The sequence below is a fragment of the Carica papaya genome, chromosome 2 (genome assembly GCF_054855325.1).
Source record: "Carica papaya isolate Zhongbai chromosome 2, ASM5485532v1, whole genome shotgun sequence".
NCBI classification, from domain to species: domain Eukaryota; kingdom Viridiplantae; phylum Streptophyta; class Magnoliopsida; order Brassicales; family Caricaceae; genus Carica; species Carica papaya.
This window is the reverse complement of record NC_142310.1, coordinates 9,426,366-9,498,454: the sequence shown is the minus strand read 5'-3', so window position 1 is coordinate 9,498,454 and position 72,089 is coordinate 9,426,366. Positions and strand designations below refer to the sequence as shown.

Below are 72,089 nucleotides of genomic sequence, written 5' to 3'. Positions count from 1 at the left end.
TCTTCAACAATTAAAATAAAACAGACAGAATCGGTACGCATTTCTTTCTCAGGTTTCCCTGAAATTCCTCAGATTCAAACTTTACCTCCATGAAAACAGTAACATGATTAAGATATTCAAACACATACACGTATAAGTGTATATATATATATATATATAGTAGGAGTGAAATTATGAACCTCGTCTTTTTGTTTAATCACAAACGCGAAACGATTGCTATTGTCCTGGTGAATTCTCGTCCGCCATCTCTGAACTCTGAGATACAGCAAGGACAGCAATAATGCTGTGAGTACTCCCGCGACGCATGCAAATGACCAAAAACCCCTACGAAAAACCACATAACAACGGAGTGTTTTAGCAATCTGCAGAATCCTAAACCTAAGAACCCTAAAAGGCAGCTTCAAATGTCTCCCAAAATCGTTAGCCGCTCGACGCAGAGATTCCCTGAGCGATATGTCATCACTGCGGAAATCATCAGGCGGCGGGGGGGATGAGAGGGAATGCGAAGAAGGCGAAGATGAATAAGAGGGTGAGTTTGGTTGTTGATGGGGGATGACAGGTATGTTCCGTTGATCATTGGATTGGGCTGTGGGAGGAGATGGGAATGATTGGATCTGCTGCCATTCGTTGAGGAGTTCTGTATCATCCATAGCGTCTTTTACCCAGGTTATTCCTCTTTTTGTTCAGTCAAGATTAATGCATTTCTCCTATAACTAAGGAACTAATAAAAAAATGAAGCAGGTTGCTCCTCTGGATGAGGTGATTTTTTTGTTCTTTTAAAAAAGGATTAGAGAGATATAAAGATTTGCAGTTAATTGAGTTGAGGGATAAGCTCTACAATTTTGTATGGAGTGGGTATAGGCGAGATTGATAAATATCTGTTCAAAAGAGAAGATAGTTATAGTTTGGATTGGAAAAATATCTGAGACCGAGGGGAATAAAAATGTGTATAATTTTACAAAAATATGTGGGTATAATTTGTATTGCCTTATTTAGGAGATATGGATATGGTGGAACAGTCAACAGCGTGCACTTTTGAAGAATTCTATTTGGCACAATTTCAAATTTGTTTTCTTTTTAGTAACAATTTTCTCTTTTTAACAGCCTCAAAGACATTTTATGTTTTGGGCCTTCAAAATTTATCTCTAACAAGAAGGGATGAAGGCTTATAGCCTAAGCTAGTGTGTTTCCCAAAATTTTGGAGGGGCACTAAGCTCAAATATCTTCTTTCAGAGCCTAATGTGGAAGAAATTTGTATGATGACATATAAAAATAAAAAATGTTGCTATAATAAAGATAGATTCTTTTTGTCATATACAAATTCTATTTTCTTTAAATTATATTTTAAACATCGACACCATGTTTAAAAATATATAAATAAAAAATAAGTATATTTGAAAAAAAAAATTAAAAACATGGGTAAAACAACAAAAAGAAAAAGTGTGGGCCACGGTGTAGTAACTGAATGTAAAAAAAAAAGAGAGAAAATTGGTATGTATGTATATATGTATATATAGTGAGGATTTCAGAGGTGAAACGGTGCCGTTTGGAGAAGAGGGGGAGAAAACGGCGTCGTTTGGAGAAGAGGAGGAAGAAATGACATCGTTTGGAGAAAACAGCGTCGTTTGGAGAAGTGGATGAGGAAACGACGTCGTTTGGAGAAGTGGATGAGGAAACGACGTCGTTTGGAGAAGGGGGAGTGGACGGTTGGGATGAGGTGAGATGGACGGGTAGGATGAGAGGCTGGTGGGGTATAAATAGGAGAAGGGAAAGAAAAAAAAAGGAAGAGGAAAGAAAAGAAAGAAAACAGAGAATAGAGAGATCAGGGGAGAAAAGAGAAGGTTTAAGAGAGAGAGAGAGGAGCCGGATTGGAGAGAAACGAGAGAGAGAGAGAGAGGAGCCGGATTGGAGAGAAACGAGAAGAGAGAGAGAAGGAAATAGAATTTTGACGGTGCAAGCCACGGGAGGAAGGAAGATGGAGATAGGAGGTACGGTAAATTTTAAGTTCTTGTACAGGTGTGGTGTGGCTTTGAATTTGTGATTTTAGGTTAAGAAATCTAAGTTTTGTTTTGTATATAGAGTAGAAAACTACGATGTAGGGAACATACAGGTGTGGATGGTAGGTGAAATTGTGGAGGAGTGAAGGATGTTCACGGAGGACACCGCAGGAAGAGAGAGAGTGAAGAAGTCGGTGAGTGAGAGAGGTTCGCGAGAGAGTGAGAAGATTCTGTATAAGAGGAGTGAAAGTACATGGAGGAGGCCGCGGGAGGAGGGAGTGAGCGAGGAGTTCAGTGAGTGAGTGAGATCCGTGAGAGCGAGGAGATCTTGTGTGTGTACGAGCGGGGTGCATGGAAGAGGCCACAGGAGGAGAGAGAATGAAGAATGCGGTGTGTGAGTGTTCCATGAGAGAGATGAGAGTTCGTGATTGTGTGATTATGAGTCGTGATGCTTTGAGCAGGCCGCGGGATGAGGGAGAATGAGGAAAGTGGTGTGTGAGTTCCATGAGAGAGATGAGAGTTCGTGATTGTGTGATTATGAGTCGTGATACTTAGAGTAGGCCGCGGGAGGAGGGAGAAGAAGGAAATCGATATGTGAGGTCCGTGAGAGAGAGGAGAGTTCATGATTGTGAATAGGATCCTTAGAGTAGGCCGCAGAAAGAAGGAGAAGGAGGAGTTCGGTGCGTGAGGAAATTCGTGTAAGAGAAGAAGTACGGTGTGGCTGTGGGGCGAGGTAGGCATGGAATGGGTGGAGTGTGTGTATGCTAAAAATTAGGGAGAAGGAAAGGGAGGCCTGTAGGGCATGGGTGTAAGGTATCGGGATAGAGGTGCGTTGGCGTAGTTGTGTGGTATGAGGGTGTGAGTTGTATATAGGTTGGTATAGCTGTTGTAAATTTAGGAATTTGCAAGGGAACATTACTGGCGTGTATGTGTTAAATGTTAGTATGTGTCATACGGGGAGATGCGTGTAGGTTCGGTATACAAGTTAAAGGTATAGGAGAGCTTTAGGACAACATAGTGAAGCGAGAACAGAATGGTATTGTTCTTGAGTTGGTAGCATTGGGGGGACGCCGATATCTTCTTTTTGTTTTTATCGTTTCTCCACCCTTGAGCCGCCTAACACGTTTTCGATGTAGGGTGACTAAAAAAAGTCGCAAACTGCGAGGGAGAGATGATGGAGTTTGGTTGAGTCGTCGCACCAGAAGGCTAAAACTGCTGATAAGCTCTTGTTTTTCCCCTTATTTCGCCAAAAAACACCTCTTAACCATGATTTGAAATGATTTTCACTGAGAACTAGCCGAAAACAACCTGACCGAGAGGAAGAGCCGCTGGAGAAGGAGGACTAAGCGGCAGAAGCACGGCAGTGCCGCCAAGCTGGAACCCCAACCCCACCCCCGATGATACTTTTTGTCATTTTTTGCCATTTCTCGCGTATTTTCACGTTATTTTTATGTATGTTTCAATCTTGTCAGGAAAATCCAAGAAATCTAAAAATCAGGAACCGTCGAGAAACGCAATGAAAAATACAATATTCTGGACACCGATCCAGTGTAAGAATCTCTCATATCTTTTTCTTGTTATGATTAAATTAAAGCTAAATTAGTACTAAATGAAAATTTTAGATAATTGGCGACCCCTTGATTAATTAAGTATAGGTTGTCGATGGAGCCAGTAACCGGTCAGTCTATGTTTGTTATTAGTTTAATTGTGTTTGTTATTTCTCTAGTCGTTTTATTGTGCTTATCTATTTTATATTCTATTTATTCATTTTAAATCTATTGTCAGTATGATATAGTTTCTTAATATATGTTTCTCGTTGCTCTATTGTGTGCATAACATATTTCAATCAGCATAATACATATTTATTTCACTCATATATTCTGAAATATAAAATTCATACTCTTGTGTTGCTCGGGATGCGAATATACGTGTCGTTTAAAGTTAAATATTAAATAAAAGAAATGATATGTTTGAACTAATAGGGTTGAATAAAAGGGCTTACCGAGTGTCATGGAAAAGAGTGTACGAACTTGTTGGATAAGGTGAACCCTACCGTGAACATTATCTTTAGTCATACAGGGCTGAAAAATCCTATACTGGACAGGTTATTGAAGTGATTGTGTGTCGTGGCATCCATTACCGGACGGGGTATGGAGACAACTGTTTGATTACAAAGAAAATGTTCATGTCCACGTGTAGAGGGGATCTCCATGGACCCCCAGCGACAACAATATGGAAAGGTAAAACGATAATGTAGGATGATCATGATAAGAAATCCGATTAGGAAGGATAAGAAGAATCAAACGTTATATGTTTTTTTTCGTATGTATACTGTTAGATTGCTATTCTGATTTTTACCTTAATGTATGATATTCAAGAAGTTACAGATTAGTCGAAAAAATACTAATGTTTTTAGTAAGACGAATAATGAATGCAATAACATTCGAGTTTTATTAAGAATAGACTATATTGGTTGTTTTATGTTTTTTATAACCCTTTGATTTTTCGTATCAGTGGTAAGATATTGATATTTTTACTGACCTAGTGTAGCTCACATATTTCTTATTAACTATTTCATATCAGGACGACTAAGACCTGGATCCTAAACAGTAAGAGATCTGTTAAAGAATTATTTCTTTCGTTTCGTCAGTTTCGAGTAGAGGGTAGCCCTAATTATTTCTTTCTATGTTTTTTCTATTTAAGTTTCAAAAGTATTCTCATAGTCTTATTGGATATTTTTAGTAATATACAAGGAATGTAACCTAAAAACATTAATTGTTTATGCTATAATAATAAATTTCAGTATTATTATTTTACTATTACTGAGTTATACGCTCGAAATATCTTATAGAGGTTTGGGCTTTTACATATAATGTCATCGTATGAAGGTTTTTTTTATTTTTTATTTATGATTGATGTATATGTATATATATATCATCTAATTGATGAAAAGATGCATTCTATATTAAAAAATAATAAATACTTAAATTACGTTTAATTTTAAATGTTTTGATTATAGTGTAAGTGCATAATCTACATATCGATAATGTAAAATAATGTAAGAAAAAATATTTACAATGTCATATTAGAGGAAAAGAGATTGAATACATTAAATGTAATACCAAACCCATAAAATAACTAATTAATATTCAGTTATGGAACAAAAAAATAATATTTATATTTAATAAACGTTATAAGTTATTTTGTAATTTAGTATAAGTTATTAGGTGTTTTTGTAAATATGGAACGAACAACCTTATATATACAACTACATTGTTTATGTCTAACTAAAAGATTATAAAACATTAATAAGATAAGAGATGAGAAAAAAAAAAGGAGAGGAAAAAGAGGAGGTCTACAATAAGAAAGTAAGTCTTTAAACCCTAAACTAAAACTCTATTGCATGACATTTGGATACAAAAATTAAAAGAAAAACCTATATGTATGCAACAAAGGAAAGACTTATTGTGACAGTAGTGCTCTAGCCACAATTTTGGTTTGCATTAATTATTTGCAATAAACCTATTTTATTTATAATTTATACATCTCAAATTCTCCATATGCATCGATGTTGTATAATTTGGATTAGAATTACAAAGTATATGAAGTTTTTAAAATTAATTGTTGTAGCAAAACATAAATTATAAATTATTAATATTTTGTTTTTAAATGTTTTCAAAAACTTTTGGCCATGAAACTTTTGGCCAAGTTTTTAAAATTAAGGTTTATGGTTACAATTTATATTTTATATATAAACTTTCTATAAACACTAAATTTTTATAGTTTGTATTAAATTTAAGAAAGTTATGAATTTTTGGAGTAAATGCGAATAGCATGATAGCGAAATTTCAGTTGTACTTCAATTTTTTTTGACCAACTTTTAGCCACTAAATTATTTTATTTATAATACATATTTTCATAATTTTTTTTTTCTGTAAATACCAATATTGCATGGTTTTGAATAAGAATTTAATAAATTATCAATTTTTGAAAATTTAGGATTGTAGAAAATCACAAATAGCATAAAAATAAGATCACATCTATACTTTTGATTTTTCTGGTAAGTTTTGATCACAAATTATTGCATTTATAATTTAGATGTCATAAGCTTTCATATATACTAAAATTGTATGGTTTAAATATGAATTAATAGAATTATAATTTTTTTGAATATTTAAAATTATTGGAAATGTTACAAAATATTAGGATTAACCTTGATGCGGAAATAATAGGAAAAAATGCTTACTTTTATGCCCATAAAGAACAATTCTTAATTATTGATTTTTTTTGTTTTCTTCTTGATGCTAATAGAGTTCTGGAAATCTTCGCACTCCAAAACCGAAGTCTGTTTATAGTTTTTACTCAACATAAGAGAAATAATAGTAATATGTATTTTCTGAGTGTTATATGCTTCCTTAATTAAATAGAAGCAATTTTTTCTTCTTTATATACTCACTAAGAATGATATTTTTTTACAATAAGAGTCTCTCTCTTATAAACTTACGAAAAGTCGTGTCTTTTTATAATGGCTATTGTGAATGTTTCTAATTTTATACAACATCTCTCACTCAGCCACACTAACCACAATATACTACCACATCAACATATCTCTTACGCTTCATACATGATATGAAGTATGCGGCCAAAAGGCAACAAGTAGTATTACATTAAGTCACCATCTAACTAATATAACACTTTCATATTTATAATATTCCAGATCATTTGAACATCACAGTTAACATACATTGCCCCTCTAGGCTATAATTATATTACTTAGTTATATACAAATTATAACTAGTCGGGCTTTTGTGATGATGTCAGAAAGATTCCTTAGACACTCATAACAATTTATCTCAACTTGATTCCTTAGACACTCATAACAATTTATCTCAACTTGATTCCTTTCCTAACATGCTCCGCTAGACCATAGAGGTCGTGGCCCTTGGAAACTGTTGAATATTATATTTTATTATTTAATTATTTAGTATTATATAATTAGAATTCTAGGAGAATAAAAATATCATATTATTAGAATTATAGTAGAATAAGAATTTTCTTATTAGTAGGTTATGAATTCTATAAATACCCTAAGTGTAACAACTTAAAGGGTGAAAAATAAAATTATTTATTATTTCTCCAAAATTAACATGATATCATAGCCAAATAAAATTATTTTAGAGTTCTAATTTTAAGATTTTTTTCAAACTTTAAAATAGCATAATATTCTAAGTTGGTATCCTTTTATCCGGATCTACTCTCATCACCATCTAAAACAGATTTGAACCTGCCGGTGTTCTATGTTTATAATGATTTTCAGCGGCAGTTTAGGCACCGGTAAAATTGTGTAGTCGCAGTATGAGTCACCAGTAAAAAGTTACAGTTGCAAATTTGCAGGCATCGGTACAAAAGTCCAACCGCACATCCATAACCGCTGGTAAAAAGGTGCTTGGAGGCACCGATAAAAGCTACAGCTACACATCTACAGATGTTGGTTAAAAAGGTTGTGTCATTCCATTTTTCTGCGCACGTTCAGAGATCTGTTCGGAGAAGACGATTCAAGCTATTTTATTTAGTCGACTTCGAGCCATTTTAGAGCCGTTTTAAAGCCCAACTCGAGTCGTTTTAAAGCTAAGCTGAGCCGTTGTGAGCCTGGTCGAGGTGTTTTAAGTCGGGTCAAGCCGTTTTGAGCCGAGTCGAGCCATTTGAGCCAAGTTGAGTGTGCGTACGCCTTTGGTAGATTGCATGATGACTCTTCAGAACTCGGTTTACAAGTTGGGCATGTGCAATATCCCTGCACCAACTTGAGTGGGGTGTTGAATACTATATTATTTAATTAGTTAATTATTTAATTATCTAAGTTTATGTAATTAGGATTCTATGAGGATAATAATATCATATTATTATAATTCTAATAGAATAAAAAAATTTTTATTAGTAGATTACGAATTTTATAAATACCCTAAATATAACAACATAAAGGGTAAAAAATAAAATTAATATTTTTTTCTACAAAATCAACATAAACATATTAAAGTAGCAACATCAAATCTTAGCTTTGTGTGATAGCTCCAAGTCGAAAGGTATCATACATGGAGGACACAAGAGTTCATAGATTTCATATAGTGACAAAGTAGAAAATTATTTTGTCACTTCTTATCAGTTGTCATATAACACATACAATATAATATGAATGTCACAACATAGCTCTCACTAAGGCATGTTACTATTTTATATCGTGCGAATCATAAGTTCAGAAACTACTTAAGTATCTAACTTAAGCCACGTGATCAACATACTCAATATGTTACCTAACATTCGATATTCGGCTCAAAGACTTTAGTATGAAATCAGGTATATTTCAAACTTGACTCTCTAAAGTCTCATCTTAGACATATTAAGACGAATATAAAATTTTAATATTTTGTCATTAATACAACACAAGTATAAAGATAGCTCATATTGCACATACTTAATGTAAACATGATTTAGTCTTATCCTACCCGCTACTCAAGTGTTAGGGAGATCACCCGTGTGATAAGGTCGATCATAAAGTTTGATGACATTATTACATGCATAATAATATAATTATGTTCATGAACATCTTATAAGAAAATAACAAATTTTATTTCATAAATGATAAATACACAAAAATATATGTCCATTATGTATTAAATCCTACTCGAAAAGTAAATCCCATGCAAATCTAGACTCTTCACATAACCTTAAAAAACATCTCTAGGTATAGGCTTAGTCATAGGATCAACAACCATTTTGCTAGTGGATATATACTTAATAACAACTTCTCCTTTTTTGATGGCACCTCGAACGAAGTGAAACATCTCTTAATATGCTTAGTTTTCCTATAGAATTTCAGATCTTGAGCATATTGGATAGCAACAGTATTGTCACAATGCATTTTTATAGGTTCATCAACTTTAGGGATGATGCTGAGTCATGTAGAAAGTTTTTTAACCAAATTGCCTCTTGTACAGCAAGACAACTAGCAACATACTCTTCTATTGTAGGTAAAGCAATACAATCTTGCTTTTTACCATACCAACTTATGACACCTCCACCAACTACAAAAACATATTCTGAGGTCAACTTAGACTCATCATAGTCACCACCCTAGTCTGCATCCAAATATCCTTTCAACCTTAAGTCTCTTTCTTGATAACAGAGGACTAGGTCACGTGTACCATGAAGGTAGCGCAAGATTCTCTTGCCCATTTATCTATAAACAGGTTCAGGGTTATTTTGATAACGATTTACTAAACTAATCGCAAAATAAATGTTCGATTGTGGACACAACATGACATACATCAAACTGCCTATTGCATTAGCATAAGGAACATTATTCATTTTTTTTTTCTCTTCATCTCTCTTTGGGCATTGATCAAGATTTAAGGTTAGACCATTCTCAACAGGAGTGTTAACGAGTTTAGAGTAATGCATCTGAAATCATTGTAAGAATTTCTGAATATATGCTTCTTGGCATAGTCCTAGAAGCTTTTTGGGTCGATCTCTCATTATTTTCACACCAAGGACAAACCTGCCTTCACCTATGTCCTGCATCTCAAAAACAGAGGACAACCACTACTTAGCGTCATTGATCATCTCCATATTGTTTCCAATTTATAGTATATCATCAATGTATAAGAAGAGAAACATAATCCCTCTGTTGTTTTCTTGACATACACATAATGGTCTTCATCTATCATGGATAAGCCAAATGAAGTAATGACTTCATGAAATTTGAAATACTATTGTTTGAAAAACTGCTTGAGACCATATATGGATCTTTTAAGACGACAAACTTTGTTTTCTTGATATTTTAAGACAAACCCAATCGGTTGATCCATATATATTTCTTCCTTAAGTGTACCATTAAGGAAAACAGTTTTAACATCTATTCGAAATAACTCCATGTCCAAATTTGCAACTAAGGTTAGAAGGAGGCGAATAAAGGCAAATCTCATTACATGAGAAAAATTCTCTTCATAGTCTATACTCTCAATTTTGGTAAAACCTTTCGCCACTAGTCGGGCTTTAAACTTTTTAATTGATTCATCCATTCCACGTTTTGTTTTAAAAATTCACTTGTTTCTAATTGATTTATGTCGAGGCAGGAGATCAACTAATTTTTAAACTTTATTTTTCGTCATTGAGTCCATCTCATCTCTCATGGCATCAATCCACTCTTTATTATTTGGTGAATTCACAGGCTCCTTAAAGGAGGTGGGTTCCTCAATTTCTAAAAAAATGCGTAGAAATTTTTTTTATTTGATTTGGAAATATCGTTGGAAAATTTTTTCACGTTCACTTCTTCGAATTCTAAGACCTCCATCACCTGCATGACTAGATGATAAATCTCTTCCACTGTCCATTGGCATGAGATTTGGAAGTTAAAGACTAGCCTCATGTTCTAAGCTTGGATCTTGAGGATTGACCCAAATTTTCGGTGGATTGTCATTTATAGGCAAGTTTCCACCATCTAGAATAGTAGGATCATTCCTACTATCTCTTTAATTTAGTGGAATATCACTATTCTTGGTGACTTGGTAGGTTCTCAATACCTCCATCTCACCAATAAATAGTTTGATGCCTTCCTGTAACTCATATAGTTCGAGATTCTCTTTTATTTCACAAATACTTAGGAACTCATCCTCAAGAAAATCAATATTGCGAGAGTCAATTTTGGTCATGCCGCCATTTGGGTGTTCTCCAAACATTACATATCATTTTGAATGTTCGGGATATCTGATGAACACTATCTTAGTTGTTATTGGACCTAGTTTTCCGTGCTTATGGGTTGGGTTATGCACTTATTTTGTCAACCCCTAAGGGTGTAAATGATCCAAAATAAGCTTCTTGTCATTTTATAACTCATATGGAGTGACGGGCACACTTTTATTTGGTACACGATTAAGGATGCAGGTTGCCGTAAGCAACACATCTCCCTAAAAATTATTAGAGAGGTTGACATGTTCATTATTGATCTAACCATGTCTAGTAATATACGATTCTTTTGCTCTACAACACCACTTTGTTACGGAGTATAAGGAATTGTAAGTTGCCTACATATACCCTTTTTCTCATAATATTCTTTGAACATATCATAAAGGTATTTACGACCACGATCGGTCAGAAAAGTCTTTATTCTTTGATCCATTTGATTTTCTACTTCTGCTACAAAAGTTTGAACATATCTAACGCTTCATAGCGGTGAAAAATTAGATATACATATCTATATTGTAATAATCATATGTAAAAGTAAGAAAATATGTGGCACCATGATGTGATTTAATATTTAAAGGTTCACAAATATTAGAATAGATTAATTCTAGGGGACTTAATGCCCTTAAAGCCTTACCAAAAGACTTTTTACTTGCTTTACCGATTAAGCATGACTCACATTTAGACAACTTAACCTTACTAAGTTGATCTAAAAGACCTTTTTTAGCTAGTCTACTCATTAGGTCTTGGTCAATGTGGCCAAATTTAGCATATCGTTTAATAGAGTCAGAATCACAATCAAAGTGAGAAACATAAGTAATCATAGAATTATTATATATACTATCATTTAAGTCAAGAATAAAGAACTTATTTCTTAAAGACCCATGACCAAATACATTGCCATGATATAAAATGTCTAAAGTATCATATTTAAAGTTAAAAAAAAATTAATCTCAATAAGAAAACAACCGAAAGTAAACAACATCGCACCTAGGGTACATAGAGAGTATTATGAAGGAGTAAAGTATTTCCTCCACATAGCTTGAGCTAGTATGTTGATTTCTAAGACATCCTCTTTACTGCCATTGCCCAATACAATAGTTTGCGGACCCACCAGAATACGATGATAGTCCATAAATCCAGCTCAATCTTGAACTACTTGTTTGCTTGCTCCCGTGTCTATAATCCAATTATGAAAAGAATTGACAACTAATGCATGAGAACTAACAAATAAATCAAAAGGCAAAATAGAGAAAGATACATTCTTCAGCTCAGAATAATCACAAGCAAAGTGACCCTTGTTGCCACAGTTGTAGCGCTTCATACGAGCTACATTTTTTTCTCTATGACCCTCAGCCTTATATTGTTTGGCCACACCATCTTTAAGTCCATTGGCTTAAAAGGGGTGTCGACATTTCTTAAATTACTTGGTATGATTAGGCTTGTTTCTCTTAGGTCTGACACCATGAGCAATAAGTGTCACATTGGAATGATTAAGCATCTTTTGACGTTTAACTTCCATTTCAATGTGCCTAGCAATTTCAGAGAAAGTATTAATGTGTTTACTATGAACCATCAAGAGTTTAAATTTTTTTCAACATTTAGGTACATCTGGAAGTGAATGAATCACATTTAGAATCTGTTCCTGATCTCTTATATCACACCCTCCAGTTTTAAGGTCACGAACCATAGCACTCATGACACGTAAGTATTCAGTTATACTGTGCTTTGAATTCATTTCATACTTCATTCACTTTAAATCTAAGGTATGGAGGCTTGTAGCGGATGTCTGACCATAAGTAACCTTAAGCTTATCCCACATGTCGTTAGCCGTGGAACAACTCTCAAACTCTCTAATGAGATCGTTATGCATGCAATACAACATAATATAGTTTGCATAACGATCCTTCTTAGACCATTCCTTGTATGCAACTAGATCCTTATTGTAACGGTCACTACCGATATTATGCATAACTAACTAATGTACATAAACTAATTAATATACATTAGTACAGTGATGATAAAATAACATTATAAAATATTAACATGCCGTCCAACTAAATAAAATAATGTGTATACACAGAATACTACTAAAATACACATACTGCAATCAACAAATATGCTAAAAAACACAAACAAACATCAATATGTTGAGTTGGCTTAATGGTGATGAAGGTCCTAAATTAAAAATATGGTTAGAGAGGTCAAGGATTTAATTTCTATTTTTAACATCTAATTTTTTCTAAGTAAAAGACACAATAGATGATATCATCATTATCATAATGATAGAGAAAAGAAGAAAGAAAATAATAATAAAATAAAAGAGTTTTTCTTTTTTTTGCAAGAATCAACCATGTATATATATACGTATATGCATATCTCTCACAAACAATGCACTTTGTTTTTCACACACCACACAATGCATCATCTTCTTCCTTTTTTCTTTCAAGCACACACAGTGCAACTCCTCTCTCAGTTTTTTTTTTTTTCCAATTTTCACCCATGGCTAAAACTTCAATTTTTTTTAAACGCATTTGTGGAAAAAACCAAATACCCAGTTTTTATTATCAACAACTACAACCACTGCAAACGCTTACATATATTCAACCATCTCAACACTTACATTTAGGATGGAATCAAAGGAAGATAAATGCGCCACTCATGCAGTATTTTTGTTTTTAGATTTTTAGAAAATAAAAATACACATTAAAAAAAAGCATATTTTTTGGATTCATTATCATAAAAGAAATTAACAAACTTAATCCAGATTGAAGCATGACTATTATGGAGACAAATGCAAACAATTAGATTCTGATAGTACTGTTAGAAAATATTAGGACTAACCTTGATATAAAAATAATAGGAAAGAATGCTAGCTTTTCTGCCTACAGAGAACAATTCTTAATTGTTGACGCATTTTATTTTCTCCCGAATGCTATTAGAGTTCCGAATAATCTTTACACCCCAAAGACCAAGTCTGTTGATGGTTTTACTCAATGTGAGAGAGAGAATAATAATATATATTTTCTAGGTGTTATTTGTTTACTTAATTAAATAGAAATAATGTTTTTTCTCTCATGTACTCATCAAGAGTCATATATTTTTACAATAAGAGTTTTTCTCTTACAAATTCACGAAAAGTCATATCTTTTTACAATAGGTGTTGTAGTTTCTAATTTTATACAATATAAAAAAACAAAATCACGAAGAGACCGAGGACAATTTTAATGTTGAAATCCCTTAGAGTTTGGAGAATTCCATGGTCGAGGTAATTGATTGGGGGGGGGGGGGTGGTGGTTAAGGTGTAGTTAAAAAAGGCTAAAAAATGTTGACCTTAGTAATGACATAGTTACAGACTTGGACACCACAACGTTAGAATCAAACCTCATATTTATAGAACTTGCTAATAGATCAACGAGTTTAAATGGTATTAGAGAAAAGTGATCGAGATACGTTATTTATCTCATCTTTAAAAGTTAAAATTTTTTTAATGAAAAAAGTACTTTATAAAAAAATTTGAATATTTTTATGCAATTCAGGGGAGATTTTAATATTTTAACGTCCTTTAACTAAGAAAGAGTAATAAAAAAATGGTAAAATTGAAGAGGGGTCTGTCCCTAGATTATATTATACCAATAATTTTGTATAATTCTTTGTACCAAGAATCTTTAATGGAATCTTGGAGCGCTAATTGGAAATGCTAATCTGAAACCGTTGACCTTTTGTAGTGCTGTTCTTCTTCTCCGTCTCCGGTAATATTTAAATAAAAAATTTCAAACAAAACTAAAAGAACGGGAAAAAGTACATACAAATAAGGACAACAAGAAATCTATATCGCGCGCAAATGTCGCTGTTGCTGTATCAGTTTACTTAGCATATAAGCAACAACCTGATACTCTCTTCTCGTCAACGCTGCAAAATCTCGAACTCCGACAGGTAAGGTTTGATGATATTCATCTCCTTTTTTTCACTGTTTTTCTTCCTTTGCTTCTCTGTTTTACTTGGTAACTGTTTTCTAGGGCTCAATGCCTCTCTTTAATTTAATTTCCGGGTTCAATTCAAGTTCATCGTTTCTTAGTTTTAACAATACTGAATTTCTTGTGCTACGTTCTACCCTTGTAATGAATTTGCTGTTGGTTTGTGCTCTGTTGACTGTTAATTATGTGAAGCTGCACTATGTATGGAAAGAGACACAAGTCCAGAAGTAGGAAGAGAATAAGTTTGACGCTTTGCCGATAAACAAAGATTATCGAACTTGCTTATTATTTACGGGAATGATTCACTTGATCGCTAATTAATTTATAAATACGTACATATACATATATGTGGTTTCTGTCTTGTGTGTAAATAGGAGGTCGTGTCTTTGGACACCAGGTTGACTTTTCATCTCTTCTTGTGAACTTTGTGCTTAGCAGTCGAATGTTAGATGTTTCTGATACACACCATCCTAACCAAACTGGTTTATAATTTATCATTATTTTCTTCCTCTATAATTACTTATATGATGGTCTTTTTCCCCCTTTCCTGCTTGCTTGTTTGTACGCGCCATTATTGGTTTTGGTGTAGAAAATTGTTGTTGGATCCCCTTTTTTGGTGGTTACATATTAGAGTAGGTTTATTTCATGGCTTCTCTTTTAGTATCCTTATTAAATTCTCTCCTGTTTGGTGCAGTCTTAACAATTTACTGAGAATCCTTCTGAAAGACTGAGATTATTGGGGAAATGCTTGTTTCAGCTCTTCTAACGTCTGTTGGGATAAACTCTGGCCTTTGCGTCCTATTCTTTATTTTGTACTCTGTATTGAGGAAGCAACCCAGTAATTATAAAGTTTATATACCTCGATTGCTAGCTGAAGGAAATTCTAAAAGGAGGAGCCATTTCAACCTTGAAAGGCTAATACCTTCACCAGATTGGCTGAGGAAAGCTTGGAGTCTCTCTGAAGATGACTTATTGTCCTCTACAGGTTTAGATGCTGTGGTTTTCATGCGCATTATAACCTTCAGGTAGTCCACATGGATTATAGCTTAAACCCATTTTTGGGAAAATTAACTAGCCAAGATATTATTTGCTCCCTATGGGAGGAATCAGGCCAAAAGGCTTTCGGGATTAGAAAACATATATCTCCTTCATTTTTCACTCCTTTACTCAAAAACTATAATTACATGAATAACAAATTGAAAATGCTTGATGTATTTGTTTCCAATTTCTTTGTAATTAAGTGGCTTGTTTATAGTTTTCTTTTACTCAACGTCATGCCACTTCTATATTGATTTTGCAGCTTGAAAGTTTTCTTGTTTGCTGGAATCATTGGGATTTTTGTTCTCCTACCAGTAAACTGCACAGGAGGTCAGCTTCATGAGATTGACTTCAAGGATTTGTCAAATAATTCTTTGGATGTATTTACCATTTCCAATGTAAAAAGTGGCTCAAAAAGGTAGTCTACCTTTAATTTCATTTAACATGAAATATCTTCTATAAAACTGCATTGCAATCACTTCTGGCATATTGTGGTACTTTCAACATTTTTCCTTGTGAAGGTATAGTTATTTGTAAAAGCATGTAAGAATTTAGGTCATTACTTCTTTTGTCACCCAAGAATCAAGGGATTGTAGTTGCACAAAGGGTCCACTATGTTAACCTTAACTGCCAAAGCTTTTGAGGGCAAGAAGTGATTACTGAGCTAAGAGCTCATGATCATTTAGTTGACATTAGTTAATAGGAGCAAGTTTTAGGCTACGTTTCGTATTTGGTAGAGTGATAGATTCTGTAGGGTAAGGTAGTTGTATCGGAAGAGGTAAATTACTAAGAGCAAAATTCTTACTCTACCATATATTTGGCACAATTGGGGAAAGAAATGAGCAATGGTGGTGATGGGGCAGGCAGTGGATTTGATCATAGCAACGATAATAGTATCGGTGGTGGCAGCAATGGTGGTGGCGGCGAGTCTCTTTTTGTATAGATCTCCTCATACTATAAGCAGGAGACCTTGTAATATGTGATAAAAATTAGAGAAAATTAAAAACAATAATATTGTTTCTCTGTTTTCCTCTCAATCTACATGGTGTCCAAGCAAGATCTTTTGGCTAAACCCTAAACAGCTGTTCCTGTAGCCATCACAACATTAATAGACCTCCACCATGTCAGAAATTTGGGTTGTTTACTCCTTGTCTCCACCTAATGTTAACCAAACCCATAATCCTCGAGTCTCCTCTAATTTTGAAACTCACCTAGTCCAAATTATCACCATTCGTCTTAATGGCGATAATTTGTTGTGCTGGTCACAATAAGTCCAGATGTACATTAGAGGAAGAGGAAAAATTGATTATGTTACTGGTGCTACTTAGAGCTAGCCATTATGAATCCATTGTACGCAACTTTGGATCGAATGCCTATTCAAGTTTTGAAGTTTATCACTCCTCTAGATAAGTTCAAATTTTTTTTTTCTAATTTCTTGAACATATCCATATATTCCTTTAAAGGTTTTTGGATATACTTGTTTTGTTGATATTCCACATATATTTCAATCAAAGCTCGATTCTAAATCTGAAAAATGTGTTTTTATTGGTTATGCTCACAATAGAAAGGGATGCAAGTGTTTTAATCTTGTTGCAAAAAAAAAAAAAAACTCATACAAGTATAGATGAGATGTTCGTGGAAAAAAGCTTCTGATTTTAGCACAAATCACATTCAGTAATTGCTAGCCATTGTGGAATCTAATATAGGGGGAGAAATACTGCAGAGGAATTTTGAGACTCTAGTCTATATTGGAAAGAAGCTTTATAAAAATACTACAGTTCCAACTGTTATTTATGCAAATCAATCACAGAAACCAAATGATGGTGTCGAAGAAACACAGATAAAATGCAAATTCACTAGGTAGTCTGATGCGGAACCCAATATCAATCAGCATGATCAGGAACTCATATAATTTTATTTAAAGGTATCAAATGAATTGATTCTATAGAAATCCTTCCTATTTAATCCGTTATAAAAAATAATAAGAATTAAGATTACTGAAAATGAAAGAAATAGAATGGAAAAACGCCACAAGGTCGTATCTTGATAAGTAAATCCACTGCTTACTCAACAAGATGGTAAAAAGATCTTTCTTGAAAAGAAACACTGTTAACGTTATTGAGATAATTCTTGAATGTCTTATAATGAAAACTTGGTGATTTATTTATAAGTTAAGTAAAGTAAATAAAAAGGAAAATAAAATCTCTTAATTTAATTTACAATTATATAGGAAATAAATTTAAAATTAAAAATTAAAGACTAATTTTATAAATAAAATAAATTTAGTCTTCATTTTTAATTAAAAGAGATTGTGGTCAAATTAAGAGGGAAAACATATGAAAATAAATTAAAAATTAAAAACTAATTTTCTAACTAAAATAGATTTAATCTTCTCCTTCAATTAAAAAAGATTATAGTCAAATTAATGGGGAGACATGGAAATTTAGGATCGGCCATAAGATCTCTTTTTTGGTCTATTCCCTCATCTTTTTTTGAATTGAGCCTTTTCTTTATGGTTCATGTCCATGCTCACATCATCCCCTCCCCTTTCAAAAGCGATTCGTTTTTAAATCGGACACTTGTTATGCAGGGATTTTACCAATCTTATTTTTTTAAAAAAATGTTCTGCAAAACAACACTATTAAACAAAAAAAAATTTGAGGTGAGTTTATAATTTTTTCTTGAAAGATGGCTTCCTTAGCTCTTGTTCCATATAGTAACATTCTCTTTTCATGTTACTCAATCCTTTATTTTCTTCGGATTTTATGAAGTTTTTGAGTTGTTGTTAATATTTGAATACCTCCTTAGGTGATAGCAGTGTAAGTGTAAAATTATGACTACTCATGCTAAAGGAATAAGATTCCTATAGCCATCGTAAGTTTCACACTTATCATATTGTCAGGGTCTTCTAAGTAGGATGTGATTAGCATGCATGGGCACAACATCACAATGCATTTTATTAGTGTATCGCCCAATAAAGAAGGAAACTAGTATCTACTTAGTCACTTTCATCTCTTCACAATCAGTCAACCACTACAAATTGTAAGGGTGAGGATGACGCGTGTATGTCAACCCAAGTTTATCAATTAGGATAGTAGTAACAACGTTGGTGTAGCTACCCTCATCTATAATGAGATTACATGCCTTACCATTTATAAGGCAACGAGTGTGGAAGATATTCTCTCTCTGATTACTTTCTTCCTGTTTGACTTGAACATTCAGAACTCTCTTGATAACCAAAGGTTTCCCCTGAGCTGGATATTCAACGCTTTTCTCAACATCCTTTAGTGATGACATATTATCATTATTTTCGCTCTCGCAATCACTAGCACTATCAATTCTACTATCATCTCTTGATAGTATGATTTTCTTATTTAGGCATTGAGAAGCGATATGTCCGATTCTGAGACACCTAAAATATTTAATTGTACTATACTTTTTAGATGAGTTAGGTGTCATACCTTTTGTATCAAGTGGTGCAGACTTTTTATTTTTCTTGTCTGCTCCCTTGTTTTCTTCTTTCTTGGGCCATTTCAAGTTGTAGGTAGGGGTGACATATGATGTGCCCCTCCTTTTGTACTTGAGTTGTTTCTCGATTGTCATGGCCATGTGCACCATGTCTTCCACCTCTGTATAGCATTGTAATTCTACCTGATTTCTCTGTTGAGATCTTCAAGGAATCTTGCCATGGTTGTTTCGGGATCTTCTTCTATATTAACCCTGATTATGGCCATCTCTATCTCCTTGTGATAGTTCTCAGCGGACATAGACCCTTGTGTTAAGCGCTGTAACTTTTGATGCATCTCTGTATAGTAGTAAGAGGGTATGAACCTTTTTCGCATGATTGCTTTCATCTCTCTCCAGAAGGATATTGGTCGCTCTCCATTACGCTGTCTAGTAAGGAGTAGTTGATCCCACTACACTAAGGCATAGTCAGTGAACTCTATCGTTGCTACTTTGATCTTCTTTTATTCGTGGTAGTTATTGCAGTCAAAAACTAGTTCTACATTTCTCTCTCACTCCAAGTATGCGTCGATATCATTCCACCTTGAAAGATGGTATTCTCATCTTGATGGAGCTGATATTACTGTCCCTCCTTTCTTCTCTCCTCTCCACCCTATCTTCCTCCTCATCATTACAAGACTCGGCCTTATTTTCAGGATGTTGAGTTCTAGGCTGCCTTGTATTAGGGTCTTGTGTCTTGCTTCACTTCGACCACTACTCAAGTTATCTACTTTTTGACTACGTCATGCCAATTCTGCATGCATAACTTCCATAAGAAGTATTATGTTGGTAGGATTTTGATGCTCACTTGACATTTTAAGAAGATTTCCTGTAAAAGGATTAGTAAAAAAAAAAAGTTTCTTCATCAATTCTCTTGTATTTCACTCACTTGACTTTTATCCTCTAATAATTTCACACACTCTTGCTTTTTACATTTCTATCTCCTATCCTCAAGTTAAGTGCCGGATAAATGCTATTGAATTAAAGTATTCTCAAATATTGTTTTAAAACATCACAAGGAGTCCTATACAATAAATACTGCACCAATACTAGAAGTAAGAGTGTAACACACAGAAGAAGAGGTAGTGTGTTATCAATTATGCTAAGGTCTAAGATGTAATTTAGATGCTTAAATATATCAAAGAACTAAAACTTAGAATAATAAAAGAAACTGAGAGTAAAAAAAAAAAAATTGACAGTTTATAAAAGATCTAGGGATTCGGTATTGCCCCAAAGGGAAATCCGAAAGATATTTTTACTAATCTATTCTCGATGTTTAGTACATTATATATAAAATAAATGTAGTATTTAGTGAACTATGTAAATGTGAATGTACGTGGTTGTAAAAAAAAAAAGTAAAATAAAATGAGCTTTTGCCTTATGAAGAGGTGGTTCTTGCACCTTTTCAAAAATGATGGTTGAGTACCAAAAAAGTAAGACTTTTCCGACGGGATTTCTTTCCTCTGTTTCCTTTCTTTTCTCTCTCCTTTTCTTCTTTTTTATTTCTCTTTTTTTTTTTGTATAGGAAATAAAATTGTAAGAAAAGTAGATTAAAAAAGAAAATAGCGATACTCAACAACGATTTTATCAAGTCAAGAAAGTGTCAATTGATGTTATGTCTTGCTTGGATCGATGTATGAGATAATATTTTTTTTGAATAGATGAACGAAAAAAATGAAATAAATAAATAAACAGTGCAAGAATTTAAAAGTGCAAAAGTAAAAAATAGTAGGTTTAGATGGAGTCCAAGATCAACCAACGTGATCAGAAATTTATACAATTTTATTTAAAGGTATCAAAAGAATTTATCTTATAGAAATCATTTCTACTTAACTTGCTATCAAGAATGATAGAAATTAAGGTAACTGAAAATTAAAGAAATAGAATGAAAAAATATTATAAGTTCGTATCTTAATAAGTAGATCCACTCCTTACTCAACAAAACGGCAAAAACATCTCTTGAAAAGAAACACTATTAATATTATTGAGATAATTCTTGAATACTTTATAATGAAGACTTTGTGGCCTATTTATAGGCTAAGTCAAATAAATAAAAAGAAAAATAAAATATCTTAATTTAATTTACAATTACATACGAAATAAATTAAAAATTAAAAACTAATTTTCTAAGTTAGAATGATTTAATTTTTCTTTTTAATTAAATGGGATTGTCGCCAAATTAAAAGGAGAGACATATGGAAATAAATTAAAAATTAAAAGCTAATTTCCTAACTAAGATGGATTTAGTCTTTTCCTTTAATTAAAAGAGATTGTGGTCAAATTAATGAAGAGACATATAAAAATTTAGGGTTGGCTATAAGATCTCCTTTTTGATCTATTCCCTCATCTTTCTTTGGATTGGATCTTTTGTTTATGATTGATGTGCATGCTCACATCATAACCTTTCAATCTCTCTGCTACTTTCCTGCCCATTTTCCTCAAAATCAGTGTTACAATCATCAAAATTTTCTTCAACCACCATTAATGCAAAATCATTACCTTCTTTGGTTGCACAGACCAATGCGCACCCCTCTCCGCCCGCTGAATGATGTTGGCACCTTCTGGTAGCGGCTCTCTCCCCTTTTTGTTGAAACCACCATCCCTTTCATCCGGCATTGTAATGTTTCCACTATCCTCTGCCGATTCCCTAGTCCTCGTGCTGGAAACGCCATCACAAACAACAATCTCTTGCCTCTTGACACCCCTGGTCATCATTTTCGGATTCTCCATCGAAGCCCGACACTCTGCCTCATTCTCCCCCTCTGCTTCTTTTCTTTTTTCATATGTTTTTCCATCTTGAACTGATTCGGGATTCTCGGTCGGACCGCGGTTCACCAGTCTCCAAACCAACTGGCCTCTTAGGCTTGAGTTGGATCTGAATCTGCTTGGGCTGAGTATGTCGATCCACTTCCCTTTCTCCCGACAAGTAAATCTGCGGCCCACTCTCAACCTGTTTCTCTACCCTATAGGCTCGTTAGCTTTTAATTCGTATCTCCCAAAACAACGGGACCCACCTACGTTTTGATCTGGTCTCGGTCCATCACGAACCGAACGGTTTTGAATCCTCGTGAACCCGAAATGACCACCCACCTCTCCGTTTTCCATGAAACCGGTTCCAGCTATGGGCACGGATCTTTCCTGCCCTACCGGGTGCGAATTTTGCACTAGTTGTTTGAGTACTGCAGCTGCCGTCTCCTTCCCTTTCCTGCTCACCCTAACCTCCATTTCTTCTCCACAGCATGGACAACTTACAGAAAATGATCTGGGAGCTGAACATTTTTTCCAATCCTCCACATTCTCCTGCCTCACCATCAGCCTCCCCTTCCCCTTCAACCATTCTGGTTCCACTAGCTCGACTCCTTGCACTTCGAAAATCAACTCCATGAACTGCCACCATCCGCTTGTCTTTTCCCTTTCCAGAATAAAGATTTGCCTAAAACCCTTCATTTCTTCAGTGGAACCTTCGGATAGCACCAAGAATTTCTCTCCCCGAATTGAACTCAAGGCCATCCATAGTGTCCGCTCCCCACTCTTCCAACTTCTTCCCCAACCTTCCTCCCTTTTCTCCCACCGAAACTACTCCTCCTGAGCCAATCAACATCCCTCTTAAGAAAAAATATTGACTTTCGAAATCATTTCCCATTTTCGTAAACTCTCAGCCTTTCCTCCTCTCCAGTAATGTTGAAAGACTTCTGCTCTATCCTCACAAATTTCCGGATACCCGTAAACATTGCCTAGTCACAATGATGTTGTCGCGACCGTGTCGACGGCGACGGAGACGCTCAGTTCTATAGATTGAACTATCTACAAATATGGCCATATGTTTCAGAAACCCTTTGCACTCCACTGACAACTTACAAAATATACTATTATTATTCTTTTCTCATCTTAATAATACTTCTTTTTCTATCAAAAAAAGATCAAACTGTAGTTTCACCCAAACTAAAAAGACGTTCATGTAATTTCCCAAAACATATTTCAATAACATTGAGTGATAGTTAAATTAAAAATTCGGGCATTGCACTTGTGAGATAACTTACCTGCCGCAAAGGGAGGCCTATTGGACTTAAGACAGAGTCAGGAGCAGGAATTCTATTTTCCTCTCAATCTACACTTACGATTTACAGTAAACATCATTGTTCAAACTCAAAACTTCCGTTTCTAAATCAACACTAACATGCTTTAAGCACATTTCTCTAAGTAATTAAGAACATATTAGTAGAGCTGTTGTCAATGCTTTAATGGCTCTCTAATTAATTTAGTGTCAGGTCATACAAACGCACTATTCTTTACCAAAATATAGCCAATACTTATTGTTTACCGTACTCTTGAACCCCATAATGGAGTTGTTAATGCTTCGATGCTCTCTGTATAATAGCTTGACTCTGTTCTTTGTGCCATCTAGCTAATTGATTTCAGATTGTTCTATGTGCAAGAGTGCTTTCATAAAGACAAGGAGTTTTAAAATGGAAAAACATGAAATCTCCAAATATTTGTGGCTAACTTTAAGGAGATCTGTTTCTCCAAGCATTTGTTATTAACTCAGGCAATCTTATTTCTACTTCAGATAAATATTTGGATTACTTGCAACTTCAAAAATTCTAAGTTGTGTAGTTTCATGCTGCATCTAGAATACTGGTCTTGTCTGCTTAAGTTCAAGATGATTTTAAGAAAAACCTACTAATTTTAGCTTTTGGCAGGTTATGGATTCACTTCTCTGCTGTGTATCTTCTTACTGGATTTGTCTGCTGTCTTCTTTATTATGTAAGAGAATCTTTCAGATACTTTTGTTTATTAGAATGTGAAAATTTGTCTGTCAAGTGTAATTAAAATATATATTTTTGAAATACTACGATGATAATGATAGACCCCTAGTTAAGTTTGTTTATGAGAGGAGGGGAACAAAAGGGAAGAAGAAGCTGGCAGGATAAGTTACCAGAAATACCCTTGCGTGGGGACTGTTTTCTAATTTGAAATATGAGGAGTTAGTTAGACTTTGGGATCAGGAAAGGAAAGAGGCGAAGATGAGGGAAAGAAATAGAACCGATGATGCCACTGACATTGCAAATTGTATTAGGAGAGAGGTAGCATTCTTAAAACTGCTATACTTTCTCTCTTTTTGACCTTCATTGGCAGAATTTGCATTAATACAACCAGTTTCAGTATTCTATTTGCTTTTATTTCCTTTGATCTAATCATTCTGCTATAAGAGTCAACAATCTACGATGACACAGAAGAAGTGGGACTCAAGAATTGATTTATTTCCTTTGGTCTCCTCCTCACACGATGGCACAGGAGATAGGTGGAATGAAGGAACAATTATAGAGATTTCCAAGGCTTGAGTATTCTATCGAGCAGTTAGTACAAAACATCATCCAAGCATTTGGAGACCCAAAAGATAATCTCATCTCTAACGAACCAACTAATAACAATAGAATACTCAATTCTTGAGTACGTGGTGCAGTACGACGGAGGATTCCATGCGTTTGGTGGGGAAATCTCCTGAATGGAACAGACTGCAATTGAAATAGGAGCAGCACCCTGGGCAAAAGGTGGAAAGTATAGGAGTAGTAGGTGGGGGATAGGGGGCGATGGACCTACTAGCAGTGGGAGGAGGAGAGTGGTTGGCCAGATTACTATTACAGATGCCAATTTTTTCTGGGGATAGCCCCAGTTGTTGGATATTTCAAGTTGAACGTTACTTTTAGATTAATAGAATGATCTCAGCAGAGTGGTTGTTGGCTGTGGGAGGACCTTGATGTCTTATCTTGATTCCAATGAACTAAGGCACGAGACTTATTCATAGATTGGAACGATTTCAAACACTATTCATTGCTACCATTCTAGCAATCATAGAATGGAGTGTTGCATGAGCAGTTTTTGAGGATGCACTAGTAAGGAACAGTGGCCAAATACCTTGGGCACTTCGAGCTCTAGTTTGCACCACTTCAAGGGCAGTTGATGGAGGTTCCTGAGAGTACCTTTATGAGGAGGCTCAAGTTGAAGGTAAAAGCTGAATTGCGATTGACGAGATGGGGAGGACTAGGCCAAATATGGACCTGGCCTAGCTGATTGAATAAAAAATATGGGTGCTTAAAAGGCCACGGGAAGAACAAGTTACTATCAACTCATATGGCAAGTCTATGGAAAAAATATAGGAGCCTTTTCGTACAGAACCCATGATCCTAGGAGAGTGACCTTTAACCCATAGAAAATAAACTCTTGTAAGAAGATTATCAGAATGGGAGTGGTGGCGAGAAGAGTTAAGGAGTTATTGATGCGGAATCCTGGATCAATAACGGAATTCAAAATCCCGCATATATATCAGCAATCAGAAACTCAAAATTCTACGTAAACTTCTTTATTTGACCCACACTCAATAAGGGAGTGAAAATCAAAATAATTGGGAAAGAAATAAAGAATTAGAATTGAAAAGACGTCAAAAGACTTAACTCAATAAATGATCCCAATTCATAGCACAATAATTCAGTCGAGAACCCTCTCACTCACTCTTGCAAACTTGAAAGTTTAAAATAAGAATATCTGAATTTTATTAATAAACCAAAAATTTTGAATGAAGTACAATTCTAAATTGAAAACCTATTTATAGTTTAAACCATACGAATAATAAGGGAAAAGAATAATTTCTTAATTAATATTAGAAATTACTTAGGAAATTAAATTTAGATTAGAATTGAAAATTAGAAAAAATTAAGAAAATTACAACTAAAATAGGATAGATATGATTTTCCTATGAAAAAAACTTTTTAAATAGAGAATATTTTAATTAATTGTGACTGATTTAGGGAAAAAAATTCTGTTAAGATATTTTCCTTTTTCTTAAGTATTTTTCTTTTCTGCGAGATTTAACATTTTAAGGAATTTTCCTATTTCTCAAAATAGTTTGCAATTTATGAGTAATTTCCTCTGTTAGTTGATCTTTAATTGTGAAGATTTCCTACATGATTAACAAATAAAATTTTATGAGAATTTTCCTTTTTCATGTCTTGCAGAATTTTTCCATTTTCTTACTTATTTCCCTCTTGTACTTGGGGTGAATAGTATATATTATTATACCATTGGATTAATGACCTTGTTTTCTTCTTTTCTTAGGATTTTTTATTGGGTTCAAACCCATCTTCTTCATGGATCCCCGCTTGAATAAAAAGTTAGAAATTTTATTGTAATCTTTTAGTTTTCTCCATTGTAATGGGCCCACTTGGTATTGAGATATTCTTTCTGCTAACTTGATCCATGTTCATGCTCACATCAGTCATGCTCTAAGTGTGATGAGAAGTACACCCAAGGAAACTAATGCAAGATAATGAGCTTCTAGTGCTACTTGTTTTTGATGAGGAAGACAATGACAGTAAAGGGAAACTAGGCACGACAGAGACTGAGGAGTCGTCAGTGGAAATTATCCTTAAATTCAATGGTGGGACTGTAAGGATCAGTGCAACCAGGAGAAAATGAGCAAGGTAACACTGGTGGTAAGGGTTTATTGTCTGAAAAATAGGGTTATTTGGCATGCATTTGGGGAATCTTGGGGAGGGACACGTGGACGACAATCTGCATGTGTATTTAACTGGGCACATTTAGTTCTTAGGAGTCGGCAAAATAAGGTTCTTCATGGATGACTTTGGGGTTCCCAGAACAAGGTGGCTCTCGGGTTTTCTGAAAATGGTAGATTCATAGTATTTCTAGAGATGTTCTTGTATATAATCTCATGTTTCCGAAGATGTAAGCATTGAATGAATTATTTGGAATATATTTTCGTCATCTCACTTAAATTTTCTATCTGTCTCGGATTTCTCTATCTTCCTATCAGAAACCTCTTCATCTCTCTCAGTTTCTTCCTCTGTTTTGTTTTCTTCCGATCTTTCTCTCTATTTTTCTTCCTTTTCACTTAAATCAATCACTTACCCTTTCAGGTTCGAACCATGTTCTCGGGTCCTGAAAGGGGCTCACTACGTTGGGGGACTATGAAGCTCAACAGCAGCATTGACGGTATCCAATTACTATTCTCATTGGATTTGGTGCAAACCCATAATTTCATCGGGTTAGATTTTTTGAAGACCTTGAAGATAATAATGGTGAAGACTACTGGTTACAGGGTTGTAATGGGCACTGGAGTGACGGTAAAAGAGTGGAGATATGTTGTAAAATAGTGATAACAATGCAAGGATTGACGATGGTACAAAATTTCCTTTTGATTTGGGAAGCCGTGGTGCTAAGAATGCAATAGCTCAGCATGTTAGCAACATGAAGGTCAATTGAGACGAGCTACTAATGAAGTTTAAACTAGGAATAACCAAGTGGTGTTACAAGGGTATGCAACCATTAACAAGAAATGCATCTTCCTGAAAAAGATGATCAAGGCATGCTACTTAAGTTTCGGAGATTGATTTGTACCAATAACGATAAGTCGGAATATCAGCCCTGATATAGAAGGTTTTAGAGCAATTTCAAGTAATTTTGACATGCCTGAGGGATTACCTATAACCTAGAAGGTGGATCACAAGATACAACTAAAAGAAGTCACAATCCAATCGGTATTCGACATACCGCCGCCCACACTCACAGAAGAATAAAATAGAAAGGTTAGTTCAAGAGATGCTGACAACAGGGGTTATACAGCTAAGCATGCGTCTTTTTTCAAATTCAGCGCTCTTAATTAAGAAAAAAAGATGAGAGCTGGCGTCTTTATGTGAACTATCGCACTCTTAATCGGGTTATAATACCTGGTCGATTCCCTATTTCGGCCTTTGATAAGTTGCTTGATGAATTACAAGGGACATCAGTTTTCTCTAAGTTGGACTTCAAGTTCAGATATCACCAGATTCATATAAATTAGGACATTTTGAAAATTTCTTTCCACACATGAAGGGTACTATGATTCCTCGTGATGCCCTTTGGGTTCATCAACACGCTGACCACCTTTCAGTCACTAATGAATAAGATTTTCAAACACTATTTCTGCAAATTTGTCCTGGTATCTTCCATGATATCCTTGTATAAGACTGTAGTAACCTTATGACTCGTGTAGCACTTTAGGATGATGTTTGAGTTGATACTCAAATAAAATTTGTATGCCAACCATAAAAAATGCACTTTTGCTCGGTCTCAGATTGAGTACCTTGGCCATTTAGTTTTGGTGGAGGTGTTTGTGATCGACCTTGCAAGATTGTGGTGATGGTTCAGTGGTCAGCCCCAACGAATATCAAGGAGCTAAGAGGATTCTTGGGTCTCATCAATTACTACCGTAGGTTTGTGGCTGGTTATGGGTATATTGTAGGCACTTTTAACTCTGTTATTAAGAAAAGATGCATCTTAGCAGGACTCCATAAACAAGCTGTGGTTTGTATACCCGTGTTGTCATTGCCGGATTTCTCTCAGCCTTCCATTATTAAGACAGGCACATACGTGTGGGATTGGGGCAGTGTTGACTTAAAGCAAAGGATCCATTGCCTATTTTAGTCGTGCTTTTTTCAACCAAGCACGACAGAAGTCAGTATATGAATGGGAATTGATGACTATAGTTTTGGCCACTCAAAAGTGGTGCCATTGTCTGCAGGAACGATGATTTGTAGTGCACATAATCAAGAGTTCCGAAGGTATCTGTTGGAACAAAGGATAGTGCATGATGAGTACCAGTATTGTCTATCCAAACTAACTGGGCATGAGTTAGAGATCCAATACCAACCGGACTAGAGAACAAGGCAATAGATGCATTGTCCAGGCAGTTCTTAATTCCAGAACTTTCTAGCCTTACGTTCTTGTGGTTATTAATGCCCAGAAAATTGTAGACCAAGTGACGGCGGATTGCCGCTTGTCCTGTCTTAAAAGAAAGCTGGAAGTGGACCCAGATACATGGCCTAAATATTCCTTAGGCCAAGGACGATTATTGTACAAAGGTTGATTGGTTCTGTCACGAGAGTTGGATTTGATTTCGCGTATTCTTCATGATTTTCATGATAGCCTGGCAGGATGATATTCAGGCATCCTCCACACCTACAAAAGGACCATGACAGACTTATATTGGACAGAGATGAAGAAGGATATACAAAAATATGTGGAGACATGTGCAGTTTGCCAACAAAAGAAGATATAATCCTTACCGCCCGCAAGGTTCTTACAGCCACTACCTGTGCCACAACTCATTTGGGAAGATGTCTCAATGGACTTCATTGAGGGATTATCGGGGTCATAAGAATTTAACTTCATATTAGTGGTGGTCGACATGTTAAGTAAATTTAGCCATTTTATTCCACTCAAGCATCTCTATTCAGCAACCGCAATTGCAGCAGCATTGGTCACCAAGGAAATTATGGGGCTTGATAGGTTTCTATATTCAATCGTCTTAGACCGAGATAATGTCTTTCTCAATGACTTTTGGAGAGAGTTATTTCGTTTGCGGGATACCAGCTTACAAAAAAGTACTGAATACCATCCACTGACACATTGCCAATTAGAGGTGGTGAATGGGTGTTTGGAGAGTTACCTCCCCTGCTTTTCATCAGAAAAACCAAAGACAGGGAGTTGTTGGTTACCTTGGGCAGAGTATTAGTATAACACTACATATCATGTTTCAATTGGTATTACGCTGTTCAAAGCTGTTTATGGTAGGGGTGCGTCCCTTTTGCTGTAAATTGGGGCCAAGAGGTCAACTAATTTCGTGGTCAAACAACTCCTTGAACGTGATGCCATCCTTGATGAACTAAATGTACATGTTGCCGCGCACGAGTTAAGATGAAGGCAACTATAGATAACCACTACAAGGAAGTCCAATTTGAAGACAAATGATGCGGAACCTAGGATCAACTTGCAATCCGAACTCACACATACACGATTAGTATTAAAACTCAATTTCTAAATAAATTTTTTTATTTATTTGCAATTAACTTATGATTGAAACTAAGATAATTGGGATAAAAGAAAAAAGATTTGATTAAAACACCATAAGAATACCTTAATAGGTTGAAATCAATCATTAATGCAAGTAGAAGGTTGAGAGAAACCTCTCAAGAAGTGAGCTAGCCATCGGCTACATTTTGAATAACTTTATTGATTCATGATGGAATGAATAAAATTGCATACAAGAGAATCTATTTATCAAGGCAGGTTGTGAGACTCCTTAAAGAAAAAGGACGCCTAAGTTAACAATGACTCCTAACTATAATGCTTATCTTGGCAGCCATAAGGACTCTTTAAAGATCATGATTTCCGCATGCTAAAACATGACAAGGGACTCTTTACTCTTGGATTAAAGAAGAACAAAATGCAAGAACTCTTTAGTGTGTGAATCATCCATGCTTGTAGAAGAGTGCTTGGCAGGGACTCTTAATTTGGTAAGAGTTTCGGTTTTTGTAGATGAGCTGAAATCCAGCCATACTTTTGTAGGATAAGGACTCTTATTCTTTATGAGATTGATGTTTAAAACTGGCCATGATTTTGTGGGATAAAATTCTTTATTCTTCACATGTTCAATATGCTTTATGAGAGAAGTGATTGGCAAGAATTCTTCAAGAAGAGTGATCGGCTTCCAAGACTTGTAGAAGAGTGAAATAGCCAAGTGTTCAAGACTTTAAGGACTCTTTAGCTTGTGGAAGAGTGATTGCTGAGAGTGCCTTGTAGGACTCTTAGTGTTCGATTTCCTTGAGTTATAGGAGAGTAATTGGTCGCCTCTCCCAAAGGCTCAATGAATCCAATTTCCATCCTTTAACATCTCTAAATTCGGCCCAGACCTTTCTTCTTTCTTAATCCATTCTTGAACATAAACTTGAAGGGTTTGCTTGAGTTTCTTGACCCATGATCTTGTGATTGGCCCACTAGGCATAATGCTATTTCCCTCATGTGGCCTATATATGTCTTGAATTAGGTCCATCTTATGCTCATCTTCTTGCTGCCCATGTATAACTTGAATTGGATCGTGATCTCCTCTCAATTGGCCCATCATGCTTTATGCTGTCTTGATCTTCATCAAAGGAGACAGTGTGTACTTAAACTTCAACCTTATTGCTTTCACTTTTTGGCCAATACAGAGTAATACAACACATTGGACTTGTCGCTTACAAACTGGATCTACCCACACCGGCATCCATTCATCCTGTCTCCCATGTGTCCCAGCTTAAGCGGGCTCTATGACCAGCGGAATGATCCCAGCCGCTACCAGCAATGCTGGGCCCAAAACTGGAATTAATAGTTGAACTAAAAGAGGTGTTGGGAATATGTTATCCCAAAGGAGTGAAGCAGCAGCCCAAGTGGTGTTAATTAAGTGGAAAGAATTACCAGAATTTGAAGCCACATGGAACCCGCAGACATCATCACCTAGCAATTTTCTTAGTTCCACCTTCAGGACAAGGTATCTTCGGAACCCCCGAGTATTGACAGACATCTAGTGAAGTTTGTTTATGAGAGTAGAGGAACAAAAGGGAAGATGGAGCTGGCGGGTGAGCTGGCATGATAAGTTACCACAAATACCCTTACTTGTGGGTTGTTTTGTAATTTGAAATAGGAGTTAGTTAGATCTTGGGATCGGAGAAAGGAGAGAGAGAATCTATGGGGAAGAATCAGAATAGGGGGTGGAGGGTAATTAACAGACTTGTAGTAAGGAGGTAGCGTTCTCAAAATTGCTATTATTTCTTTTTTTGTAATCGCCATTGGCAGAATTTTGCAATAATACCATCAGTTTCAGTATTCTATTTGCGTTTATTTCCTTTAGTCTTATCAGATAATTTTTTATAGTAATATTCTTTTTTTTTGAAATCTGTCTTTGAAGTGTAATAAAAGTATTACTATGATGATAAATTGATCTCTGTTTCTATGTTGGATCTACGACTGCTTCTATGAAAAGGAAACTGATTTGTGGACTACTTATTACAGTTTCCTTCGAGACAAAAATGAAGCACTTGATGTATACTTGCTGTGAGGAGCAATATCAGTGGAAAAAACTTATGTACTCTCGTACTTTGTTTTGCAGGAATATAACTATATTTCTTCAAAAAGGATAGCCTATTTTCTTTCATCTAAGCCTCAACCTCATCAATTCACCATCTTAGTTCGCAGTATTCCTGTCTCCACTGGGAGCACTGTCCGCGAAAGTGTTGAGAGATTCTTTTCAGAGTATCATCCTTCTACATATCTTTCACATATAGTCATTCGCCGAACAAGTAAACTTCGACTTCTTGTTGTGAGTACTTCTTTTGATTGTTATTTTATATTTTCTTCTTCACATTCTCTTTCTCTCACACACAGAGAGTGGTAATTAATTTGTGTATGCAATGCCTTCATAATTTGTTTCTTTCCATTTTGGTTAAGTGTTGAGTAATTTCAAGGATGGTTATTACAGTGATATCTGGAACTGGGATATTATAACCATAGGGCTAGGTAATAAAGCAGATGTGCTCCAAAAAATTGGTGAAATATGAAAGCTGGATTAATTTTTAATGTTAATGGTGTATTTCAACCACAACATAGTGCATGGGCCAATATGGAAAGTTTTGAATAGTACAGGAGTTTTTTCAATTATTCATATATATATTTATATATATATATATATATATATATATATATCAGCTGTGGAGAAAAATCCAAATAGGCTGTTCTGTGGAAAGGCCTTATTTACTGGTTTATTTTAATTCAGGACACTCTTACGGTTTTCGTTAATGATTTAATTCTCTGATTAGAATCTGGATTGTAAGTGCTCCATAATTTTTGAAGGAATTTTGTTAAATGCTTTATTCATTTGTCAGTTTTACTTGAATCTGTCCATGAGTTAGTATATAGGTTTTGACTGTTTCACTTGAAGTTAGTTGATAGATTTTCAGTTTAGCTTTTTTTATCTGTATGCAACATGGTAAACTTTATTCTTGCTAGGATATTAATAATAAAGTTGGTCATTTCCTATTAGATTAAGGTTTTGGGTTAACTGATCCTAATTCCTAGATATGCCGTTTCTGTTAAATTAAATTTCAGCACAAGGTATTGGCAGGCGTGTCCGTTGGCTACATTTTTAACTTATTGGCCTTGTACAATGAAGTGTGTTCAAATATAAATAACAAAGTTTGACAGCTTTTATTACTTTAAGCTTTGGGAATAATTAATCACCTAACTCAATTATAAAATCTTAAAATTAGTTCATCTTAGCAGTCCTTGTGGAAGCCTTATACCTCTCGGTGATAATTAAATTTGCTGCATTTTTTTCAACTTGAGCATAATCAGTTTGAAAGAAATCTATAAGCACAAGCTCACCCTAATTGTGCTATAATTAATTAACAGACTTGAAGTGGCAGTTAGGATCCCAGACCTGGGCCTCTAGATATCTTGTGAAATAATAAATTGTTATTGATTATTCCAAAAAGTTAAGCTGATAGGAAATGATCTTTTTATACTTGAACAAATTTTTCCTAACCATAGTTCATTTCTAAGAATTTCTTGTTATATTCTTTTTCCCTTGTAGAATGATGCAAAAAATATGTATAAAAGACTCATCCATTTACGCTCACATCCCACTCAACACAAGTACAAGTGCATTGGATTTTTTGGGCACAAGATTGATCTTTTGAACCACTATGAGAAGCAGTTAGAAGCAATTGAGCAGAATGTAAGAATGGGACAATCGGAGGTTACAATGGCAGGGAAGGTTTGTGCTTTTACCAGTTTTTCGGTCTTCCATAAAAGCTTGTGCACTCTCTTTTACCCATTAAATTATACGCATATAAGGGTAATCACTTCAATCTATTTTTATATGGTCCATTTGTAGCAACATTTTTTGTTGTGTGAAATAAACATTGCACTAGAGATCTCTAATGTTAAAAACTCAAGATTTCTTTTCATTATAGTTTGTTATGTGCTTTTATTGATTGCATTTTGCTATGTAAAAAGGAAATTCGAGCAGCCTTTGTGTCCTTCAAGTCTCGTTATGGTGCTGCAACTGCATTCCACGTGCAACAATCAGTGAATCCTACATACTGGCTCACAGAGCAAGCTCCAGAACCTCATGATGTTTACTGGCCATTCTTTTCTTCATCATTCATGAGAAGATGGCTCTCTAAGCTTGTAGTTGTTGTTGCATGTACTCTTCTAACATTTCTCTTCCTTATTCCTGTTCTCGTTGTGCAAGGTCTTACGAACCTAAATCAGTTGCAAATCTGGTTTCCATTTCTGAAAAGCATTCTAACAGTGTAAGGACTTCAATTGATTATTGTTATTATCTCTGAATACTGATCGTGGTCATCATTACTTGTGCAGCGTTGCTGCTTTGTTATTATCTTCCCTTTTGCTCTAGGTTTCTCTCTATAAATTATGAGTTTTCTAATCTACAAAGTGAGAATGATGCATAGAAACATGATTTCACATATTCATTTGTTTCAAAGACTGGAAGTAATGATAAAAGATCTAATATTATATATGCATGCACATACATATAAAGGATATTTTTTGTCTTTTTATCGCAAGCAAGCATCTTTAATAACATAGAAAGGAACCTGAAGTTTAGTAGTTGTGTTTCCCTAAAATCTAGTGCCTATGCAAGTTAAAATATCCCCATTGTCATATCTTGTCTAATTTAGTTGATTAATCACAAAATCCATACGGGATATTATTGCCAGAGAGAAACAATTAACTTAGCTCCGTTGTGATATTGCAGTTCAAATATATTTGACATGAAGAATCATGGATTATTGTTGTCTAATTCTCCAAACTAATTTAAGCTCATCAACATAGTGTGGAGACTACTAACCTTGAGCATTTTCAGATTAGATACTAGTAAAAGTTAAAATGAATAGAAAAGGATGCAGAGATGTGTACTACGACAATGATCTTTATATTGCACACACATCACAGATAATGTTTCCTTCCACAAAAATTTTAACCTACTTCATTTTATAAGGAGATTCCGTGTTGTAAAGGATCCACGGTTACGTCTGTGGCTTCACTCTTCTCTTTTCAGGTATTTTTCATTTGTTTGTAGGAGATGTTGTATCATTACATAGTTTATACTAGTAGTGCAAAGTACTCTAATTAAGCAGAAGAAATATTAGGATAGGCACTAGCTAATGGAATTCTTATTTGTAGAACTAGTGCTTTATCTTGGTAGATTTTTCGTTCTTGAGACAGCATGATTCTGGTGCTGTCAATTTAACATCTGCTCAGAGTATGTCTTCATGATACAACATGATTTGAATGTCGTCTATTGGATATCTTTTGCAATCTTTTTTGTTTCTCTTTCTATGTTTACTCAAGTGCTTGGTTATTTGCTATTTGCAGAAAATTTGTTACTCAAGTAGTTACTGGATACCTTCCCAGTCTCATTCTTCTATTGTTTCTGAAGACTGTGCCTCCTATCATGGAGTTCCTTTCTTCCATTCAAGGATACATCTGTCATAGTGATATTGAAAAGAGCGCATGTAAAAAAGTTCTATGGTTCACAATATGGAATATTTTCTTTGCGACATTATTTTCTGGATCAGTTCTATATCGGGTTTCTCTCTTTCTGGATCCAAAGGACATTCCAGCGAAGCTAGCTGTTGCTGTTCCAGCACAGGTAGAATATATACTTGTTTGAAATACTTAAATATATGTGCATGTATGCATGTATTTTTTTTTTTCAGTAACGAATGAGATTGAAACATTTTATTTTATTCGAAAGCAAGAAACGTAGACAAAAAGTTTGGGCCATTGTTCTGTCGTTTCAAACTTGTATAAATATTTTTATGTTAGTGCCTATAGTTCCCATTTTCTCATTGACGGTGAAAATATAAACAATTTTTGCTGAAAAATATACTGAAAATTTCTGAAGTTTTTTCTTTGAAAGAAGTGGAAGAGAGGCCATTTCAACGTGAAAAATTCCCTCAGATTTGATTTTATATGTAATTTTAGATTATGTGGTCAGAGATCAATGATTCTTGTCAATTCTGTACCTTAATTTTTTCCATGTTTATTAAAACCTCTTTTCTTTTGCTTCTTCACTTTTCCCATTTCAATACTGGCTGCATGAAATTTCTTTTGACAAGCAAAAGCTTAATTCGAGTTGATGGTGAAGCATTGTTTCTTTGGGCTATAGATAGCTGGGTACAAAATCCATCAGGGTGCTGATTAATGAAGAAGCATTTGCTAGTCTAATTCATGAAACCCACTTCCATGCTAATTCTTGAAATTCATCCTTCACCAGTTTTTTTTTTTCTCAAAAAAATGTTAAGTGTCAAAGAGAATATTCTTAGTTCTGGAAGTTGCATTGGTTTTCCCAGCTGGTATTTGCATAGAGTCAATAATAAATAGGAGTCATGTGCTTGTAATATACAACTCAATTTATCAGACACATGCAAATCCTGATTCTTAATTTGGAGTAAAACACTTTGAGTTTTTTGACAATGGATATCGAATGTGTCTTTAAGTGTAATCAGCTGTGTTTAATTAGGTAGTGAATGTTGATTTCTCCTGCAGGCATCTTTTTTTGTTGCTTATGTTGTCACATCAGGGTGGACCAGCATTTCATCAGAGCTCTTCCGTGTTATCCCTCTTATCCGCAGTCTAATAACAAGACCTTTTACAAAAAGTTCAGATGACGAATTTGAAGTTCCATCGATATCTTACCACAAGGACATTCCAAGAATCCTTTTCTTTGGACTACTTGGCATTACATATTTTTTCCTCGCTCCACTTATCCTGCCTTTCCTCCTGGTGTACCTGTGTCTTGCTTACATAATCTACTGTAACCAGGTTAGTTGACTATCATACAGTGTTAAGTTGACTTTTCAAGTTGTGTGCATCTATAATGTTCTCCTTCCAAGCATGCCAAAGTAAAATCAGTTTTCTCTCATTGTCCAGTTTACCTTGTTAGTTGAATGAATAATGAAATAGTGCGTACTTAGGTTCCTAATATTGTTCAAGTCAGAGAAATGCACCTTATATTTTAGGTTGATTTCAAGCTAAACATAAACAAATGAAGGAAGCTCCAAATATTAAGTCGAACCAAATGATGTATTTATGCATCAACACTAACGAACATAAAACCAGAATAAGTGGGTGACCCCTTATATAGTCGCATAGAGAGAGAGAAAATCCTAGAGAGAGAAATAGTAAGGCGAGCTATTATCTCAGGGCGGGGAAGGGAGAGTGAGGAAAAAGGTAGAGAGGGAAGTGCTAGGCAGAAAAAGAAAGGAGTTTGGTGAAGTGGAAGGTAGGTCGATCATGTAGGCCGACCAAAAGGGGCATGGACAATGGTGATGTAGGGAAAGAAGTTTTTGGTTATCGAAAATAAGTCATTTGACATTGTCTGTAAGGAGCAGAAAATGGAGGGCACAAGGATAAGTGAATAACAGAGGATTATGAGTCTTGATATCTCTGGAGGAAAAGGAGGTGGTGTGGCTTGTGGAAGCATTCGAAGACTTCTACTATAGGAATGGAGGTAAGTCGTGGGGAAGCACACAAGGGGGAAAAATCATAAACTATGGATGGCACTCAAATGTAACCGGAATGGGAGGTACTTGTTTCTCACAGAGGAAAGAGGGAGGGTGGTGAAGGGAATCTTTATACCGAAAGGAGAAGAGGCGGTTGGCTGGTGGAAGGTGATGAAATCAGTATATTGAGTTACCTAATCGTTCTATGGTAAATCCAGATAGAAGGAAGGAGGAGTTGGTGGTGGGAAGAGGAGAGGTAAGGAAGGAGAAGGGCATTACTCTGAAGAAGGAATCCATTAAGGGTCCTCATTTTTTGTGGATCTCCGGATTTCAGTGGAGTTAGGTGGGATGAAATCGTATGCAGAGGTAGCATGAACCAAGGGAGAAGAGATGAACCGGGTAGGGTTGATACGACCCGTGATGGAGGCAAATAAGGTCAATTTTAAATTCCAAAATGGGGGAGAGGACAGACAAATAAGACTTCACTGAAACGCACAAAGAGGGAATTGTTTCAGGCCCAAAGGTAGGTATGGGCCGAATTTGGGTGGGCCAAGGAGATTCAGTGTAGGTGGGCTGAATTGGGGAAAAAGGTTTACATAGGAGCAAAAGGAAAGTGGGTGGAGAGGGCTGGGCCGAGTAATGAATCAAAGGTGAAGTGGGTCTTGAGGCCCATAAAAAGGACCTGACTCGAATGAAAATTTGGGTGAGATGAAGGAAAATGGGGAAGGCGACATTCGAGCAAGCAAACAAGGGAAGAGAGAGGTTGAAATCGAAGGTGAGATTGTGGCCAGTACTGATGAACCAAAGTCGACTGAAGAAGGGGATGAGATGATGAATGACAGAAAAGGAAAAGGAGAAGAAGAGTTGGTGGAGGGAGATAATCTGAAAGAGGGGAATGATGTAGAGGAAGATGGGGGAGTTGGCAATGATGTTAGTTGAAGAAGAAGAGAATGGCACAATTATCTTTAGGAAACCAGATTCTGTAGAACAAAGAGGAGAGATTACGGGAGAGAGGGAAGAGGGAAGAGAAGGAGAGGAGAGCAGGTCTATTTGGGTACTGCAAAAAATTCAAAAAATTAGTAATATATTGAGGGTTACACAGTTGAAGGTATTGAAGATCAGGATGGTGCAATTTACTTAAATTGAGACGAGAAAGTAGAAGAAGGGAGAGGCATTAGTGGCTAGGGGAAGGAGAAAACATGGAGAGGGAGGATCAAAGGAATTGAGAAAGCTGCAATCATAACTTAATCACGATTGCAGGAGGAAAGAGTTGGGAGAAGACCAAGGTTTCTTTCATAATTCATATGGGGAAGAGTTGGGAGAAGATCAAGGTTGGGTGGATTACAAGTCAAGGAATTGAGTGAGATAAATATAATCAATCTAGAGAAAGAGCTTTCTGAAGAAGAGATTCTGGATGGACTCAAGGACTGCAATGGTGACGAAACTTCAAGGCCAGACAGTTTCAACATGAAATTTCTACAAGAATTTTTGCATGTTGTCAAAGGGGATTTGTTGGATGTTTTCAGTGAGTTGCATGAATCAGACTCTTTTGTGAAATCTTTGAACTCTATTAAAAAGGTGAAGAAAATATTAAAAAGGCTTTAGGCCAATTAATTTTATAGGATGCATTTACAAGGTAATATTGAATGGTTTTGGGTAGGAAACTGTCTAAGATGTTAGGGGAAGTGATGTGGAGGGAATATAGATTTTAGATGCTGTCATAATGGCGAATGAAGTGGTATACAATTTGGTGGGAAGAGGGAAGAGATCCTGTGTAAATTTGACATAGAGAAGGCGTATGATTATGTTAGTTGGGAATTTATAGATTATACGCTAGGAAGACTGGGCTTCCGCCAGAAGTGGAGGAGATGGATGTATTCGTGCATTACCACCTCATATTTTGCTGTGTTGGTAAATTAGTGGGTCTTCTGCTTTTTTTAAGGCATCTACATTGAGGCAAGGAGGTCCACTCTCTCCCTTTTTGTTTATTATCGTTATGAAAACTTTGAATAGACTATTAAAGAAAGCAAATAAATTGGAGTTGTTGAGGGGAGTGATGGTGGGAAGAGATGATTGATGGGTGGAGAGTTTCTCACCTGCTATTTGCGGATGACACATTGATTTTTTGTCAACTAGGGGAGAAGATGATTTTGAACCTAAGGTGCGTTCTCTTGCATTTTCAAATAGTATGTGGATTGAATAGAAAAAAATCAGAAATGGTTTGAATTGGGGATTGTAGGGATGAAGATAACTTAGTAGGGGCATTGGGCTTAAAAATTTTAAACCTTCTTCTTACGTATCTTGACCTTCCGCTGGGGTCCAAGTACAAAGATGGGAGGATCTGGGAATCAGTGATTGAATGTTTGAGAGAAGACTAGTAAGGTGGAAAAGGAAGTTTTTGTCTAAGAGTAGAAGATTAACCCTCATTAAACCACGTTGACTAATCTTCTTATTTCTTATTTGTCTACTTTAACAATTCCAGTGAAGGTTGCGAGAAGATTGAAAGCTATCTAGTCCTTTTCTTTGGGCTGATGACGAGGGCATAAGGAGATTTCACTCGATAAAGAGGGAAGATGTGAAGTCATCTTTGAAGCAAGGAGGTTTGGGATTAAGATCCTTTGTTGAAATCAATATTTCCCTTCAAGAGAAATGAATTTGAAGATATATGAGGGAGAAAGATAGGTTGTGGAAGAGAGTTGTTGAAGCACATTGGGGGAGTATAAAAGAAGGAGGGACTGCTAGAGAAGTGGCTAGATCGCATGGGAGGGGGTTATGGAAGAAGATACATATGGGGAATTAAAGATTCCAAGAATGTTTCAACTTGAAAGTGGGCATGGGGAATAAAATTATTTTTTGGGAGGATGAGTGGGCTGGTCGGGGAAGTCTTAAGATTCATTTCCCGTGGGTATATGCCACTACACAATCTAAGAAAATCAATGTTCAGGAATCTTATAGAAAGGGAAATGGAGGCAAGGAGTGAATAGTGAATATGAACAGGAATCTCAACGAATTGTGAGATTGAAAAGTATGAAGTCTTGTTACACCTCTTGTCCATTGTGCAATTAAATGATGATAGAGATCATGATGTTTGGAAATTGAAGAAGAATGGGAAATTTACTGTTAAATCTTTTATAACCACCTGATTGGTAGACATGTAGAAGGGTTGGTATAGTTTTCTCCTAATCAAATATAGAAAGTCAAGACTCCTCCAAGAATTGCTTTTTTTACGAGGGAGTCGAAAGATAATGTATTTTGACGGTTGATAAACTGATGAGTCAGGGCAGAGCAATGGTGAATGATTGTTATCTGTGCAAAAGAGTTGCGGAGTAATGTAATCACATTCTTTTATGATGTCCGGTGGTTTATGATCTTTGGAATATGGTATATGGTCTATTGGGGATAAATTGGGTGATGGCATAGTCGATGAGGGATGAGATTTGGGCTTGGGAGGGGATGTATAAAAAGAAAAAAATTGTAAAGTTTATTCCTTTAAGTATTTTTTTGGTGATTTGAAAAGAGAGAAATAGTAGCGCTTTTGAAGGAATAGAAGAGAGAGGTCAAAAATTAGGGATAATGATTACATTATTTTGGCTCTTTGATTTTGGAGCACAACATTTATACATTGGAAGATTTTGGGAATGTCATAAATATATTAATAGATTTGTAAATATCTTATAAATGGGTAGTACCTTTTGGTGCCATACTAAAATATTTTGTATACTTTTTATTTAAAAAGAAATTTGTTTTGAGTCATAGGTGGTGATTGCTGGAGATTGCTACAATATTTTTTGTTGCTTGTCAAGCCATTTGTCAAAATTTGGCCAGTTGATGGTCTTTCAATGCGCACATTCCATTCATACTTCAGCCACTGAGAAATGTTATGTCAGGCTAAGTTTGTAGTGGATAATGAAGGAAAATGCTTTTAAATGTATATTTGCCTGTCTAAAGCAATCTGGAAGGCACAAGTGGAGAATAGTGGATGTAGCTTTGTATTAGTCTTTGATGAAAAAGCAATAGTACCATGAAAGATTTGTATTTCTAATACCATTAGGATATATGAGAATGCCATTGATTTATTAATAGAAATTCTTGGCAGTTTTTTCTCCATTGCATATTCATTTATTAATTGAGAAAAAGTGAGGATAGCTTCAAAGTTGGTACGAAACAGCTGCCATAGCCGAACATTTGAAATGTGTACAAAAAGATACACAACAAATAAGTTGGGAAACCCATCCATCATTTTTATTGCAATGTTTAGTGGTCTATTTTCGTTTCTATTTATCAAGACACCGAAAAGACCAATGTTTCATTTTCTTCTTCCCATAATTATCATATGGCTGTACTGATGCTCGGTTCATTTATCATGCAGTTCATACATGTTTATGCACCCAAGTATGAAACAGCTGGGAAATTTTGGCCTATTGTGCACAATTCGACGATATTCTCTCTGGTACTTATGCATGCAATTGCAGTGGGTATTTTTACATTGAAGAAGCTGTCTATGGCATCAACCTTAGTTTTTCCTCTTCCCATCCTCACTCTTCTCTTTAATGAGTACTGCAGAAAAAGATTCCTACCCATATTTACTGCTTATCCTGCTGAGGTATGTTTGGTGTCATAATATTATCACACCTCGATTCTCTCCAGAATGCAGTCTTTTCTCCACTTGTTGGCAGAAGATAAAAGGAGAAAAGGAAAATCTGCTGCTGCCCTTAAAATATTCTACCTTTATCTTTACTTGGGTTGTCATGTTTTCAGGTTTTGGTAAAGAGAGACAAGGAAGATCATAATGATGTCAAAATGGCAGAGTTTTATGATACCCTGGCCACTGCCTACCAGGATCCAGCTCTGTTACCAATTCAGTATTCTGCAAACAGAGACAGTCTAAGCAGTCCTCTTATATCTTCTGCTTGATTTTAAGGCACAGGTTATGTTCTTTCTATCATATTGAACACCTGGTAATGTTAGTATCTATTATTTAGTTCCATTCGACATAAATGTTTGGGTTTTTTTCTTATTTTGATTTTTTGAACCTCCATTAGCAATGAAATTATTGAAGGAAAGAGTTTTTTCTTCATGATCTAGTGTCTTTGTCAATATATTAACATGTAAATTAGCTGTGGGCAATCTACTAAATACAGTTTGGTTCCCAATTTGGATTAAACTACTTTTTTTTTTCTTTGAATTACCAGAATATCTGAATTTTTTTATCTAATTACAATTGGATTTATTATTTTTAGACAATTACTCAACAGTTCTTATAGTTCGAGTAAATATAACAGCAAAGTCCACGACTCCAAATCAATAACAATCATAAAGTTTTAGCATAAAATCTGAAATAGCCCGTTTTTGTGCTCCTAAAACACCCCAAGACATGTCTTTTAACCCCCAGGATCTGTCTTCACTGTACCTCTATTCAAAAGAATCTCTAAGCCACTTGAGAAAGTTGAAGAAGTTACAAGAGTAATAGTGACACTAGGAAGAATTTTCAAGAAATTTAAAGAATTTAATTAAGATTTGGAACAAACTTGGAGAATTGTGATTGAAGTCTGGTAAGAACCAACTTTCTTTTTCCCATCATTTTGGTCCGTCCTAATAGATTTTGCAAAAAACCCCAAATTATAGGGTTGTTGTTCTCATTTGTTTTCTGCATTATTGTACCCTTGTATTTATTTAAATTGAACACTAAAGCATAGGCAAATCATGCATTGTAAACCTCCTTCATATTGTAGAAATGGAATCCTTGTGCATGAGCCACTGGCGGAGACAGCAGTTGTTAGTCTCTTATCAAAGAACTAGTATTTTGGTATTTTAGTAAATTAAGAATACCTTGTCTTTTCATTATTTCCAATAATGAGAAGTTAATGCTTGAATTGTCGTGTAATCATCTCAATATAATGGACTTAGTTGTACTTCGTTATAAAACCTAGAGACTCCATGTAATTCACCCTTTTCCTTTCCATAACATTACTTTATAATAGTTTCAGATAGCAGAATATTCCAGAACACCTGTTATCATATCTTAGTTGACAGAAGACTTCTAGACCGTCCACTTTTTCTATAGTTGAATATTTGTACAATTCAGGTAGAAAGTACAGAACTTTTGTGCTTTCTGTATCACGTGATTTTCTTGAATATTAAGAGAAGCTTTATCATTCTGAAATTCTCATCTAATTTATTCTTGTGGTGAATGTTCTGATGGCTGACTCCAGATGTGTAGGCTGTTGTGGATGTAATATGTTTTTGAACTTTTCAAATTAGGGTGTGAAAATAATAGCATTTAGGAATAGTAATCAATTGCCTAGAAATTCACTAGCGGAAACATTTTTGTCTATCTCATTTTTGCTAGATATGAATACATATAATGATTTGAGTTCCTACTCCTTGCTGCTATATTAACTCAGTTTTGGATTTAGTGGTCATCCAATTCCGAATCAGTTGAAATGAGGAAGAAATAAGCATGGCACCACCATCTAGGCCTCCAACGACTGCGGCTTTTTCACAAGCTGAAGAAGGCCTGTGTTGTGGTAGATTTCAGCATTTAGAGTCTTCAGAAAGCAGCTATCATTCCTAAGTCAAATATGTCTAGGCTTGGCATATATAAATTTCGATTTTATTTTTTTTACATCACTAGATTGATGTAGTTTGTAATTAATGCAAAGAAAGCTTTTAGTCTGGTTGTATAGTTGAAGTCCAAGGAAAGATAATAGTTGCTCTTTTCTTTTCCTGTCTCTGCTGACCTCCTGATATCCTCAGATACTCTTAATAATCTGCGGCACCTACATGTATAATATATGCCTATCCAATATCATTCCAGTACACTTCGTGTCATGTGCTTTCAGTTCTCTCGTTTGTCTTGCATCCTAAGGGTAAAAAGCTATTTCTTTTCAATGGTGAAATGATGATCTGATATTGAACTAGATCATTAGCTTGTATTTTTCATATTTATTAATCGCACATCTTTTTTTTTAACCGAAAATAAAAGAATAATATACAGGATACAAACTATAAAGATAAGCTTAATATTCCAAGTTTAAGCTTATGTTTGGGGGGAAAAAACTAAATAATAGCAGTAATTAATGGGGTTAAGCCTCCTTGGAGGTGTTAATGATGGGTGGCAATTTCGAAGAGTGAAGAAGAACAACACAAGAAACAAGATGGTGGGGTGGTGATACATTATTATGTTCGTCTCTTCTTTTGGAATTTTGATCAAGAAACCCTACTCTCACTCTCCACAAGCTTCAACCTTTATGGCCTCTTTCAATTCTTGGGAAATTAAAGTACACTTGCGAGGTTTCTTTATTCCACACAACAATAACCACGGGACCAAACCCATCTGACCTGAACCGACCTGGCAATTACTTATTTATCTATATCATATTTATCACGTTTACTTATTTGCCACACACATGGTTATGTAATTAATACTTGCTAATTTTCATACAGTAAGTTATGCAGAAAACTAATGCTTATAACTTCCCTCTATGTATTTATACATTCAATGTATGAACTAAAATCAAAGTGATGTTGAACAAATGAATAACAACACTACATAATTATATCGTATCACATCTCATATTTACGCTTGCCTTAATAACAATTTTCATAATGACATCATCTGTAAACAAAAAAAAGAGAGACAAATTGCTTGTATCTTGCACAAAGTAATCCTCAAAGCAATTTTTTTTTTTTTTTATAGAAAACCCTTTAAGCAATTCTTAAATATTATTTTTTACACTTTCTATTAATTTCCAATTTTTTCATCAGGGTAAGTTTTATATAATATAAATAATTATTTTTTAATAAATATATTTGTGTACTTCTAATACGTTATGACTTTATGTGTATATATTACTAACTCTAAGAAAATATTAAGAAGATAAAATTGGTTAGGCAAAAAAAGTAAGAACAGAAAGTTAAATTAATATTTATTTTTCACATTAATCACTCTTAATGATAATTAATTAAACAGTAAAGCCTGATGACGTATGAGAAAAAAAAAAAGAAAAAAAAATTGTTTGGTAGTCAATTTCAATGTTTAAGCACATGATTTCTGTTGGTGGATGGATGAAGATTGTCAAAAGCTACACCTTTCTCCATTTGCCTAATCCTAAATGAAATAAACAATGTTTGACCGCTTTTTCTTCTATATATGTATATATATATATATATATCATCTCAATTTTTAATTCAAGCCCTTTAACATATATTGCTTCATCCACAATTACATATTTTCTCTTACAATCTCATCTACATTGTTTATATATAAATATATATATATATCAATTTATTGCATATGTATGATATAAAGTTACATAAGCATGCAGACGTTACTAATAGATACATACTCCTTCACAAGAAAAGAAAAAAAAAAATCAAATAAAAAAATTTCTGAACAACTATAATAATTTCAAGTGCATATAATATTTTTTTTTAGAGTATGTGCCACTGTAGTATCTCTACGATCTTATGAGATGTTATTATCTCTTAATAACTTATATAACATAATATTGCATATAATGTAATCAATTTATTTAAAAATATATATGATCTTGAATTTAAGAATAAAATATATAATCATAATGGCTTAAATTGGATATTAAACCATAATGCACAACAATCAAAATGGCTGTGTTTTTTATATTATAATGATTTTAGTATCAATTAAATCATTATATATATTTGTACTAAAATTCAACAACATCTTGAGAATTATTTATATATGGTTCCAAATAAAATATAAAGTATGATGTTTGATATTTAGTCGGATCTAGAAATGATGTGGTCCAAATCTTGAAAATAAAATAAAATCAGAAAATAAAACACTACTATAAGTTGAATATTATGCATAGGCTCCACAATAATCATATTGTCCCATCACCACATTCCCAAAATTTTTATCCTTACACTTATAAAATTAAATATATATATCTATCTATTTGTCAGGTGCATGAACATTGAAACCTCATTCTCTCCCACCCACTAATATTTATATATCATCATAATTAATCATGCTTACAAAAGATGAGGCAAGATTCATGGTCAATTTCAACTTAAGACCATAATTCATCACTTGTATTCAACCAAATCTTTTTACCCAGAATTAATAATCTACAACATCATATATATATATATATATATAAACACATATATCCTTTTATAAATGATAGGTATGATGATGATAATAAAATCAATACTAACTAGGTATAGCCTTGATTATTAGTGCTAGTGATTTATTTATCTAAAATAATAATTTTCGCATAAAAAGTTAGATAATGTCATAAAGTGTCTCCTATATATATATTAATTTTAGTACAAAGTATTTGATTATTATTATTATTTTTTTTAAAAAAACAAACAAATTTAATGAAGATATAAAATTGCAGTTAAAAGCATGTAAAGAACATGTATAAAAAAAGTAGGTGGTGTTAATGGTATGGGGCATGGATACAAAAGTGTTTCCTTAATTGATAATAGCTACTTCATAGTCACATGTGAGAGCATGTACATACACCATTTCATAAATCTTTATACCAACTGTTTGCTGAATTTGGAAATGGTACTTTGCTTACTCCATACACCTTAAGCTACAGTGTTTGAAATTTGGAATCCCTTCATTTCCGTCACAAATAATAATAATCATTACATCCTCTAAACTATAGTAAATTAGTTTATATATATACATATATATATATATGTAAATGTATATGTATGTGTGTGGTGGTTCATGTTTCCCACCTCTAATATTTTATTGTGTGTGTGTAATGCATAATGGTCCCATTCCCAATAGTTCCAGCATGTATATAAATACAGGCTTCATTTTCTTCATCTTTTTTTTTTTTTTTTTTAAAGAAAAACAAGTTTATTATAATGATGATGATGATTAATACAATGATGCTGCAAAACATTCAAAGATATCAAAATCAAACCTAAAAATGAAATTTAGTTGACGACAGATTAAAAGTCCAATCACACCATCGAGTTAACTACAATTCCTAATTTTTTAATATGTAAAAATGTATGCAGAGGCCATTTTATATTTTAATTTGACTTGAAAAAGAGTTTGAAGAAAGGAAAAAGTAATAGGGCAGACTAAAATGTCTGACAGGTAGTCAATGGATGATAAAGGGTATATGAATAAAAAGTACCCTAAGAGTAAGAGAGCTTTAACCTCTTTACATACAGTCCTGCACACCATAGCTCCAATATATACACACTTACATTACCCTCCAATTGGTTATTCAGACACACTGCCTTTTGCTCTTTCAATTTCACCTCCATAACTACACACACAGAGATCTTCAGCAGATAAAGCCTAAAACCCTCTCTTTTCTCTCTGTAATAACTACAGTTCTTCTCATATCAACAATCAATACTCAACGCTTTCAGTCTTTCTCCCCTTTCTGCATCTCACTTTTCCCATGGAGGATGCAGAACACCCTAATGCTAACAACAAATGCACCCCAAATACAAAGGCTTTCAGAGGAAGAACAAACCCTCACTACTACCACCACCACCACCACCACCACCACCACCATCTCTTCCAGTACTCCAACCATTTTGCCTTGTGTAATCACAATCAGTATAACACTTACTACCCAGCTCTGCTCCCTTTGCCTTCTCCAATACCTCTGCACCTGGCTTTGGCTCCTCCTCTCCCTCAAAATCATACCTTTAAATCAAAAACCCATTTTCATAAACTTTCACGTAACCTCAATAAATCTCCTCTCGCTACCTCCTCTCATACCCAGGTCACAGATATCACAATTTCCCCAGGTGACTCAGTCCACTTTCTTTTCTTTTGTTCTTTGCATGTCTCGTCTTTGTTGTGCACTTGTGTTGAAGATTCTTTACAAGAACCCAGAAGAGATTATGATGTCAATCAAAGTTGTATTTGTTTCCATATTTTACATTTTTATCTTTTTGCTTCTGTTGGTCCAAGCATGAAGTTATATTGTGCTACTCAGTAATGACCTGAACGAGGAAAATCTTGTTGCTAAAATATTTATCTTTATCCTTCCCAAAAATTTGATATGATGTAAGCGAGATAGAAATCTAAGGTATATTACACGAATCTCTTTTAGTTTTATTGATTCTGCAGTAGCTATAATCCTCTGGTAATTTGTAGGTATAACTGAATGAGATTCCACCCCATACTTGCATTCTAGAATGTTGTCACTGCTCATCTTTGCCTTTCATCGTGCCTGAAACAGCTCCAAAGGGGCTACTGGGGCAGAATGATTTACCCTATCAAGGAAATGATGGCGATGGGGAAGGGATCATGAGCGCTGCAGCACCACCATTAGTGGCTGCAAGGAGACCGGATTCTGGTGGCACAGAAGGGCCAGTGATATCTCTACTTGCTAACCATTTTCTAGTCCAGTTTGATTCCTCACAAAGAATATACCATTACAATGTTGAAATCTCTCCAAGTCCATCCAAAGAAGTTGCTCGAATGATCAAACAGAAACTGGTGCAGGACAACCCAGTTACTCTCTCTGGGGCTCTTCCTGCCTATGATGGCAGAAAGAATCTTTACAGCCCTATAGAATTCCAAAATGATAGGTTTGAGCTTTTCATTAGCCTCCCAATCACCACTAGCAGCAATTCATCAGCTTTACCTTTTGGAGAGTTAAGTGACTTGGAAGGGAAGAAACAACAGTTCAAACTCTTCCGAATTAATATCAGACTTGTGTCAAAGCTTGATGGGAAGGAATTGAATAGCTATCTGAGCAAGGAAGCTGATGATTGGATCCCACTGCCTCAAGATTACCTCCATGCTTTGGATGTTGTTTTGAGAGAGAGCCCAACTGAGAAGTGTATATCTGTAGGGAGATCTTTCTATTCAAGTTCAATGGGAGGTGCTAAGGAAATTGGGGGAGGAGCTGTTGGTTTGAGAGGGTTCTTTCAGAGTCTTCGACCAACCCAGCAGGGCCTTGCTCTCAATGTGGATTTCTCTGTTACTGCTTTCCATGAGAGCATTGGAGTGATTCCATACTTGCAGAAGCGTCTCGAGTTTCTCCAAGATCTTCCTCAAAGGAAAACGAGGAGGTTGAGTGGTGAAGAAAGGAAAGAAGTAGAGAAGGCATTGAGGAACATCCGGGTTTTTGTTTGCCATAGAGAAACTGTTCAGAGGTACCGGGTTTACGGCTTAACTGAGGAAGCTACCGAAAATCTTTGGTTTGCAGACAGGGATGGGAAGAATCTGAGACTGCTAACTTACTTCAAAGATCATTACAACTATGATATACAATTCAGGAACTTGCCATGCTTGCAGATTAGTAGAAGCAAGCCATGTTATCTTCCTATGGAGCTTTGTATGATATGTGAAGGCCAAAAGTTTCTTGGTAAGCTTTCAGATGATCAGACTGCAAGAATACTTAAGATGGCCTGCCAAAGACCAAAAGAAAGAAAAGCCCTTATAGACGGAGTGATGGGAGGACCTGTTGGACCAACAAGGTAACGTTGGAAGTAGTTCGAGTTTTCTTGAAATTTTGTCTTGAGTTCTCTTGGGAGATTGCTATAAATATGATGCTCAATGTATTGTTGTATCTAAGTGTTTGATTTCTTTCTCAACAGTGGGAATCAGGGAAGAGAGTTCAAATTCAATGTTTCAAGGGAAATGACAAGATTGAGTGGGAGAATTCTACAACCTCCAAAGCTTAAGCTTGGTGATGGTGGTCATGTAAGAGATTTAACTCCCTTTCGCCACAACCGACAGTGGAACCTTCTGGACAGCCATGTCTTTGAAGGAACTCGAATAGAGAGGTGGGCATTGATAAGTTTTGGAGGCACACCTGATCAGAAGTCTAACATTTCAAAATTCATAAACCAGTTGTCTCAAAGGTGCGAACAGTTAGGCATCTTTCTTAACAAGAACACAATAATAAGTCCCCAGTTTGAGCCAACACAGTTACTTAACAACGTCTTCCTTCTTGAGTCGAAGCTTAAGAAAATCCACAAAGCTGCATCAAACAATCTGCAGCTGCTGATGTGCATAATGGAGAGAAAGCACAAGGGATATGCAGATTTGAAGCGAATAGCAGAGACAAGTGTGGGAGTAGTAACCCAATGTTGTTTGTATCCAAACCTTAGCAAGTTGAGTTCACAATTCCTGGCTAACTTAGCTCTCAAAATGAATGCTAAGGTTGGGGGCTGCACAGTTGCTTTGTACAACTCGCTACCGTCTCAAATTCCACGTATCCTTCAGCTCGATGAGCCTGTGATGTTTATGGGTGCTGATGTTACTCATCCTCATCCTCTCGATGATTTCAGCCCATCTGTTGCTGCTGTTGTAGGAAGCATGAACTGGCCTGCAGCCAACAAGTATGTTTCAAGAATGAGGTCCCAAACCCATAGACAAGAAATTATCCAGGATCTTGCTTCGATGGTAGGGGAGTTACTAGATGATTTCCTCCAAGAAATAACCCAACTTCCCAAAAGAATCATATTCTTCCGGGATGGAGTAAGTGAAACCCAATTTAACAAGGTGCTTAAAGAGGAGCTACAAGCTATTAGAGAAGCATGTTCAAGATTTCCTGGTTATAGACCTCCCATTACTTTTTCTGTAGTTCAAAAGAGGCATCACACAAGGTTGTTTCCCTATGATCTTGATTCATCTTCCTCCCAAAATCAGTTCTTTGAAGAAAACATTCCTCCGGGAACTGTGGTAGACACCGTGATTACTCACCCGAGAGAATTTGATTTCTACCTGTGTAGCCACTGGGGAGTAAAAGGAACCAGCCGTCCAACACATTACCATGTCCTGTGGGATGAGAATCATTTCACTTCTGATGAACTCCAAAAGCTGGTTTACAATCTGTGCTACACATTTGTGAGGTGTACGAAGCCAGTTTCTTTAGTTCCCCCTGCCTACTATGCTCACTTGGCTGCATATAGAGGCAGACTTTACCTTGAGCGATCTTCTGAACCTACAGCTTCTGTGAGAAATACTTGTACTATTTCACGAGCTGCACCTCCAAAGACAACACCTCTACCCAAACTTCGTGAAAATGTAAAGAAGCTCATGTTTTACTGCTAGTTTTTCTTGCCCTTGAATCGTATGAAATGCACACTTTAATTATTAACAGCCAAGTAGAAATTAAACAAGCTTAACCTTCCAAATGATAATCCAAGAATGCTGCAAGTTTTGGATATTATTAATCTGATAAAAGCCTAACTACATGCAAACCGCAGTAAAAGTAACTGGAAAAAAGCTTTAAATGTTCTCCCTGACTCCTGTTTATCTTTTTCTGCAAATCATGTCTTCATCTGGTTATGTAACTTCTCTTTTTCAGTTTGCCAAAAAGTTCAAAAGCTAAATCATGAAGTCTTAAACCAGCTTTTTTAGCAGCAGATGCTCAAAGGGTTTTGACTCTAGTGGAAGAAAAAAAGTTCATTGGCATGTAATTTTTTTAATTATTTGATGTTCTGATGTCATTAATTTAGGTAAGTGAAATAAGATTGAAACTGCAAGGTAAAAAGATTGGAAATATCTGGGATAGAATAATATGTGTGTGTGGGTGGGATGAGTAGTTTTTTCCATGCATGCATCAGGGTGATGAGAGAGAAAAAAAAAGGCAAAAACATTTTGGCAAAATCCTTGTTCATTTTTGTTTTGTAACGGAGAAAGTGAAGTTACAGAGGGATGGCAGACCACAATTCAGCTACTGGCAGTGCCAGCCCAAATGAACAAGGACCGTGTGAGAGAGAATAATATAAATAGGCCGCGTTTGGCTTCTTTCTTTTCCTTTCTGATTTTTATGTACTGTAGAGAGAGGGAGATGAGATGAGATGAGATAGAAAGAGAAAGAGAAAAGAGAAAAGGGCGGAAAGGAACAAAGCAAAAGCCAAGAAAAGATGGGATATGAAGCAAAGGGAGTGAAGTCTGACTTTCGACTTCCCTTTTTGTCTCTTCAGCTTTTCTCTTCTCTCTCTCCATTATTATTATGTAATAAATATATATATATATAGTTATTAAAAAATTGAGTTAAATAAAAATTTCATGATTTATTAGAAATAATCTTAATTTAATTATTATAATTCTATTAACATATTAATAAATTAGATAATAAATTTTACTTAATTAAACATTGTAATTAGTAAAAACAATTTCAATATATAGAACCAATAACCTACAATTTTAACCCAAGCCCACCTAAAAAGGAGAGAAAATATACACAAGTCATTGAGAAATAATTGATACATATATAATATATATATATATATATATAAAAGATTTAGGAATGGCATTTATGAACAAATGTGAGAGTGTTGTGTGAAGGTTAGGTTGAATTAGGGGAGCCTTTTGAGTACTGCACGGTAACTGACAAAACCTCAGAGGGTTTTTTGGGAACACCAATTTCCCTCACTCTTCAACTTCTCCCCTGTCTTTTTATAAATTATTTTATTTTTTCTTTTGATGAATATATATATAATATATATATTCCTTTCTAAATTAGTAACAATCAAGAATTAGAATTTTGTCACCAAAGAACTATCCATCAAAGACATATATAATCACCTCCAACCCAAGAATTCTGAACTGATATTTTAAGTTTCAGTTTGGTTTTAATATAAAATTTTCAAAAAAAATACAGTTAAAAACTAAATATTAAAATTTTTACATTATCAAAAAAATATGCTATATTAATATATATAATACAAAACATGTATAAAAATTATTTAAATATGATATAATTATAAATTGAATAAGTTTTTTAGTTTAACTAAAATATTTAAACTTTAATTGTAACGCCCAAATATGGGTATTTTCGTAATTTTCATATTAATTATTTTTATTAAGTTAAAAAAAAAAGAGCGCCACGTCAACAGTCACGTCAGCAGACCCAGTCAGCAGCCCTGGCCAACCAGGACCTGCCACATGGCAAGACCACGTCGACCGGGGACGGGCCACGTTGGCGATCTGCGTACGCGCGATCGGACGGCCCAGATCAAGTGTGCGCACGGACGGCCCAGATGCAATCGCACGGACGACCCATATTCAATCAAAAACGGACGGCCCAGATTAAATCAAAATGGACGGCTGAGATCAAAAGGCAAAAGGGTATAAATAGAACCCCCACACCTGACCACAAAAACCCTAGCCGCCTGCCCTCGCCGGAGAAGACGAACCAGATGCCGGAGAAGCCGGCCGCTGCCACCCGCCGCCGCACCAGGGAGATTTCCGACCGTCGATTGAGGTAAATTTCATACCCCCGACTCGCTTTTCCACGCTGATTTTCCCTGTGGCCAAATCGGAGCCAAAATCCTGGCCACATGGCCGAAACCCAGCGGCGCCGCCGTACCCCTCCTCGGTTTTTGCCTCCGATGAGGCCATTCCCGGCCTCCGTTTGATGCAATTTTTATATCACCGTGATCACCATTCTTTTCTCTACAGGTTGATCGGAGCCGAATCACCAAAACACGAACCTCACTGGAGAGCCGCCGCACCCGAGAACACTGCCGCCGGTAAGCTTCGGTTTTCCGTAATTTTTTTGCCCCCCGAGGGCCCTAGAGTTGTTTTATCGTAGGGACCGATGCAAGTGTGGCCGAATTCGGCCGAAAACGGCCAACCAGAGGCGAATCGCCGTCGCCGGAGCACGGCGGAGCTGCCGTGCCAGAATTGCGATATTGGCCAAAAGGGGGCCCTGGGCCTAATTTGGGATTTTTTGGAACACGTGCAGGTACCAGTAGTGCGTTTCAGTTCCCCGGGAAAAATTCAGGGAAAATTAGGGACAGTCTGTAGGCGCACTGTAAAGCCGTGTTCGGACCCCGAAACGAGTAAGGACCCCTCACCCTATTTCCTATCACGGTATTAAAGTTCAATAATGATAAAACGGTATTTCTTGAATCAACGAATGTGTGAAATTGCTTAAGGTCGCTAATGGAGCCTGAGTCTAGTGTGTTTGTCGGTTAACTGTTATTTGGCCTGTTTTACAGTTTTAAATGCAGTATGAGGTTTGATGTTTTCATTTCATAGTTTCGTGTGCATATTTTACGGTTTTATTGATTATGAGTTGAATGACTGAGAAACCGATGCTGTATGTTGTCTTGTTTGGCATAAATTACTGTTTTGCTTGTTTGTATGTAAATTGATGATGCTGACTGAGGAAAATGAGAATGAAAGATTATGTAGATAGATAATTATATAATGTGGTCAGCCTGACTAAATATCCTGGGAGATGGTGGACGGACCGGGTCTGTAGGGAACCCTACCAGGATTGTGGTCTCTCATACCGGACGGGGTATGGGGACCTTATGTGTTTTGGCGCCCATACCGGACGGGGTATGGGGACGGCCTGTTTCACCCTCATACCGAACGTAGTATTGAGGTTTATAGTTTTGGCGCCCATACCGGACGGGGTATGGGGACGGCACTGGAATCTGATTACAAGTGTTAAGGGTTAATGGGTAGCGGGACCCCTATGGATCTCCATGGATACTAGTAGGCTGGTAAATGAGAAAAAATATGTTGTGTAATGATTGAATTACAAAAGGCGTGATAAGTATTATGTTATACAGTTTATATGATTTCATGATGATGATAATGTTATTGCTTTCGTATATTATTTTATGAATTTCACCGAGGTAAGTGGATGGTAAGGGTTTTTATGTTAATAAATGAGTTTATTGTAAATCATGCTCCATTGGTCTTCTTGTGTTTTCTACCCACCTTTACCTCCGTGACGGTGAGATATCGTGATGTCTTTACTGGGCTAGTGTAGCTCATTCCTTATTTAATCATTTCAGATAAGGAAGACATTGTTCCCGAGCCCGTTCCGCAGGAAGACGACGAATGGGACGCCTAAAGACTCCATAGTCATATTCATAACTTTTACTTTCGAATTTCTCTTTTAGTTAGTTTGATCTTTTATATTTTGAGCACGTTTTTGGTTTTAGTGTAAGGGATGTTAATCGAAATTTTGACTTCGCTTCCGCATTTGACATTTTTAATACACATGTTTCATTTCAAAATTTCGGGGCCGTTACATTAATTATAAAGGTTTGTGTACTTTAGTTTATTTTAGTATTGAATTAATATATAATTTATGAATACTTGAAAAATAAATAAGTTGTTATTTGTATATAAAATATGATAAAACTATAATACATTTTTGAAATTTATAATATCTTTAAAAACAAAGTTGCATTGCTTTAGCACGAGCAAGATGAATTAATTCAAAAAAACTATCAAAGAGCTTTCTTGAGTTGTACTCCCGTAACAACAATGTATGATAAAGACGAATCGTTTTTAGAATACATAATTAGATGGAGACAAATAGATAAGTAAATAAAAGATTTTCTCGCTTGACATAGATAAAAAACTTTCTAAGATATCTATTCATCAAAATAGATCAACACATAATTTTACAATAGACATATCTAGATTATATATGAAAACTCAATTTAGTTACCATACATAGTAAAAAAAAAGTTATTATATTCTATCATATGCTTTTAAAATGTCTAGTTTTGTAATAAAATATTTAAAAATTTTCTTTCGCATGTCTTTAAAAAGTAAAATATTTTAAATGTGATCAACACATTATCAGTGATTAACCTACTTGACAAAAAAATTAAATTATATAAGAAGAGTGATTCGATGTAGAAGATGTTTTAAAGATTAATAATATAATTAGAGATTAACTTCAAAATAATGTTACATAAATTAGTTAGTTAAAAATTATATAAATATGTAGATTTCTAACGTACGATATCAAAATAATATAAATTTGGTTCAATCATCTAAAAGAAAAGATGAAATCTAAACCTCATTCTTAGTAAAATATTAAATTTTACAAATAAAAAGGGACACATACCTAAGTTATTGACACTTTAGAAGGGTCCATTTTTTTAAGTGCATTTGAAACATCCTCCTCTATGAATACCTCCAAAAGGCTTTATTCATATATGAATCTCTAAATAAAAAATATATTTAAATTCATAATTAGTAAAATAAACTAATTTTTTTAAAAAAATTATTAGGAAATATTGAAATCAATAAAGTAATAAAATTAAATTAGAAGATAGTTAGAAAATTAATTAACTTAAAAATTGATTAGAAAATATTAAAATTTGTAAATTAATTAAATTAAATATTATAAAATAATTACAAAAAAATAAATTAAAATTAAAATTTCATAATAATGGAAAGGACCGATCAAATAAGAGATGGCGCATGCGAGATTAAAACATTAAAAAAAATTAGAAAATGGGATAAAGGTGGCCACATGGCCACCATGCACAACATGGATGGGAAGATTTCCTCCCACTCCTAAATTGTCACATTATCTAATTAACCCACCTTATCTTCCTTATCTCTTCCCCCATCATATAAATACCAAATATTTTTCATCTCTTTCAATCCACCAAATAAAAGAAAAAAAGAGAAGAAATGAAGAATAAAGAGGAGAGGGAGAGACAAGAGGGGAAGATGAGAGAGAAAGCATTGGGACAATCGATGCAACAGAGGGAGGAAGTGTAATGACCCCAGAAATATCCAAAAATAATTAAAGTGCGAAAACATAATAAATATTCAGGGTTTACGTTTCTTACACAAATAACTGAAAGTACCAAACAACGTTATGAAATTCACTCTTTTGAAAGAAACACAAGAATAAGGAAATAAACGTGAAATAAAGAAATCTAGCATCTACTCGCAATCCTCCTGCGGATCGGGCTTTGGAACCTAGTTCTCTTGATCTGAAATGGTTAAATAAGGGATGAGCTACACTAACCTAGTAAGGATATCACACTATATCACTGACACTGAAGTAAATGTTGGTATAAAATCAAAACACTAATGGAGCACTTAATTTAAACCAATACATTTATTAAAAATAAAATCATTTACCGTCCACTTACCGTAGTGAGATTTATAAAAATAACCTATATAAACAATAAAATTATACATATCGTGATTTCATATATAGTCGGCAACCTAGCACATATTATACTTTTATTTTTAAATCATCAAAACAACAATTGCCCCTTTTTATTAGCCTACTGGTATCCATGGGAGTTCATAGAGATGTCTGCGCTATGCGTGAACCATTTTCTTTAACATTCTTAATTGTAGGTCGTCCCCATACCCCGTTCGGTATGAGCACCAAACTATTAAACCTCAATACTCCGTCCGGTATGAGGGTAAAACGGGTCGTCCTCATACCTCGTTCGGTATAAGCGCCAAATTACCAAATCTCGATACCCCGTCTGGTATGAGACAACATTCATGGTAGGGTTCCCTATTGTACCCGGTCCGTCTACCATCTCCCAGGATATCCAGTGAGACTGTCATTTCATCCATTCACTTAATCACACAATTTTTCATTTTTATTTAGTCTCCATTTTTTAAATCAACCATAATCACATAAGCAAACAAACATGTATCAAGGAATACAATCATATCTTAATTTTCCAACTAAACGGTGGTCACGTAAGGCAGCAATACATGCATTCAAACCATAAAATTGATAAATCAGATATTATCATGCTTTTAAACTATAAAATAAATCAATCAATAAAAATTAACAGAAAATAATTTTCGGTTCTGGCTCCATTAGCAATTTGTAATTAATTATGCAAATTTATTAAATTCGCACAAAATACTATATTATTATTTATTTAAACAACAATTCTATGATAGGGAATAGGGTGAGGGATTCTTACTCGATTTGATGTCCGAAAAGCTAAGTTATTCGACTGCGCTTATAGGCAATTCCCAGGTTCCCTGAATTTTTTTTAAGGAATTAAAACGCACTAATAGTACCTACAAATGTCCCAAACAAACCCAAAATCAGTCCCGGGGCCCACTTGGCCAAATTTAAAATTCTGGCACGATGGCTCCGCCGTGCTCCAGTGATGGTGTCGCCGCTTGTGGCGGCGGTCTACCTCAGGTTTGCTATTTTTGACCATTTTCGGCTAAATTCGGCGGATTCTGCATTGATCCCTGTGAGAAAATACGTTAAAGGGTCTCGGTTGGCCTAAAAAACTGAAACTCACCAACGGCGGGGCTCTGGGTGTGGCGGCTCCTCCGACTCACATTGTGGTTGGGTGTTTTGCTCTGGTTAACCTATAGAAAAGGACACGGTGATCACAACGGTAGAAAAATTACACAAAACGGGAATCATGAAGGGCCTCATCGAAGGCGTTTTGTGAAATTCCTCGCGGCGGCGGCGGTGCCAGGTTTCGCCAGCATTTTCTGGCGAATTGGCTGGTCTTTTTGCTCCGATTTGGCCATGGGTGTGCGTAAAATTGAATTTTGAGCAAAAGAAATTTTTTTTACCTTTCTTGGCTGTTGGAAAAAGCTCTGGTGCGGGGCTGGGTGGCGGCGGCGTCCTTCTGGCTGCCGGGTCTTCTTCTCCGGTGAGGGGGTCTGGCAGCTAGGGTTAGGGTTTGGTGTGGATGAGAGTTATTTATATCCGTCTGCTTTTGATCTGGATCGTCCATCGCGTTTGATCTGAATCATTTGATCACGATTAAATAAGGAGTGAATCTGAGTCGTTCATCGTGATCCAATTTGGGCCGTCCATCGCGATCCACTCTGGACCGTCCAATCGCGTTCAAATCTGACCGTCTAATTGCGTTTGGGGAGGGAACGCATCTGGGCCTTCTGTATGCACCGGAACGGACCTAGGTCATTCGATCGCGGGCACGCGGATCGCCAACGTGGCACTGCATCAGCGTCCGTCGCCACGCGGCACGTCCTGATTCACCGGGCCTGCTGACCGGGTGTCTGACGTGGTGAAACTTCTCTAAATTGTATTTTGACCCATGTTTTCTGATTTTGCTTTGAAAAATACACACATAACCCAAATTTTCACCCATTTTTCCTAAAATTATTTTCAATTTAATCCTCTATCAATTGTACTTCATTTTTACTCTAAATTAAAATTAAAAAATTGAGAATTTACATTTATAATTAAACCCTAAATTACAAAAAAAATTAATTTAGAGTGTTACAACTCTCCCCCCTTAAAAGAAATTTAATCTCTCAAATTTGTCTCTCCCACTCTAAATCAAACAGCTTGGGCTATGAAGTTTGATTATAGCTCCCATGTGGCCTCTCTCGGTGTGTGGTTCTGACATATGACCTTTACAAAGGAAATTTTTCGGTTGCGGAGTAATCTGCTCTTTCGATCCATAATGCCAACTGGTACTTCCTCGTAGGACAGATCCTCCTATAGTGGAAGAGGCTCGTGGGCCAAGACATGAGAGGGGTCCAGGTTATACTTGCGCAGCATAGACACATGAAACACATTATAGACCTTAAAAAGTTTTGGAGACAGTGCTAGTCTGTAGGCAACGGTACTAATTCTATCTAAGATTTCAAATGGTTCAATAAATTGAGAGTTCATTGTTTTCCTCTTGCCGAACCTACTGATTCCCTTGAAAGGAATGACCTTAAGGAATACCTGGTCGCCTTTCTCAAATTCTAAATCCCTCATCCGGGTGTCCGTATAACTCTTCTGTCTGCTCTGAGCCGTCTGGATGTTCTTCCTGATCTTAACTATTTTAGATGTATTCTCTTCTACCAGATTTAGGCCGAACAATTTTTTATCACCCACTTCTTCCCAACAAATCAGCGATCTACATGGGCGCCCATATAACGCCTCATACGGAGTCATGCCAATACTCGCTTGGTAGCTGTTGTTGTAGGCGAACTCTATCAGGGGTAGATAGTCATCCCAATGGCCCCCCGAAGTCAAGGACACAAGTTCGGAACATATCCTCAAGTGTACGGATTGTCCTTTCTGACTGTCCATCGGTCTGAGAATGGAATGCAGTACTAAGGGATAGCTTCATTCCCATAGCTTACTGAAAGCTATACCAAAATCGAGAAGTGAACCTAGGGTCCCTGTTGGACACTACTGTCACTGGCACTCCATGTAGTCTGACTATTTTTCGGATATACATTTTTCATTCTTGTTTACTTGTCCAAGGGATCGGTCATCCTGATTGTCAAGAAGTGAGAAAACTTGGTAAGCTGGTCAACAATTACCCAGATGACATCATGTCCTGAGCGTACCTCATGTAATCCTATCACGAAGTCCATGGTGATATATTCTCACTTCCATTCCGGGATCGCTAATGGTTGAAGTAGCCAGCCTGGGCATTGATGCTCTGTCTTGACCTGCTGACATATCAAACACTTAGAAACAAAGTTAGCTATATCTCTTTTCATCATGTTCCACCAAAATTGGGGTCGCATACTTTGGTGTATCTTAGTGCTTCCGGGATGCATGGCAAACTTTAAGCTATAGACCTCTATCATAATGTCCTTCTTTAACTCACTGTCACCTAGAACACATATCTTGTCTTAGAATCTGAGCAACCCATTAGTGGAGATTCGAAATTTTGAGTTAACTTCCTATTCTGCATCTTTCTTGAGGGCTGCTAGGGTGGAGCCGACGGACTGACCTTCCCGTATTCTCTAGATTAAGTTGGGCTAAACAGCTAGGTGGCCCAAACATTATACTCTCATAAGGTCTTAAAGTAGTACCTGTTGTGCGACCCCTATTTGCTTGCTTTCTGAAACTATTAAATGGGTTAATGTATCTGCACTTTTCCTACTGAGGGCATCAGCTACCACGTTGCTTTTACCCAGGGATACAAGATGTCGCAATCATAGTCCTTGAGAAGTTCTATCCACATTCTCTTACATATGTTAAGATCTTTTTAAGTGAATATGTGTTTCAAACTCTTGTAATTGGTATAGATCTTAAAGGTCTCCCCATACAAATAATGGTGCCAAGTCTTTAAGGCATGTATGATTGCAGCAAGCTCTAGGTCATGGGTGGGATAGTTTTTCTCCAGACTCTTCAACTATCTAGACCTATAGGCTATGACATTCTCATGCTGTATCAAAACACAACCCAGACCTAAGTAGGAGGCATTACTGTAAATTGTATACCCACTCGATCCACTCAGCAAGGTCAACACAGGTGCAGTAGTCAGCTGCTTCTTTAGTTTTGAAAAACTTCTTTCACAGTCCTCCTTCCACTCAAACTTGACATTCTTCTTTATTAGCTGAGTCAGAGGAGCAGTTATGTAACGGCCCCAGAAATTTAAAAGAAAATGCCTATAATAATTTGAGTGCGGAAGGGAAATAAAGATTAAGGTTAACATCCCTTACACGACAACCTAAAAGTAATAAACAAACATTACGGAATAAATTCTCTGAAAGAAATACGAGAAATGGAAAAAATAAAAGAAACTATAAAATATCTAGCATCTACTCGCAGCCTTCTTGCGGATCGGGCTCGGGAACCAGGTCTTCCTGATCTGAAATTGTTAAATAAGGGGTGAGCTACACTAACTCAGTAAGGACATCATACTATATTGCCGGCACAGAAGTAAAGGTTGGTAGAAAACTAAAAACAACCAATGGAGCACTAAATTTAAACCAATACATTCATTAAAAGTAAAACTATTTACCCTTTTACTTACCATTAGGGAATCTGTGAAAACAACCTATAAAGACAATAACATCATACAGATCATAACTTCATGCACAATCAGTAACATAGAACATATCATAAATTCATATTCATTGACAATAACTAATCATCATCATTTCTTCTTTCACCAGCCTACTAGTATCGATGAGGATCCATAGGGGTATCCCCGCTACATGTGAACCCTTTCCCTTAACAATCTTAATTCCAGGGTCGTCTCCATACACTGTCCGGTATGAGCACCAAGACATTAAACCTCAATACCTCGTCCGGTATGAGTGCAAAATGACCAAGTCTCTATACCCCGTCTGGTATGAGACAACGTTAACGGTAGGGTTTCCTATGAACCCGGTCCGTCCATCATCTCCCAAGATATCTAGTGAGGCTGTCACCTTATCTGTTTATTAGATCACATCCCTTTCCTATTTCTCACTTAATCTCCGTTACCAAATTAAACACAATCACATAAACAATGAACATGCACCCGGTAATACAATCATATCTTAAATTCCAAAATCACACAGTGGTCAAGTAAGACAGTAAAACATGCATTTAAAACCCTAAAGCAGATACCATCATGTCTTTAAACTGTAAAATAAATCAACAGGAATCAACAGAGAATAATGTCCGATTTCAGGCTCCATTAGTAATCCGTAATTAATTATGCATATTTATCTAACTTGTACAAAAGACTGTATTATTATTTATTCAAACTTCATATCTATGATAAGAAATAGAGTGAGGGGTCCTTACCTGATTTGACGCCGAAAACTAAATAGTTATTGCGCCAATGGGCAGTCCCTAGGTTCCCTGAATTTTCCTTTGGGAAGTGGAACGCGCTTATGGTACCTACAAATGTCCCAAATAAACCCAAAAATTAGTTCCAAGGCCAATTCGGCCAATTTTAAAAATCTGGAACGGTGGCTCTGACATGCTCTAACGACCCGCCTCGAGTTGGCAGTTTTCGGCCATTTTCAGCCGAATTCAGCCAAACTTGCATCGATTCTTGCGAGAAAACACACTTAAGGCCCTCGGTTGGCCGAAAAAACGTAGAAAACTGAAACTCACCAGCGATGGGGTTCTCTGGTGCGGCGGCTCCTCCAACTCACGTTGCGGTTGGGTGTTTTGCTTCGGTCAACCTGTAGAGAAAGAAACGGTGATCACAACGGTGAAAAAATCACATCAGAGGCATTTTTCGAAACACCCTGCGATGGTGCCGCTGAGCTTTGGCGATGTTTTTTGGCCAATTGGCCGGTTCTTTCACTCTAATTTGGTCTTGGGTGGGTTTAAAATTAAATTTCGTGTAAGAGGAGAAATTTTTACTTAGTTTGGCGGTCGAAAATTACTCCGGTGCGGCGGTAGGTGGTGGCGGTCGGCTCCCCGGCGGCTGGGTTGTCTTCTCCGGCGAGGGGCTCTAGCGGCTAGGGTTAGGGTTTGGGTGCGGATGGGGTTATTTATATCCATCCGCTTTTGATCTGGGCCGTCCATCGTTTTTAATATGGACCGTCCGATCGCGACTAAATAGGGAGTGAATCTGGGCCGTTCATCGCGATTCAATCTGGACCGTCCGTGCACAATTTAATCTCGATCGTCCGTGCGCGATGCAATCTGGACCGTCTGTGCCTGTTTTGAATCTGGGTCGTCCGTGCGCGTGGGAGCGAATCTCAGCCTTTCGATCGCGCGCATGCAGATCGCCCATGTGGTTTCTCCCGCGTGGCCTCCCGTGTCAGCACCTCTGCCACCTGGCCCGTCCTTGTTGGTCAGGAGTACTGATCGGGCATCTGACGTGATGCAATTTTTTTAAATTGTGTTTTGACCCCCAATTTCTGATTTTTCTTTCAAAAATATCCGTAGAACTCAAATTTTCACCCATTTTTTCCAAAATTGTTTTCAATTAAATCCTTCAACTAATTTTTCACCCTTTTTATTATTATTTTTATTTTTATTAAATCAAATTAAAATAAATTCAATTCAATTCAATTCAATTAATAAATAATTATATTTATAAAAAAATAAGATAAAAATAAAGAAAATAAATGTTGGGTGTTACAAGCTAAACTAGAAAATCTTTACACAAACTTGCGGTAATAACCTGCTATCCCCAGAAAACTACGAATCTCCTTAACTGATGTTAATTTTTTCCAACTGAGCACTACTTCAATCTTTTCAAAGTTCACTCACACTCCATCTTTTGATATGATGTGTCCTAGGAAGGTAGTCTGTTCAAGCCAGAACTCGCACTTACTCAACTTTGCATACAACTTCTTTTCTCTAAGAACTTGTAAAACTTGAGCTAGATGGTGAGCCTGTTCCTCCATACTTTTTGAATAAACCAAGATATCATCGATGAACACGATAACAAACTTATTCAGGAATTGTCTGAAGACTCTGTTCATCAAGTTCATGAAGATGGCTGGGGTGTTGGTTAATCCAAATGGCATAACTAGGAACTCATAGGGTCCGTACTTAGTTTGAAATGTTGTCTTGAGTATGTATTTTGTCTATATTTTCACTTGTTAATAACCTGAACGCATGTCTATTTTGGAGAAGACCTGGCACCCTACAAGTGATCGAAAAGGTCATCAATCCTGGGGAGGGGATACTTGTTCTTAATCGTAACTCTTTTTAAACCTCTGTAATCAATACATAACATCAACGTCTCATCTTCCTTTTTGGCAAAGGTGACTCCGGCACCCCAAGGGGACATACTATGTCGGATAAACCCACTGTCCTACAATTCAATGATCTATTTCCTCAGTTCCTCCATCTCAACACGGCTCATGCGGTAAGGAGCAACCAAAATGGGCTGGGTGTCTGACTGAAGGTCTATGGTGAATTCGACTTCTCTGTCCACTGGCAGTCTGAATAATTCATCCAGAAATACATCTAGAAAGTCTCGGACTACCGGAATCCCTTGAATACAAATATTTTTCTTGGGTTTGCCTAGTTAGAGAAAACAGTAGAATAAAAGTACTTGATAATAAGAAAATTTGCCGTGAGGGAAAAAATGGTAAACGATTTTATTAATTTGTAAATGACTCATCATTAGGAGGATTGAATACAACCTTCTTGCTAAAATAATCTACAGTGGCATGATACGCCACTAGCCAGTTCATTCCTAAAATTACATCAAAGTCTCCCATGTCTAATTTTATTAGGTCTACACTCAATTTTCTATCTGCTACATTTATGACACAGGCTCTCTATACAGTTTCTCTCAATAGTGTCATACTCCCAACAATAGACACAAATAACACAAAATCAAGTTTATCAGGTAATATATTAAATTTTGATGCAAAAATAGGTGAAACAAATGAATGTGATGCACTAGTATCAATCAAAACATGAGCAAGATAGTCACAGACAGTGTACATACCATGTACCATGTCCGAGTTGACTTCTGCATTCTGCTGGGTGAGATTGTATTCTCCGCCCAAGATATGAGGTTTGTCCTGAATCTGGTTCCTTGGGCAATCCCTCACATAATGTTGGGCACTACCACATATGCGACAAGTGTTGTTGAGGTGATAGCAGGATCGGTCCCCATATTTTCTGCCACAATGTTGACAGATTTTATCGCGTCCTGCCACTGGAGCCTAAGGGGAAGCTTGGATCATCAACCTGGGCCTCTTGTTTTGTTGAACAGGTACAGTAGATGCTGGTCTACGGGGTGGAGCTGAGGGTCTGAGGTTCCCTGCAGCCTGAGAGAAGGTGCAGAAGCTCCTCTCCACTAGCTATGCCTTAGCCAAAATAGTCGAATAAGTCCTAAGCTCCAACACAAAAAACTGTTGTATGATCTCTAGGCGGAGACCCCACTCGAACCTTCTAGCCTTCCTGCCTTCATCCAACAATGTCTTAGGGGAATATCGGCCCAACTCTAGAAACTTGCGAGCATATTCTGACACAGTCATGTTTCCTTGGACCAACTGTATAAACTCCATCTACTTCAGATGTCAGAGATGCTCTAGAAAGTATTCTGCACGAAAAGCCGCCAGGAACTGTTCCCAAGTAACTGGAACAGGCAGGGTGGTCTGTTTGAGTTCCCATCAGCGGTTTGCTTCTCCCACTAGCATGTAGGTAGCAAGGGTGACTTTCTGTTCGAGAGTCACTCCCAAGGTCTTGAACGTCTTCTCTGTCTCTGCTAACCAGTACTCGACACCTTTAAAAGTGGATCCCCCTACAAAAGTAATGGGTTTAATCTCTTATACCTCTCTATGTAGCCTAAATCCATCATGGAATGAGTTGGATCCCGTGGAAGAGGGATTGGGCCAGGCTGAGGATGGACTGGGTGGCCCTGCGATGGTACTTGCTGATACGGTGGGGCCACCAGATTGTACTGCAGTGGTGCCAGGTGGTACTGTTGCTGGGGCACTGGATCATACTGTGGTGGTGTCGGATGGTACTGTGGAGAAGCAGAGTCGTACCAGGGTAGCTCGGGATCCTCTCACTACAGGGGTGGCTCAACCTGTGGCAGCAGGGGAGGGTCAGGTAGCTCCCTCCTCTCCTCTCGGCCTTACTGGGCAACAATGAGTTTCTCCAGCATCTCAAATATATGGTCAACATCTTCCCTAAATAAACCATCTCGGGCTGCTCAGTTTAGTGGGGGTCTTCCTCTCCTAATCTCTCTGTACCTATATTTCATAAGGAAGGGTTAAGTGATAATTCATTGTTTTAGTATTTCCCTAAGGATTATTGTGTAAAGAATGGGTCTGAGGAACGCGGTTCTGATACCAATTGTAATGACCCTGAAAATCTAAAAGGAAATATATAATAACTTAAGTGCGGAAGCAAAATAAAAGGTTAAGTTTTACATTCCTTACACAATAAATTAAAAGTACTGAACAACATTACAGAATTAATTTTTTGAAAGAAACACGAGAAATAAGAAAACAAATGAAAAATAGAAAATATCTAGCATCTACTCGTAATTTTCTTGCGGATCAGACTCTGGAACTTGGTCCTCTTGATCTGAAATGGTTAAATAAAGGATGAGCTATACTAGCCCAATAAGGATATCACATTATATCACCGACACAGAAGCAAAGGTTGGTATAAAATTGAAAAATACTAATGGAGATTAAATTTAGTAAATTCATTTATCAATCATAAAATCATTTCTTGTTCACTTACCATATTGGAATATATGAAAACAACCTATAAAAATAATACTATTATACAAATCATAACTTCATGAACAATCAGCAACATAGAACATATTATAAATCCATATCCATTAACAATAAACCAAACTATAACTGTTTCTCTTTTCACCAAGCTACTAGTATCCATGAGGGTTCATGGTTCCCTATGTACCCGGTCCGTTCACCATCTCTTAAAGTATCTAGTAAGGCTGTCGTTTAGCCATCCACTTAATCAAATAAGTTTTTGTTTACCTTTAATTTTCAGTTACCCAATTTAACCGTAATCACATAAAACCAGCAATTCATGCATCAAGGAAACACAATTGCATCATTTTATCAATTTCAGTGTATTATCATGCATTCAGAAACTGCAAAATCAAGCAATCAGTTAAACATAGTAATAGTAATAAGTAACCGATTCCGGCTCCATTAGTAATATGTAATTAATTACAAATATTTTTTAAATTACACAAAATATTGTATTATTATTAATTAAAATTTAATTTCATAATAGGGAATAAGGTGCGGAATTTTTACTCGAATTAGTGTCTGAATGCTAAGTTTTTAACTGCGCCTACTGGCAGTCCCCAGGTTCGCTGAATTTTCTTTTGGGGATTAAAATACACTTCAAGTACTTAGAAATACCCCCAAAAACTAAAATCAGTGTTAGAAACCCTTTTTGGCTAATTCCAGAATTTCGGCATGGCGGCTTCATCGTGCTACAAGATGGCATTGCCGCCTGCAGCAGCGGTTTACCTCGGGTAAGATATTTTTGACTATTTGTGGCCGATTGCGGCTGATTTTGTACCAATCCCTGCGATAAAACACGTTAAGGGATCTCGGTTGGTAAAAAAAAAATTAAAAAATCGAAGCTTACCAGTGGAGGGGTTCTCCGGTGTGGCGGTTCCGCCAGTTCACCTTTATGGTTGGGTGTTTTGCTTTGGTCAGCCTGTAGAGAAAGGAATGGTGATTACAATGGTAAAAAAATTACACGAAACGGGAATCGAGAAGTGCTTCATCGGAGGCAGTTTTTTGCATTTCTTCGCAGCGGTGCTGCCGCACTTTGTCCATAAATTTTAACTCATCTGTCAGTCATTTTGCTCTGATTTGGCCATGGAGGTGTTTAAAATTGAATTTTGAGCAATTGGAGAAACTTTTATCTTTTTTGGCGACCAGAATTTGCTCCGGCACGGCAGCAGGCGGCGATCGAATCTCCTCCCGACGACCGGCTCTTCTTCTCCGGCGGGGGGTCTGGTGGCTAGGGTTAGGGTTTAGTGTGAAGAGAGTTATTTATATATGTCTCCTTTTAATCTGGACCGTCCATCATATTTGATCTGGACCATCCGATTGCGTCAAATAGTGAGTGAATCTGGACTGTTCATCGTAATTTGATCTGAACAGTCTGATCGCGTTTAAAGAGCGAACGGATCCGGACCGTTCGTGCATGCAGGAACAAATCTAGACCGTCCGATCGTGGGCATGCGGATCGCCAGCGTGGCCTCCCGTGTGGCACTACGTCTGCGTGCTTTACCACACGGCGCGCTCCGGTTCGTCGGGGCTACTGATTGGTTATCCTACATGGCACAATTTTCTTAAATTGTATTTTGACATCTGATTTTTTATTTTTTTTCAAAAATACCCCCAAAACCCAATTTCATCCTTTAATTAATTTTCTTCATTTTTACATTAAAATAAAATTCAAAAACTAAAAAATTATATTTTTATATAAATTTTAATTACATTAAAATTAATTAATTAAGGGTATTACAACTCTCTCCCCCTTAAAAGAAATTTGACCCCTCAAATTTGTCTCTCTCTCACTCAATCAAACAGTCAGAGATATTAGACTCTGAAATCTGATTCTAGCTCTTATGTGGCCTCTCTCAGTGTGTGATTCTGCCATAGGACCTTAACAAAAGAAATTTTTCGGTTGCGGAGTACTCTGCTCTTTCGATCCACAATACAGACCGGTACTTTCTCGTAGGATAGATCCTCTTGAAGTAAAAGGGGCTCGTGGGCCATAGAACACATTATGGACCCTGGATAGTTCTGGAGGCAGTGCCAGTCTGTAGGCGGCGGCGCTAATTTTGTCTAAAATTTCAAATAACCTAATGAACCGGGGATTTAGTTTCTCCCTCTTGTCAAATCTATTGATTCCTTTAAAATGAGTGACCTTAAGGAACACCCAATCATCTTTCTCAAATTTTAAATCCCTTCTCCAGGTATCCACTTATCTGTTCTATCTGTTCTGAGCCGTCTGAATGTTCTTCCTAATCTTAACTATTTTGGCTGTAGTCTTCTCTATAAGATCTAGGCCAAATAGTTTTCTATCACCCACTTCTTCCCAACAGATCGGCGATCTGCACAGACAGTCATACAACGCTTCGTATGGAGCCATGCCGATACTTGCTTGGTAGCTGTTATTGTAGGCGAACTCTATTAGGGATAAATGATCATCCAATGGCTCTAGAAGTCAAGAACACAAGCTCAGAGCATATCCTCCAGCATGCGAATCGTCCTTCTAATTGTCCATTGGTCTGAGGGTGGAATGCAGCATTAAGTGACATTTTCGTTCCCATGACTTGCTGAAAACTAGACCAGAATCAAGAAGTGAATCTGGGTTCCCTGTCGGACACTACTGTCACTGACACTCTATGTAACCAGAAAATCTTCCGGATATACATTCTTGCTAGCTTATCCAATGGGCCAGTCATCCTGATGGCTAAGAAGTGGGAAGACTTGATGAGCTAGTCAATAATTACTCAGATGGCATCATGTCCTGAGTGTTCCCTAGGCAATCCTATCACGAAAACCATTATGATATGTTCCCACTTCCACTCCGGAATTGGTAATGACTGAAGTAGCCCGCTTGAGCGTTGATGCTATGTCTTGACCTGTTGACATACCAAACACTTAGAAACAAAGTCGGTCACATTTCTTTTCATTCCGTTCCACCAAAATCAGAGTCACAGACTTTGATACATCTTAGTGCTTTCGGGATGGATGGTAAACTTTGAGTTATAAGCCTCTGTCATGATGTCTCTTTTCAACTCACTATCACCTGGCACACACACTCTGTCCTAAAATCTAAGCAACCCATCAGTAGAGACTCAAAATTCTGAATTAACTTCCTGTTCTGTATCTTTCTTGAGGGCTGTTAGGGTAGAATCAGCAGACTGAGTTTCCTTTATTCACTGGATTAACTCAAATTGAATAGTCAGGTGGGCCAAACATGTGACTCTCTTCAGGTCCTGAAGTCGTACCTGTTGTGTGGTCCCTATTACCGTGCATTCTGAAACCATCAAGTGAGCTAAAATGTATGCATTTTTTCTACTGACTGCATCGGCTACCACGTTACCTCTACTCGGGTGATACAAGATATTGCAATTATAATCTTTGAGGAGTTCTATCCATATTCTCTTACGCATGTTATGATCCTTTTGAGTGAATATGTGTTTTAAGTTCTTATGGTCGGTATAAATCTGGAAGGTCTCCCCCTACAAGTAGTAGTGCTAAGTCTTCAAAGTGTGAATAATTGCGCGAGTTCTAGGTCATGGGTGGGGTAGTTTTCTCGTGACTCTCCAACTGCCTAGACCCATAAGCTATGACTTTCCCATGCTGCATCAGAAGATAACACAATCTTAGGTAGAAGATATCACTTTAAACTGTACATCCACCCGACCCGCTTGGCTAGGCCAACATAGGTGCAGTAGTCAACTGTTTCTTTAGTTCTAAAAAATTCCTTTCATATTTCTCGTTCCACTCAAACTTGACGTTCTTCTTTGTGAACCGAATCAGAGGAGCAGCTAGGCTAGAAAACTCTTCAAAAACCTGCAGTAATAACCTGCCATTCTCATAAAGTTACGAATATCCTTGACCGATGTCAGTTTTTCCCAGCCGAGCACTACTTCAACCTTTTCGGGGTTCACTGACACTCCATCCTTTGATATGATGTGCCCTAGGAAGGTTGTCTGCTCGAGTTAGAACTCATACTTACTCAGCTTTGCATATAACTTCTTTTCTTTGAAAACCTGCAAAACCTGAGTCAGATGATGAGCGTGTTTTTCTCTACTTTTTGAATATGCCAGAATATCATTGATGAATACAATGACGAACTGATCCAGAAATTGTCTGAAAACCTTATTCATCAAATCCATAAAGATAGTTGGTGCGTTGGTTAGCCCAAATGGCATAATTAGGAACTCATAATGTCCGTACCTGGTTCGAAAGGCTATTTTAGGAATGTCTTATGCCCTAATCTTTACCTGATGGTAACCTGAACGCAGGTCTATCTTGGAGAAGAGTTGGGCACCCTGCAACTGATCAAAAAGGTCATCAATCCTGTGGAGGGGATACTTGTTTTTAATCGTTATCATGTTCAGACCTCTGTAGTCGATACATAACCTCAACATCTCATCTTCTTTTCTTGCAAATGTGACTCCAGCACCCCAAGGGGACACACTATATCGAATGAATCCACTATACTGCAATTCATTGATCTCTTTCCTCAGCTCCTCCATCTCAACACGACTCATGCGGTAAGGGGCAACCGAAATGGGCTGGGTGCCTAGCTGAAGGTCTATGATGAATTCGACTTCTCTGTCCACTGACAGTCCAGGTAGTTCATCTGGGAATACATCCAGAAAGTTTTGGACTACTGAAATCTCTTGAATATAAATTTCTTTTTTGGGTTTGCTTAGTTAGAGAAAATAGTCGGGTTAAAGCACTTGATAATAGTAAAATTTACCATGAGGAAACAAATGTTAAAGAATTTTATTAATTTGTAAATGACTCCTCATTATGAGGGTTGAATACAAGTTTTTTATGAAAATAATCTACG

General features: G+C 36.4%; 2 protein-coding genes and 1 non-coding gene across 6 annotated transcripts in view; 2 read left to right on the top strand and 1 right to left on the bottom strand.

The window, feature by feature from the left end:
• Positions 1–921, bottom strand: part of LOC110824903 (uncharacterized) — a 1,411-nt gene extending 490 nt beyond the window's left edge. Inside the window, exon 1 of the transcript XR_015816946.1 lies at positions 180–921. This is a non-coding gene — a transcript (uncharacterized LOC110824903). The remainder of the gene's footprint in view (positions 1–179) is intronic.
• Positions 922–14,457: 13,536 nt separating this feature from the next.
• On the top strand, positions 14,458–44,481 carry LOC110819964 (Early-responsive to dehydration stress protein (ERD4)). 4 transcript variants are annotated; one of them, XM_088213227.1, is made up of 12 exons: positions 14,458–14,674; positions 15,405–15,735; positions 16,011–16,166; positions 23,953–24,016; positions 32,232–32,441; positions 33,711–33,893; positions 34,136–34,434; positions 35,519–35,795; positions 36,695–36,970; positions 42,020–42,253; positions 42,409–42,577; positions 44,067–44,481. In XM_088213227.1, exons 2-11 carry the CDS (start codon positions 15,455–15,457, stop codon positions 42,562–42,564), a joined length of 2,136 nt encoding a protein of 711 aa, XP_088069353.1. In that variant the 5' UTR covers positions 14,458–14,674; positions 15,405–15,454; the 3' UTR covers positions 42,565–42,577; positions 44,067–44,481. The 4 variants fall into 4 exon arrangements, with proteins under 4 accessions (XP_088069353.1, XP_088069352.1, XP_088069355.1 ...); XM_088213226.1 differs by having other exon boundaries at positions 14,460–14,669; XM_088213229.1 differs by having other exon boundaries at positions 14,467–14,669; positions 15,582–15,735.
• Positions 44,482–47,818: 3,337 nt separating this feature from the next.
• Positions 47,819–51,739, top strand: AGO7 (Argonaute family protein). Its single transcript, XM_022054648.2, has 3 exons — positions 47,819–48,426; positions 48,864–50,109; positions 50,230–51,739. Exons 1-3 carry the CDS (start codon positions 48,072–48,074, stop codon positions 51,689–51,691), a joined length of 3,063 nt encoding a protein of 1,020 aa, XP_021910340.2. The 5' UTR covers positions 47,819–48,071; the 3' UTR covers positions 51,692–51,739.
• Positions 51,740–72,089: the final 20,350 nt, after the last annotated feature.

Excerpts from the sequence above, each read along its gene's own strand:
- LOC110819964 (XM_088213227.1), top strand. The coding sequence starts at position 15,455 with ATGCTTGTTTCAGCTCTTCTAACGTCTGTTGGGATAAACTCTGGCCTT. Across the intron at positions 16,167-23,952 it reads GTAAAAAGTGGCTCAAAAAG|GTTATGGATTCACTTCTCTG; the intron begins GTAGTCTACCTT and ends AGCTTTTGGCAG. Across the intron at positions 32,442-33,710 it reads GTAAACTTCGACTTCTTGTT|AATGATGCAAAAAATATGTA; the intron begins GTGAGTACTTCT and ends TTTCCCTTGTAG.
- AGO7 (XM_022054648.2), top strand. The coding sequence starts at position 48,072 with ATGGAGGATGCAGAACACCCTAATGCTAACAACAAATGCACCCCAAAT. Across the intron at positions 48,427-48,863 it reads AGATATCACAATTTCCCCAG|CTCCAAAGGGGCTACTGGGG; the intron begins GTGACTCAGTCC and ends TGCCTGAAACAG. Across the intron at positions 50,110-50,229 it reads GGACCTGTTGGACCAACAAG|TGGGAATCAGGGAAGAGAGT; the intron begins GTAACGTTGGAA and ends CTTTCTCAACAG.